Source organism: Chamaea fasciata, unplaced genomic scaffold (assembly GCF_029207755.1).
Source record: "Chamaea fasciata isolate MVZ Bird 193981 ecotype frontalis unplaced genomic scaffold, bChaFas1.0.hap1 SCAF_7, whole genome shotgun sequence".
NCBI lineage: Eukaryota > Metazoa > Chordata > Aves > Passeriformes > Sylviidae > Chamaea > Chamaea fasciata.
In genome coordinates, this window is record NW_027094092.1 from 52,747,855 (window position 1) to 52,819,317 (window position 71,463).

The following is a 71,463-nucleotide window of genomic DNA, read 5'->3' on the forward strand; positions in this document are numbered from 1 at the left end:
CCACAACACTCTACAGGTCACTGTGGGGGCCAGGAGAAGACAGAACGTCCCACAGTTCCCACCAGGCTGAGTGCAGCCTCTGTCTGCTACTGAGGCATATCTGCCACCCAAGACTAAACAGATCCTGTGGTGGAGACAGAAGCTTGCTCTTCTCTTCCTTGGGGCCACAAAACCAAAATAAATTGTTTCCACAAAGCTCAAAATAGCTTTAAACCACTGTTTTCCTTGACAGTAGTCACTGCCTGTCTCTGCTCTCCACCTTGTCTTTTGCAGCTCCTGGTGAAGTAGCTTGGGAAAATGTACAGGCAGGAATTTGCTCATGAAGAGTAGAAGTGAAAGCAGGGGAAAAGTCCCTTGGAGGAGTTGCGCTCTCCCCACCCACCTCCCTACAAGGTTCTGGTGCCCTCAGATACAGGTGGCAGAATCAGTAGCAGCAGTTTCTCTGGAGAACAGTGGAACAGCTTGTCCAGCCCCATGTCTGGATCCTGCCCTGTCCCACCCAGCACCTGCACTGCACAAAGGGGTACTTCCCTGATGGGATGCCTCCCTGATAGGGTACACACACACCCTAGTATCTCCTTGGGGTCCTAGTGTCAGGGACACGTTCTACTTAAAGACTTCCTGCAATCCCAATGTTATTGAGGAGATAGTCTCCACAGGATAAATATCCCCTTGCACCTGTTCTGTCCTCAGGCAAGAATAACTCAGGAGTCTGGGAACAAAACTGTCAGAAACAATTGGCCAGCCCATTGCCACGTGGGGTTCATTCTCAGAACACTGAGATATACAGTGAAGCTGTACATTGAATATATAGGATTAAACCAATAGCTATGTTTTATACACATTTGCAGGAAGTGTGTGTAAAAAGCACAAAGTGCATGAAAGCTCACTGTTCAAGAGCAGCTTCTAAAAAGAGCCTACAAACTGGTTCTTGAGTGGTTGTTGGGTTGGAATTCATACCCATAACTCCAGTACTGGAAAAATTCCAGTAGATACACTCCCTGTGTTGAGAGTGTACATATATCTATATATATCCTTTGGAAGGAGCTGCTTTCACTCTCTAATGGGTTTCCTGGGCATGGGCACAGATCCCTCTCATCCACCTTGCTGGGTGCATGAAGAGCTGACTGCAGCTGTGCCACCACTGTCCCACTGCCCTGATGGAATTTCCTTCCACACTGCCCACAGAAACAGGCGGTCTCTTCCCTTAAATCAGCAGCAGCCGACATTTGCACCCCCACCAGCCAAACATGAATGGCCCTGAAATGGAGGCCGAGCTCCTTATTTCCTGACAACTCAATGTTTGACAGAGCAGAGGAGACTGAAGCAGAGGTTACACACTGCTTCCTCTTCACCTGCAGCTGTGTCTCCCCTGGATGCTCCACGCACCCTGTGCCATCCATGCATGCTGGCACTCGTTTTGCAGGACCTCACACAAAACAAATGCCGGAAGGGTCTCCCCTGGTTGACACCCATCTCCCTTTCAGTGTTCCCGCTGCTGCATCGTGCTCCTGTGTGCTTGTGTTGGAAGCACCACTCTCGGGAAAAAGGCACTAAAGGAAAGGCCCGTTCCAGCAGCCATGGTGCGTGTCCGCCCTTTGAGCCTGGCAAAGAGGGGACCCCAGGGGCTGCACCTCTGCAGGCTGAAGCCACAGCTCCCATTGCTGGATGTGCAGAGGGAGGGAGGCAGGTCTGGGCTCCCCTCGCATCCCTCCACACCCGAGTTTGAGCTGCTTCCCGGGGGGACACCCAGCAGTGGGGAGGACCAGGCTCCTTTGTACATCCACATTCCTCCACCACTGCTCCCCGGGCTGCTGCCACCAGTGTGACTTCTGCCACTGCGTGTTTTTGCCTCCATCACCAGCATCACCAATACATGCAGAGCTGCAGATGTCCCCTGACAGCCTGTTTGCAGTGAACCCCTGGCAGGGGGGAGCCCCTTATCACAGCCCTGGCACAGACTGCCTGCCAGCCCCAGCTCTGCAGCCCCTCGGGATAAGGTGGCGGGATGCTGAGCACGACAGAGCGCGTCCCTGCCACGGGTCGGGGATGCAGATGGGAAACTCACCCCGGTGTGGAGCACCCGCCCCCGCCGAAAAGGAACCCCTTCAAAAAGAACCCCAAGAAGTTTGTGCTTTCCGCATTCGACGTTTTCTCAGCAAGGGCTGGCTGCAGGGCGGTCTCGGGACACCCGTGAGCAAAGCAAGGGGAGAGGGTGAACTGCTCCGGGAGAGTGACCCCTCCGGGACCTCCGTCCTGCGCCTGCTGCGCTGTGTGACACCAGCACCGTGCGGAGGTTGGGGCTGGGCGAGGCCGTGCGGTCCCACACGTGTTCCCGGGAAGTGTCCCCTCCCCGCGGGGCGGCCGAACCGGGCCGGGCCGGGCCGGGCCGTGTCTGCGCGCCGCCCCGCCGGCGCTGCCGGGGGAGTGGTTTCCCCGCGCTGGCGGCGGCGGGGCCGGTCTGCGGGCGGGGAGGTGCCGCGGCGGCGGTGCCAGCGCCCGGCCCGGGAGGATGCGGACGCGCTGACGGAGCTGCCGGCTCCCCTCTGCCGCCGTGCATGGGCGGCGGGCGGCTGCCGCCTCGCCTCGCCTCGCCTGCCGCGCCGGTGAGCCGGGCCGGGGCTGGGGGGTCTCCGCCGAGCTCGGGGGGTGCGAGTGGCGGGGCGGGGTGCGGAGAGGGGGGACAGCTGCCACTTCTGAGTGCCCCGCTCGCAGCCCCGCGGCGGCCGGGAGGAGCTCCCCGGGACCTGGGCTGCGTCCCAGTGGCGGAGCCGGCGACCGGAGCTGGGCGGAGGGGAGGCGGGTCGGGTGTGTGCCGTGCGGGTCGGGTCAGTGCGGTGCGGGTCGGGTCAGTGCGGTGGGGGTCGGGTCAGTGCGGTGCGGGTCGAGTGTATGCTGTGCGGGTCGGGTGTGTGCTGTGCGGGTCGGGTCAGTGCGGTGGGGGTCGGGTCAGTGCGGTGCGGGTCGGGTGTGTGCCGTGCGGGTCGGGTCAGTGCGGTGCGGATCGGGTGTGTGCCGTGCGGGTCGGGTGTGTGCCGTGCGGGTCGGGTCAGTGCGGTGCGGGTCGGGTGTGTGCTGTGCGGGTCGGGTCAGTGCGGTGCGGGTCGGGTGTGTGCCGTGCGGGTCGGGTCAGTGCGGTGCGGATCGGGTGTGTGCCGTGCGGGTCGGGTGTGTGCCGTGCGGGTCGGGTCAGTGCGGTGCGGGTCGGGTGTGTGCTGTGCGGGTCGGGTCAGTGCGGTGGGGGTCGGGTCAGTGCGGTGCGGGTCGGGTGTGTGCCGTGCGGGTCGGGTCAGTGCGGTGCGGATCGGGTGTGTGCCGTGCGGGTCGGGTGTGTGCCGTGCGGGTCGGGTCAGTGCGGTGCGGGTCGGGTGTGTGCTGTGCGGGTCGGGTCAGTGCGGTGCGGGTCGGGTGTGTGCCGTGCGGGTCGGGTCAGTGCGGTGCGGGTCGGGTGTGTGCCGTGCGGGTCGGGTCAGTGCGGTGCGGGTCGGGTCAGTGCGGTGCGGGTCGGGTCGGGTCAGTGCGGTGCGGGTCGGGTTAGTGCGGTGCGGATCGGGTCTGCGCGGGGCACAGGAGCCCCCGAGCGCGGTGCCGCGGGTCGGAGCGCTGCGGGGAGAAGCGCTCCAGTCCCACGGGCGGCTGCGGGGTAACGGGGGAAGAGGGAGAGGCGGAACGCGCGCCTCTGCCGCGGCTTGTTTCGCCACATGCTTGTTTGTTCGAGTAAAGGGTGTTACGGAGAATTCCCTGAGAAAAAGGGTTCTCGTTTAAAGAAACATCACCCGAAAGGGCTGTGTGAAGGAATCCTGATGAATGAGCGCAGCGCTGAGAGTGTTGTTGGTTTGTGGGCTGCGATCGCCTCAGCTATTCGTTTATGCAATTTTTTTTTTTTCCAAGACAACTTTTGAGGCGAGGAAGCGACTAACAAAGCACAAGTTTAAGACAGTGATGCTTTTTGCTTGCGAGCTGAACTGAAAACTGAAATCCTGCATTTCCCATCAGGTAGCAAATACCACACATATGATTACTTTTAGAGCATGAAAGAACCTACTTTGCTCAGTAAATGAGGACTATGTTTCACTCGGAGAAAGGGGTGTGAGTATTTTCCATCTGCCAAATGAACATACCACAAAAATTTTCTTTTCATCTGGGACAGAGCCGTGTTTGTGCATCTCTGAATATGGCTACAGTCATGGAGGGGAGTTGGGTTAGCCTGGATGTAGCATTAACCCCTCCAGCCACAATAAGCAATACACAGAGAGAAATTTGTTTCCGTTAGTCTTTTCCTGACTGAGATCCTTACTGCAGCTGTACAGTCAGTACAGCAATGAAGCTCTCCTGGCTTTAGGTTCACATCTTACTGAAGGATCCAGGGTTGGTGTTCACACCTGCCCTGTAGCTGTCCTGGCTCCCAGCACAATGCCTCCTTATGAGGAGCCTGTAAAGGAAGGTGAAGCTGGGAAATTCTGCCTACGCACAACCAGGCTCAAGCTAGTGTTTTCCTTCTCCTAGTTTTAATGAGCAACAAATTTTTTGCCCAGAAAATAATCCAGCTCACAGCTCAGAATTTCGATAATTAATACGCCATTTAAAAAACATGTTTTCAGAGTCAACATTATGATTACAAAGAGAAAACAAGCAAACAGGGAATAACTTGACCTGGTTTTGTCGCTTTCCCCTTCTAGCCTGACAATTTGTCAATCAGGTGGAATTTCCTCCAACATCTTTGGCACATTGCTTTAGCAGAAGAAATAATGTACAAATATAGTTACTTTTCCTCCCTTCTCACAATGATCTCTTTGTATTAAGCAACAGGCTTTTGCATAGATCAGGTACCAACCCCAGAGTGTCACAGGCTGAAATTGCGCTTTCTCTCTCATTTCTGAAATTATGCCCCTGTGTTTGAGCCCATTTAACCATTTCTGCTTTGGAGAAGTTGGTCAGAGGAGCCTTGATCCTATATCATTCAAGGCAGGAAGAACTCTGCCAGGACTTCAACGAGACTAGTATCTCTCTCAGCAAGAGCCCTTCCTTTTGCTTCCTAAACATGCACATTCTCTGGAAAATTTTGTATAATAATTAATTTCCTGAATTTTCAGCCTTCAAGGGAAGGCTTTTTTGCAAACCCCAGGAAAGCTGCCAACCAGTAACATCCAGCTAGAACGAAGTCGACTGATTGATACCAACAGGTTCTTAAAATCTCATCTCAGTGTTTGTCCCTCTTTGATTGCAAGTCCTCGGGTCTGGGACCTCCTCTCCTTCATGATTTGAAGAGAGCATGACCAGTTCCCTGCAGAGCAGGTGCCAGTGCGGGAAGAAGCTGTGGTCCAGCAGGATAATCCCCTGCTCTCATCAGCGTGTATTGACTGATCCCACAGTGTTTTACCCCCTAGTGCCCATGTCCCCATAGGACTAGGAGAAAATAGTCCAAGTCCAGCTCCTCTGTTGAGACCACTGCAGCTTGTGTAAGATGTAACCTGAATTTTCAGCTGAGTTCAGTCTTTGACATATACACACATAAACTGCCTCTGTGCAAATACTTAGTAGACTTCCAGATTCAGAAGGTGAACGTTAATTGGTTGGCAGGAAGACTCACAGCCTTGTTAATGCATATCTGCTTTCAGTGTTAATGACTCATTTAAAAAAAGGCACTCTGAATTTTTTGGTTTTTAGTGATTTCTTAATTTTTGGCTGTGTGTTGTCCTCACCCTGCATCTTCCCCATTCTTACTGTGGTAGGACACAGTATTCTTGTATCCTCCATCTTGGGCTAGGGCAGCTTCCCGTGCTTGGAAATCCAGTGGAGTGACGGAGTTTTAATTCACGGACAAAACCAGCTGCATCTCTGGTGTTAGGTTGTGATATCGTGACACCTGTGGTTGTGCTGTTAATTGCCAAGAAGGAATGTTAAAAGCCACTTCATTGTCTTTGTTCTCTTAGGAGTCTCTGGTGGGCTCATTTCCTTGTTTTTTAAAAATTCTACCACTTTTGCTTTGTTAGCCTTACCAAATTCTCTGCTAAATGCTCAACATTGTATCAGGTTATAACACTGATAGCACTGTATCCTAATTTTCCCAAAGTTACAAGGACATAACTAATTTGTCTTTTAAGTAAATATTGTTCTATCTGACTTCACCTAACCTCTTACTCCTCTGTTGCCTAGAAATGAGCCCAGTGATAGACTATCCAGAGTATTCTTTCACGGTGCCTGAAAGACATCAAACATTTTGCAACCCATTTCCCATGACATTTCCATCTGAGAATCATGTACTCTGTGTTGATGCTCTAAGATGTTTTTCCCCCACTTCCCTGCTTGAATTCAGAACTATCCCAAAATACCCAGGGGATGGTAGAAAGAAGCACAGGAAGCCAAATTTAATCTGTCACTGATTCCCATGGGTGCTGCAAGGTGCGGGACAATTGTGGCATGAAATACTAGGGATGAGAGGATCATCATCTTCCAGAGCATATCTCAGAAACAAAACCATTTCTTTCTAAAAGCCTTTGGTAAGGGTTGCTCTGAGTTAAAAGGAACAATACAGTTATTTGTAAAGTGCTGGCTTTGCAAGGTTATGGGAAATTAAAGCCTATGCAGAATCACTCTGCTCAATACAGGCATTTCTGATGCCAAAAGCAAGTTCTCAGATGAGAGTATTTGCACAGCAAGTACCAGAAGAGATACCTCTAAAACATTTAACAGCTTGTTGAGGCTTATCTCTAATTTTGATGGGGTGTTTTCCTGATGAGTTTCTCTCATATCAATTAGCTGCCGAATCTGATGTTAAAAAAATAAATCCTAACTTTTTCTTGGCACAAGGTTCCACGAGGGCTCTGTGGAGATTTCCACGATATCAAGGTCTACCAGCATTCAGAGGAGCAGGCTTAGTCATTCTTCCCATCTGCTCTACTTCTTCCTCCCTCCGCTGCTCTACACATGCTTCCTGGCTGTCTGCTCCCCTTCCCTATCTCCAAGCATCCTGTCTGGATGCTCCCCCTCCTCTCCTGCCATACCTATCCCTTGTGGCATCTTCCATGAGGAAGCTCAGGTAGTTTAGTGCTGAGATCAAAGAGCTGAAATAAATGAGCTGCTCTAAAGCAGCCAGGAGAAAAGAAAAAGCAAAAGGAAGAATCCACCAAGGAAGCACCCATAGCAAACAGCATAGCAAAAATAATTTGAAAAAACTTTGAGTTGAATCATCCCCAAATCATAAGATGGCTTTAAAAATTGTGATAGTTAAACACAGGCACATTTATTTCTTTTTACTTCTTCTTTGGCCATCTATGAATCTAGTTTGTAGCTCCTTTTTGCCAAGAGGGCCAGTAGGAACTTGGGCAACTACAGCAAGCTGGAAGTTGAGGTTTGTATGTAGCCATGGCGCTCCAGGATCTGGGGGTGTCAGAAGAACAGCAGCTCCCCAGTGGCTGATTGTGCAACACCAGGAGTCGAGGAGGCTGAGTTAGAGTCCTCTGCCAGCACCGGCCCTTTGCAAGCCTGTGTTTTGTAATGTTGGGAGTCCACAGATGAGTGTCTGAGAAATTCCCGAGGGTGATATTTACCCCAGTAGTTTCTTTGGAGCAGGAACAGTAAAAACTGCAGCTCACCACAAAGTTAGCGGTGAGAGGCAGCACGGTCTGGAAATAGCAGCCTCCTACCCCTTTTCGCTCTCCCAAACTACGTGCTGTGTCTCATGCTGAAAAGCCTCAGCTCCTCCACTTTGAGAGTCGTTTCATCTCACTGCTTCCTGAGAGAGATCGACATCTTCTGTGGAGCACACGCTGCCGAGGAGAGGAAGGCAGCTTTGGCCTGCGGAGAGCAGAACTCAAGTACTGCGTGGGTGGCCGAAGACAAGAGCTTCTGAAACGAGGGAACAGAACAGATCTCTAATCTCCAGACTCTGACACATATCGCACTTTTCTCAGTTGCTTAGGAAAGAGATTTGCATCCAAAAAGAAGTGGGAGGTTTAAATAGGAGTTCATACATTTATCTTCTGTGGTCCATGCAGTGATTTACATTTTGCTGGTCCCATGGAATCCACAACACTTTATAAAGTGCATTAATTACAAACGTGCAACCAGGGGAAACAAAGACCTTGTCCAGATTCCTACTCACAGTGTCCAAAAGATGAGCTGAGTTGGAGTCAGGGAAACAAGGCTGTGGGGTGTCTGATGTAAGTGCTTGTTTTGGGTTGTGCCAAGACGCTGAAGTTACTGTCCCACCCTGAGTAGAGTACTGGGCATGGTCCTGCCTGTGGATGGCCCAGGCACCTGTGTGGTTCTCAGCCATAGTTCCATCTTCTTAGGACTAACAGAAGACTGAGATATAGAGGAATTGGATCCACAGAAGCACCTGGCCTTGGAAAATGCCGACTGACATTCCTTTCAGAGAAGGCATTCTTGTACCATGCACCTTTTTGTACCATGTGAGCTGCCCCTTCATGGCTTCATCCACCACCACAACTGTAGCTCTGCCATAGAGTGCCTACTCCTCCACCTTGGCTGAACTGCCAGCCTGCTCTGCTGCAGCAGAATGGCCTGAATAAGGCACCCTTTCTTCTTCTGGGTAGAAAAACCTCCTTTGACCTGTTTGTTTATTGGGACCTGCTGAGCAGGGTTTCCTGTGACCCATCGAAATTTTCCACTCCGCAAACACACAAGCACCAGACCATTGCTTCTCCCACCTAACGCCATTCTTATGCACGGCCTGTCCCAATTTTCCTTGTAATCAATAGCAGGGGTTTCTCTTTGTAGCACACACAAAGGCTCGAGCTCTTGAATGGAGAAAAGTTTGCAATTATCCAGGGGCTGTGGAGGGGTGAGGCGGGCAGTGGGGCCGGGTGCCCAAGGCTGAACTCCTTGTTTGTTTGTGGCAGGGTCTGAACCGGCGGGAGCAGCTTGTGTGCCGTGACTGCGCCCGGAGCTCCGTCTTTGGGGCTCCAGGCTGAGCTAGCAGAGCCATGTGTGGGGGTCTGTCCAGCGCAATTTAAGTACAGGGCTCGAAAAGCCCTTGGGATTGACCCATTGAAATAAGGAGGGGAGGGCTCCTGTTTCTGCCGTGCCAGAAAAATGATGGATTTGCAAGCGTAGCAGTGGTTCAAGGCCAATTTCTGCCTCCTATCTGCACTTTGTTTGAAGGTGCACCTTCAATGTGGTATTGTTAGGCTGTTATCATAATATTTCCATGAGTGCTCAGTGGGAAATGATTACTTTGGGAAACCTGGGAAGGGAAGAGAGTGTCCTGCAGTCCCTGCTAATCTAGCAGCAGCCCTGGCATCCTGAGGTCAGGTCTCACTTTGCCACCCAGTTGTCTCCAGCACTGGGGCAGCTCAGCCAGAAGGGGTGATGTTTTCAGAGTAGGAGGAATCTCTAAATAGAAGTGCCCCAATTTTGGAGGTGCTGCTGCCTGTGGGGGAAAAGCTTGGGGCTCAGAGCCTCTGAAACATGCACCTTTATTGAGTGGGCAATCTGTGGACTGCTAGGATTGCAGCCTATGGCCAATTCTTGTTTCTGTTTTGCCCGATAAAGCACGCTTGCTTTTTAAACATCTACTTTGCTATTCACAGCGGATTTATCCCAGGGAGAGGCCTCTGCTGCTGTGCCTGATGGAGTCCTCTGCCCCCATGGGGAGCAGACTCAGGAGAGACAGCCAGGTTGGGCTTCTCCATACACTCCAGCTGACCAGAGCTGATGCCCAGTATCCCACTTCTGCTTTGACACCAGTTGCTCTCCCATGGGTGGTGAGACCACCCCACTGAGACAGGCTGTGTCCTCAGGCTGTAGTAGTGCCAAAAATGCAGTTTGTTCCAGATGCTTTCCGAAGTGAGAGGGAAGCCCAGAGAGCACTTTTCAGTGGCTGGGCTTGTGTTTCATGCCACGAGCACAGGTGGAGATTCATCCCCTTGTGTGAACTGAGGGCCCTTGGTCTGGGCAGAGGGGCCACCACTGAAGCATTTCTTGGTCTCACTAGTGAAAACTTGGGAAATCTCAGGACTTCCTTGCTTGATGCTATGGCTTCAAACCCAACAGCAAGACATGACCAGCTCATTGGAGTAGTCCCTAAGTTAATTGCTCTTTGCTGGGAGGTATAGCCAGGCTCTGCAAGGCCAGACGGTGGGTGGCCAAGGCAGTACCACTGGTGTCTGAAACTCGACTTGGTTCCTGCTAATGACAGTGCAGCTGTGTTGGTGCTCCTGCAGCCAGAGAAGAAGGAGAAAGAAGACAAAGGAGGCAAAGGAGGGCAATTTATTCTGGCAGCAGAAGGTGGGTGGGTTGGAAAAGGGTGCATTGTGCAAATGGGCTCCAGGCTGGAAAGCAGCAAAGGTGGGTAAAAGTAAGGGACAAGAAGAGATAACCAGAGAAAGGCATTACTTGGGTAATTTCCATTGCAGTAAAAGCTCTTTACATGGCCTCAGTAGCTGTGGCTTGTTTGTAAAAGATTAGGCAGTATCACAGAAGGAAGGGCTTTAGTTCACGTTTCCTCTGTTGTCAGCTACAGAAGGTTATCACATCTATTAGGCAGGTAAAGTCAGAGAATAAATGCATTCTGGTAGTTCTCAACACTGGAAACACTGAACTCTACAACAGTCTTGACTGTTTTTCTGGTTTTAAATATGGCTGTGGCACTGGGAGAAGGGACATTTTCCATGCTGCAGTCCTGAAGTGAATTTTTTATCACAGGTTTCAAGTAGCTGTGCAGCAGGGGCTGACATCCCCTGTCCAACACTGCATGCACCATAGGACTGTTTCCAAAAACACCCGAGAGGGGATTTGGCTTGGGTCAGTTAAATCCAGAAGTCCTTTGCTGAGACTGGAAAGCAATGGATATGGGTTTAATCAATTCAGTACTGCATGGGTCCTTGTATACCAGTATACCTTGTATACCAGTAGTCTGAAGATAACTCTAAACAGAAAGTGGCCTGGCTTGGATTCCAACCAGTGACCATGTGGTGCCTGGTTCCTTATCTCTTCCACCCTTTTGTCTCTCATTGACAGTGTAATAATTACCCTGTGTAATAATTGTTCTTATTACATCCAGTCTTTTCTGAAGGAGACATTGAAGGTAGACAAGTTTGAGTTGAATTTTCATAGGTTTAATAATAGCAGCTTTGTAATGGGTAGTGGGATAAAAATCTTCTTCCCAGAACATTGGATAGCATGGTATCAGATGCTCCCTTGTTTTTATAAGAGACAAGCATTGAGTGTAGTCATGAATTTTTAAGGGACAAAACATTAATTAGCCTTCCTGAAGTTGGTTTGGTCATTGGTTAGGAAGGAGAATTGCCAGGCAAGAATTAAACCTTCTGGATTGAATCCTGGGGATTGAGAAGTGATTTCCTGCTTCCCTAATTTTCAATAAGTGTGGCCTGTGGCATGAGAAGAAACTCCAGAAGGCAATACACAATTTTTCCTCTGTCACTGTTTTTGAATAAAATCAGTGTGCAGTTAATCCAGTGTTATAAATCTTGCTAGGAAGGTTTCCAGAGCAGGTAGATTTGTTTAATCATTTGGGCTGGAATCCAAACCACTGGAGGCTACAAAATATATATACTAGTGCCATTCACTTCACTAAAAACACCTTTTTCCCATCCAAGGAAATAGCTGTGGCTGGCATGAATATATATTTGGAAAGCTGTAGAGCTAAACAAATTTCTCAGAAAATCATCTCTGGCCTAGATACTGACTATATTTACGCACTCTAACTCCTGAGGCTCATCAGCTAAGGCTTTCTGACAGAGAAGTCATCAGAAATCAATGATTCACACTTTGAAATGGTGGGATCCTCTCCTCTGCTCAGCAGGCTCCCTGTCTTGATACCAGTCATTGTATTTCCTTCAAATTGGAGTAGATCTTTCAAAAAAATCTCTTCCCCTGTAACTTCCAAAAGAACTGTGCAGTAATGCAATGTTAATGGACCCTTCTATGAGCATATGTTGTCTTCTTTGTGTCTTGATCAGTAGAACTATGTCTCACTAAACAAACTGATCCTGCCAAATAAGGGAATACATTTTTTTATTTTCCAGTTTTCCAACTATCAATACAGATTCTGTCTGGGAGGATTTCAGAATGTCCCAGTTTCAGCAGTTTTTGTGTAACTCACACTAAGGAATAAGGTTTAGCATCACAAAGAGTCAGATTGTGAGGTGTTTAAGGTAGCTTTAGGTGGCTTTGGTACATTGATTGCCTCAGTAATTCACAAGGTGCTCTATGAGCTTCATCCTTAGCGAGATCAAATCCCATCTCTCCCAGAAAATGATACAGACCTTCACAGTGGGAGTTTCTGCAGCAAGCTTTCAGCAGAACTCTTCCACACCAGTGCCTGCCAGCATTGTCCCTTTGGTCACAAGCTCTGACTCTGCTGCATTGTCTCTTCCAGGCACTTCTAGGATTTGACTGAGTGTGCACGACACTCTGTCAGCGACGCAGACGCCTGCAGCAAGGACAGTTTTTGGAAGTGACACCCATTGATGTGATTGAAGGTAACGTGCTCTCTTCTGTCATTGCCCTGAACTTGCCGCTTATCCTCCACAGAGCCTCATGCTCTGGCCAGCATCCCCTTTGCTGCCTGTCCTGGCTGGGGAGCTGAGAGCAGGATCAGGCCTCAGTTCACTGCATGTCTGAGAATCCCCCAGGCTGATCCTTGCTTCGGGTAACAGCTCGTCCCATAAAACGTGTTTGTGCCCCCGTCCTTAAGGAAATACTTCCTTGCATCACATGACCTGCCTATTTTCCATAAGTGCAGCACATTTTTGAGTCCTGAAGCTGGTCTGCATTCAGGTACTGTTTTTTCCCCGTGAATTTTCACAGGTCAGTTTTGCCCTCTGTTCAAAACCTAAAATAAAAATGTGTGCATTGTTTCTGAGGCCTTTCCCATGGGAGGTGGTTTAGCACTTGTCAGGCTATGTATTGCTCTGCATGTTACTGACCTTGTTAGTGCCATCACAAGCAGGAGAAAGTGATCTGTGCTTTTGCTCCATGCCTCTGGAAAAAGGTCAGCATAGTGTGGTTCCTGGGACTGTAGCACTTTAGCACTGCATTTAAGATGAATGTAGTTTTCTCAGAGAAATGCAAGAAAAGATTTTGCTTCCCCTCGCCCCAAATTGGTGTATTTGTGCTTAATTAAACCTAGGGGAAGTAATGTATTTCTTAATTCACTGACACGAGAATTTTAAGGTTCAGAGTAGATGACTCATCCACCAGAACAGAATTTATCCTTTGTTTGTAAATGCTATTTATTGCCTTGTTTGCATCACTATGGCTACTGTATGTCATTGATGGTACCAGCATCTACCATACATAAAATGAATGCAGGACTGAATTAAAGAGCTTTAGTTCTTATAATTGTATCAGCCACTTTTCTGTTGTATGTCAGTCAGTACATCTCACGTAAAAGCAGCACTAAAAGTGGCATAATATTTTCCATCAACACTGGTTGAAAAGAAAAAAATTATCCTGTGCATAAATCCTATCACAGTTTAAAAAGCCCTAAGCAGCACAACACGAAGTCCCTTGTTCAGATTGTACAGCTTTATAAACAACTCAGTGATGCCTTACAGGTGATTTTGAAGTTTCAGTGGTTTGCAGTGGCATTCTCAATTATTTTACATCTAGTTATTTTTCATGTTAAAGACATAGTTAAGCTTGTTAGAAACATCATTGCTTTCACAGCCCTTATAGATTCTTCTGCTTTCCTTCACTGTTTTGAAGTGGAGACTGGGAATAATTAATCTATTCCAGGTAAAGCCTAATTATTTTGCCAATTGCATGGCCCTGTGTTCTATTCTGAAACACATCAAGTACAATCACTTCTGCCATCCTATTCAATCAAAGCCTTAAGTTGCACAGATTTTCTGAAATGGCCTCAGCTTCAGCAGCTTGGGAGCTGATTCACTGAGGCATCTGCTGTAACACTGGCAGGACTGTCACCATTTTTCTAGCCCAAATCATTTGTCTTTGTCATTTACAAATAATCTGCAGGGTATAATGTGGTCTTAGGGAGGCACGAAGCCCATTATTGCTCAATAATAGAATTTCGTGAGGTCTTAACATCTTTGAGCTCATATGACACATTTGACAGTGCATGTGTGGATGTGTATCTCTAATTTCCCATGGAACAAGGACGGAGAAATATTTAAACATTTGCAATGTATTGAATGGCTGCTAAAATAAACCAGCCAGCTCTGAGTGACTGCAGGAGTCTGCTGGTGGCTAGCAGGGACCAACCTCCAGGACACACAGCAGTGGGGCATGGCTTTTCTGTGGTTGCCAAGACCAAGACTTCATAAATACTGACCCCACACAAAGCCTCCAAGATTATTTCCATCTAGACACACACTTTCTTATTTCCTTTTCCCTTCAATCCAGGACAGCTGGGCTTAGGGTGCCAACCCCGAAAAGGATGCCAAGAGAAAGATGTTCATCTTGGCCATGAGTGGTGAGCCCAGTGCTCCTCCAGGCTCACAGCTGGCTCTGGCTAATACAGGGTGTGAAAGCCCTGCAAAACAGCTCTTCCCAAAGAGTTGGGCTGGGAGAGCATGGTCCTGCTATTGCCTAGTGGGCAATTCCCAGAGGGGCCGCAGGAGGGGTGAAAGGGTCCCTCTGGGAATAAGGAATAGACTGGGGCCAGAGTGGGGAAAAAAGGCAAGAATGGAATGAGCACCAGGGGTGATCAGAGGGAGGAGATATCAGAGGGAGTGCTACTTTCCTTTTGGTCCATGGGCACATCTCTGTTCTTTCAAGTGCTGCCTGAAGTGGCAGGAACAGCTGGCAGAGCAGGGCCCACAGTCACCACTGCTGGGAGGGGTCTCCCATTCCCAGGTCACCGCTCCCTCAGTGCTGTTGTCCACAGGTGCCCAGTGGTATGGCCTGCTGGATGCTGCAGGCATAAAAGCATGTGTCCAGAAAACCTGTGTGTTTTACTGATTAGGTGGTTTGTGCTGTCCCTGGGGAGTGGTACAGGTCCAAGCAAAGGCTGGGAACTCATAACACTCTTCCTAGCAGGCAGAATGTGTCCCCCTTCTACTTTGCCATGGCTCTGGGAGGATTCAGGCTGTGTAAACTGCTGGGTGCTCAGATTGGGGGGTTTAGTTCAGCCTTTTGCTGGGTTTCAGAGCCTGCTTCTGCTTTGCTGTTCTGTGCATGTACCAGGAAGTGTGTGAATTAATTCAGTGTTGGTTGTGTCCAAGGGTGACCCTTCAGGGCTTTTCCCTATGCTGATGAATGCCCATGGGCTTGGGTCCTGGTCCACAGCTGAGCTCAGGTGTCCCATGGTTCTGCCATGGTTCCCGTGCTCTTTTTAAAATGTGATGCAGTGGGAGTGAAAGTCTCTGCACTGTGATGCTGCTCCGTGCTACAGCTAATTAAAGTCATTGTGAAGGGTTTCGTAGTAATTGCAGATATTGTAAAATTTAGTTCTGTCCGGTAATTGGTAATGTAAGCCTGAAACAAGTTACCCTTAAGATGTTTTAGTTGGCATTTCTCAGTAGGTGCAGCCTTTACAAAGAAGGCTTTTGTGTGTGCAGCAGGACTAGAATTAATGGCAGCATTTTGTCGTGCCTAAAGGGGTGTCTGCTGTGGCAGGTGGCAGGGCAGCCTAATGGATGATGCCTGCATTCTGTGTGCTGCAGGAGGCTCCAGCAGCCACTCACTGCACTACCTGATGAATGCCAGCTAAAGAGAGTGTAAGCCCCATGCCAAATCTCTCCAGGGCTGGTGTATTAACATTTAAAATGAACATGGCCCCTTCGGCTCAGAGTGGCTCTGTTTGCTCCTACACGCTTCATATGGAGATTCCAGGCATCCTCAGATTTTTCAGTGGAATGCTGTGTTTATAAATGGCAAGTGTGAGGAAAATCCCAATGCCATAGAGCGCTGGGCTGGGCTCTGCAGTGAGGGCTGCAGTGGGCTCTGTCTCTCTGCTCTGGAATCCTGCAATGCCAGGCAGAACCAGGCGAGCTCCCAGGCCAGCTCTGCAGTGCCTGGGGTGCCAAATGGAACAGAGTGATGCTTAATGGCCACAAAAGCACCTTAGGTTCCTAAGTCCCTGATTTAAATGAGGTTTAGGTGCCAAACAGTCCCTGATGCATTTGGAAGTCCCACTCAACACCTCTCCAAACACTCAGGCAAGTAAAGACTACTGAAAATCTGGTCCTTAGACACCAATACAGCTGGTGTGTCTGGAATTAACAGCTTAAAAAGAAGTGCTGGCTCATGACTAAATTGAAGAGACATCTGGAAGAGCAAATATTTGAAGGCATTACGAAGAATCAGAATAAGAATTTAATTCAAGGCTGATATTTCCACCAGTAACTTTTTTTGGTCAACAGATGCAATTTCTGAGCTCATATGTCAGTAATAAACCGATTGCTGATAACACTGGAGGACTCCAGCTTCCAACTGATGACTCTGGGACTCTGGGGGGTCCTCTCCGCTGTTCCAGGGGCAGCTGGGGTCGATGCCCTCCTCAGCATCACAACATGCAGCAGTAACACTTGGCTTGGAGGCCAAGGAAGTATTTTTTGGACTGTTCAGGAAGGACAGTGTAACACAATTATTTTAAGCAATATGAAAAGTCAATACCTTTTATTAAATTAGCTGTGGGGTCAAAGCTCAGAGGTGAGGTGTCCCATTCTCTTTTAATATTCACAGCATGACAGAGGTGATGAACACCCGGGAGCCGGTGATGGAGGAATTCGCACTCAGCCAGACTCCTGAGGAGGAAGGAGGCCCTTCAAGCCAGGTAACTTCAGCAGAACTGAAAAGTGTCCTGAGTTGTTTGTCAAAAGCGATTTAACGGCAACCAATAGCTGTCCTTAGGGTGGGTGTTGAATTGCAGAGCGCTGCTGCCAGAAGAACAAGCCCTGAAATATGTGTTTGATCCTACTTAGGTTCTATTATTAAAAGCTAAGAGTTTGGTTGAAGTGTTTTGTGGGGTGCCAGGTCTGTAGGGCACAGTGACAGCAATGCCCAGATCCTGCAGGGATGCAGGCACAGACAAACCCTTTTTTATCACCAAGAGTTCAGATCTGAGCAACTACTGTGCAGTGAAGACATCCAGCCAGTACTGTGCCAAGCTTTTGCACAGCCACCCTTGAAATGAAGTGAGTTTCCTTAGGCTCAGAGGGAGCTCCCTTTTTAGAACAGAGACTGTTTGAAGTGATTGGCTGATTGACAGAAATGGCTGTGGCATCGTAGCAGCACCACTGGTCAGGGCCATTTGCTGGCAGGTGCAGGAACATTTTCTGTCCCCAGGCAGTTCCACACATGCGCTCAAACACCCACCCGTGGTGCTCGTTGCAGCAGGAGGGATCACGATGTCCCAGGCCCCCCTTGTGGCAGCCCCCACACGGCAGGTTGTGCTCTGTGGTTGTGCTTGTGACTCTCTGTCACTACCAGGGACAAACCATGTAATGTGTCCTGGTGGACCTGTGCTGCCTGTCAACACAATGTGTCATGTTGGAAGCAGACTCACAGGGCTACTCTAGGAGCAGCCTGTTGCAGGTGAAAAGCTAGCATTTGGAAGCCAGACAAGTCAGAACAGAAATTTTGCAAATTCCCTTTGGATCACTTGTTCACGTAATGAAAGGCTTTATGCATTTAAAGAGTGTACTGTGGGCTTTCCCGTGCCTCAGAGGCTGCACAGGATGGATGCTGCTCGCTCAAGGAGCATGTTTTCAATATTCTTTTTCCTCATCTTCACCAAGTTCCAGGTTTTTGGTGTTGTATTAGTGTATGCTGCCCAAACTCTGTCCCAGCCCTGACTTCACCTATGTATTTTAGGGCTGTTCTATGGTGTCTCTGATCATATGCCCCAGAGTTTTCCCCCAACTCCTTTATCTTTCCCCTCTGGGAGAAGGTGCTACCATCCACATTTTAGTGATAACCACTTAAGGCAAAAAAAAAAAAATCAAACAGAAATGAGATGTAGCACAAACTCAGTGACTCAGTGGGAAAACTAGGTTCCTTCCAGCAACTTCCAAGCACTCTGTCCAGGAGACCGGTCCTTCTCTCCCTGCAGTCTCCTGCCCACTCATCACACTCTCCAGCTTCTGCAGAAAAACACAGCAAGGCCCAGCAGGCAGCTCTGCTTCCTGCCAGTCCTGACTCATTCCTGGAGGGACATGGTAAATACTGGGCTCTGGTGGAAAAAAAAAATTATGTGGTTGATGTGAGAAAAGACCATATGAGAATGACACAAACAAAAATAGCCACAGCTGAGGCCACACAGGTGCCTTTCCTAAATTTTCTTGCAGCTGTAATAATCATCTCTCAGCCCATTTTTAGATCTCTCCGTGTCATTTCCTCGGGCTTCAGAAAGCAGATGAAAAAGCAGAATTTTTGTTGTATTGCACCCCCTATCCAGGGGTTGCCAGCAGGCTTGGGGATGGGGTGGCTGTCATTCAGCCCTCTGCCACCCCAGCAGGCTGCACAATAGCCAGGGAAGAGGTCACTGTCACCTGCTTGTGCAGCCGTGGGAGAAAATACAGCAATTTGGCCACAGTTTTCTGGCTCTTTTCTGCCAGCTGAGGCGTGAGGCTGAGGGAGCTGGGCTGCACTGTGGGTCTGCAGAGGAGGGCACTGCTGCTCAGAGGATCTGTGGACCTGTCCTGCCCAAGGAGACGTATTTGGTTTCCAAGAAGCAGGATTGTATTAGCCACTTCTTAAAAATTCCTTCCAGTCAAGACAGCTGCCATGGAAATGTCTTTCCAAATGATGAACAGCTCAGGAGAAGTCTGTGTAATGGGAAGTTGGGCAGCTCTTTTCTCATATACAGCATAACCATTGCTTGGTCAGGATGAGTTATAAACTGTGGGTGCAGCTCAGGGTGGCGTTCAGAAATGTTTGCCTTCAGTGATTCACTTGGTCTGTTTGCACTGAAAACGCTTTCTCACAAAAGAATTTTTTCCTAATTGTGTCTCAGAACACTAATATGCAACATTTCTCACCTTTGTATAGATCTGCAAGAAGTATTGAATCTCTGTGACACTACCAAGGGTGTGAGGATGAGGGTTGTTGTCCTTCCCCATCTTCAGAAGTCAGATATGGGCAGCACAGCAATGTTAAAAATGTGCTTGCTGCTTCCTAGATGCACAGCCTTTCCTGAGGTCCTGCCTCCCCATGCCAGCTCTGATGCCAAGTGGGACAACTAAACCCTCAACTGCTAGGGAATACAGCTGCTGAGGTAGAGGAACATTGCAAAAACCATGGAGCAAACACTTCTAGTGGGTTACGACATTCCCAGATCTCTGTCAGTGTCCTGTGCTTCTGCCCGTGCTCACAGCAGGGGCTGTGCTGAGACTGGCTCAGGGCTTGATCAAGCAGAGATAAACCAGCAGGGCTTGGTCAAGCAGAGACCCTGATCCAGTGGTGAACAGGCTGCAGATGTGTGAGGAGGTTCCCTCCAGCCCACAGCAAGCCTGTGGCAGCCTCTGAAGTTAAACTGAGACCATTCTTGCTCTGAAGTCCTGGTTCAGTCCCCTCACATGCACCTTGATTTTATTGTTAGAAATGAAATGCAATGAAATAAAATAAAAATAAAACTCAGCTAGCACAGAGAGATTTGTAGCTTGTTAGTGCAGGTATATGGAAGTTGGAGGATCCAGTAGAAAAGGTTTCAGTGAAGCCACAACAGAATTTCTTACGGTAATTTCCTGGAGGAGTTTGATGATTTTTCCTCAAAAAAACCAAACCAAAACAAAAACCAGAAAAAACCCAAACAAACAAGAAACCAAACAAAAAAACCCCACCAGAAAAAAAAAAAAAGATTCAAAACAAAGTACCCTGAGAGATTTAAGTGATCCAGCTACGTTGAAAACAGGAAAGCACTTTTCCGTGTTACAATATCCTTCACTAAAAAGCCCTAGTTCATCTTCAAGCTCTAATCACTGTGTAGTGTTTGATCTGCAGCTTCAATGTGACAAATGAAAATAAATAGCTGGCACCATCCTCTGTGTAAAGATGTTCTCTGGGGCTACCTATTTTGCATGATTGCATCATAAAATAGTGTTTCACATTGCAGAAAACAGCTCTGCACAGTGGTGGCTTCTTAATAAACTATCACTGCAAGGAAACGTGAATATCATATCAGCGCAAAAGGACAGCAGCCAGAAATGCTGCAGCAGCCATTTAGCTTAGCCTTGCAGCAATGACTTCTGTGTCCCAAAACCCCACCAGAACTGAAACACGAGTGTTTGGCAGCATAACAAATTTTATCTCCCAAGTCTCCATTTTCACTGCCCATGTCGGATCACACAAGTTAAGGCACTCGTCTCCTCAGCACACCAGCAAGCAAAATGAGTTCTTTGCTCAGGGAGGTAGAGCACATGCAGGGGAGAGTGTGCTGAGACTTACAGCCCCTTGGCACCATGCCTGGCCAGCAAGGAGCTCAGTTCAGCTGGGTTTGAAATCCTTCCTGTGCAGGGCTGTTGATCTGCACCAGCTGGAAGAGGAATTTTTAATGGACCTGTGAGTGCATGTCAAATGTAAAAAGGACATACTCTGCTTGCTCTGAAAATACATCCCTGTGAAAAGCTTTGATACACATTCCCCAAATGTCTCCCCAGGCCTTCCCAGACTCACGTGAGAAGTACCCCAAGCTGTCCAAAAGACTGCCTTCCATCGTGGTGGAGCCCACCGAGTCCGGGGAGGTGGAGAGCGGGGAGCTGCGCTGGCCTCCCGAGGACCTCAAGTCAGCAGAGGACAAGGGTCTTCATGGTGACCAAAGAGTCTGCGTCCAGCAACAGCAGCAGCAGATGGATATGGAAGGTCTGAATGAGTAATTTTCATCTTTGTTCCCCCATAGGAAAAGAGCTGTTTGCAGACAGTGCTGTGCACTGAAGTTAACCATGAGACAAACAGCTGTAGGTACTTGAAGGTGCCCAGAAAACATCTGCACTGGAGGAGTCCTGTGGAGTGAAAATTTTGTTGTAGCTTTTGAGCAGTGTGGTGTTTTCATCTGCATCAGCTGCTTACATGGCCAACAGGCAGCCATTGCACTGCATGTTAGCAGGTCATTCTGGGGAACAGTAATCCTGGTCAGCATGTGTCTGTCCCTGTCTCCTAGCACAGAAGTGAAGTGTTTGACAGCTGCACGTTTTCAAAGCATCCTGGTGTCTCAGGAGTGTGTCAGTGCAGCAGGAGCTCACAAATATCTACCCCTGACTAGTGTCACTGTGGGGTAAATACAGGTAAAGGTAAGACCTTGTCTAAGTGTAGCTTGCACAGGAAATGCTCCAGTGGGAAACTGGTCTATGCATTTCATTTTTTTTCCATCTCAGTGCTGTCCATTTCTCTTATAGAGTGACCCAGTTTCCATTTCAGTGCACCAGCATTTGCCACCCAAACGCTCAGACACAGCAGCCAGGACAGGATGCAAGATACACCTTCCCTCCCCTTTAATAGGGTGATGACAAAAGGTCTTGAAGTGTAAAATCACCTGCTATTCCAGTTGGCATTTCTGGGAGGTGACAACCACAGGGTTTGATCATTCAAGAGGAAATGTGAGCCAAATCTATCTCCTGACCTTCAGGTTACATGTTGTGGTTTTTCTGTTTCTGTGGTTTTGTGCTTTGATTTAGACTCATTATGTCTTCAGGCCTGACAGCTTAAGCAGATTTCTGAGACTGGATAGCCTTCCCATGACAGTGGCTGTCCACAGCGATCACCTCATCTCACTAATATCTTACCTGAGGTCTCAGGTTCCCTGAGAAGTCAGACTGTGATGCTCTCAGAATTCCCTACTCCAGGTTTAACTACTGGTTTGCAGGCAGAGAAGATTTCTTATATCAGGTCTGATCACGCTAACAGATTGACTGCAGGTAGAGCAGGGAATCAAACAAAGGCTGCACCTATATGGGGAAATAAATGCTGATGAGCTGTTTCTTTGCAGATACTTTAGCACACCCAGCTCAAGAAGTTGAAGACAGTACGGATACTCTGGAAAGCAGAAGTGAAGAGAATGAGTAGGAACTCCATGGCCTCAGATGTGAAACTTCATTGTGAATGTTGTTGGAAAGCTAACACACTCTGAAGACGTGTCAAAGTAATCTGTATTTAAATCTGCAAGGGTCTTATTTAGTTAGTACCTGGTAAGAAGCATCTGGGCTTTAGAACTGTTCTTCTAACATTTTGATTTTCAGGCTGGGATTCATATTATTTGTTTAATTTCCCCTTGGGAAACAATGGGATGTGTTAGGAAATACAAGGCTGTCAAGGAAAAAATGCTCCTAATTTTAATTAGTGCATTTCATTGGTTTTGTGTTTTTCAAGAAAGGCTGCTTTCAGGTATCAACAGCAGGACAAAGGGGTTGCGTTTCTACAGGAGGAATGTCTTAAATCTAAAAACTTTCTTTTTTTAGCCATTTAAAACTAGCACTGTGATATTAAGGACAATAGATGTAATATAATGTCACCAGTTGATTTTGTAACTTTTGTATAGAGACGCAAGGGCAAGATTTGCCTCCAGGCTGCCGCCCTGGGGCAGCCCAGAGCAGTTCTCTCCCTTTGGCTAACCTGTGCATATTTGGACATACCAGCCTTTCCTTAGCTGCCTTTTCAGTAAGGCTGATGCCTTTTGGAAGCGCTTTCTCGCTGTCCCTGAACGAGGCAATGAGCTGGTCGCTGGTGTTTGTGGCCTGAGGCTGACTGCGTTGGGCTTGGTGGGGTGGATCCTGCTGTTGGTGCGCTCTTCAGGCCAGGGCCAGCCGTGGTGTGGGGTGCACTTCTCACCCTTAAAGTCAGTGAGGTGGCTCCTGCTTCCCCCAGGGCTGGCTTTGTCCCACCTTGTTAATAGAGATTGTCACGGTATTAGTTCTTTGGTATGTTTGGAGTATAATGTAGGTGCAGGGGCACAGCTGCTCCTCCCTTGCCCGGAGCTGGGTGGTGATAAGGGGAAGGTGGCAGGAGCTCCATAGCACATCCCAAACCTCTCCTGCATTTTGCCTGGCTCCAGGTTTCCCCTGAGCCACCTGCAGCAGGAGAGGCATGGTGGAAGGACAAACAGCTGCCTCCCTCCTGCCCGAGCTGGCACTGCTGGCAGAACACTTGTGCCAAGGGGTGCCCTCCTCACCTATGGCACGGCCCTCTCAGCTCTGGCTGCACTGTCACCTCCTGGAGCCCAGATCTCATGGTGGGACAAGCTGTCTCTGGACACCTCTGCCCTCCAGTGGATTTTCCTTGGGAATCTGGGGGTCATTTTGACAGGAGCAAATCCCTTCCTGCACAGGGACCTCCCAGAGACTTCCTCCCACTGTCCCAGGAGAAGCACCAATCTCAGCCCAGAACAGGACCCGTTGGATGGGCTGGTGGGGATGGATGCTGCCTGTACTCAGAGGGGTTTGACTGTCAGTGATGAGTGTCCTGTAAGCTGCAAAGCTGGCTTTCTCCATCTCTGCAGGGCTGGGTAGGGTCTTTACTTCCAATTAATGTTGCATCCAGAAGAAGCTGCTTGCTGTAGGTGGAGCGAAATAATAGGATTTCTTCCAGCATTAACTCCTAAGTTGACTTCCAAGTGCTTTCTTTTCTCCAGTAATAATTTTCACTAACAGCAACTTTTAATTGTGTGATGGTTGATAAAATTTACTGGCCAGGTGTATTAATAAGTTTCTACCTTCTTAGCAACCAAATTTAATATATTTACTTACAAAGAATTCTGTGCAATGAATGTTTATTACAAAGGAAAGAGACTATTTTACTTCAAAGCAACATTAATTTATGTACAAAACTATAGCTCATTATATGGGGTGTTTGGGATCTAGGACCCTTTTTATAAGCAGTGTAGTACAGTATAATGTGATACTTTAGTTAAACTTTGCTCTCTCAATCTATATAACAATCTGTTTTGCCTTCTTGATGTAAACTTTCTTGCCTACACTGTTAGAATTACTTTGTTGAGTGAGTGGGATTCTGGTCAGAGCACCAAATTTCACCAGAGTAACTGAAGGTTTCAAGAGCACTTCCTAAAACTGGCGGCTGCCCCTGTCACCCCCTTCACTGGTGACAATTTTCTGGTAAAGCCAACGCAGCTGGAGCTACGTGTTGGCACAGGAGCAGTGAGGGGAGGGAGGTCCCCAGCTGGGACCCACCGTGGCAGGAGGAGAGCTGTGCTGCCGAGGCAGCCAGGCTGATGGGAGGTGCTCTTTAAATGCTGCTTTTGCATCGACTGTCAAGAAGTTTTACAAAGCTCTGGGGAGAAAACAACAGCAGTGACGACATATTTTTAACTGTATGATTTCCTTCCAATCTGCATCTGCCCAGCTCTGTGAGGAATGACGTTAGATGTATCACTTAATTTGCTTTTTGCTTTATAAAAGGAAAAACAGTTGTTTGAAACACTTCCCCCAATTTTCTGTGCTCTCTATCTGCTTTCAGACGCTCCCTCCCTTCCTGCTCTGGATGGCCCTTATCCTATTTCCACCTGAGGTCAATGGCACTTCCCTAAATATGTTTCCCAAAGAAACAACTAAATTCTACATACACCCTGCAAAAACGCCACGCAAGCGCCACTACTTTTTTCATCCTTGTACTTAAAGCTGCAGCAGGTATAAAAATCCCAGATTTCCTTCTTCCAGCCTAATTACTCCTTTCTTTCCCCTCTTCTGTGCTGCTCCCCTGAATATTTTACCTGAAGGAAATGGTTGCTTCAAACTAAATCTTTCTGCTGAAGTTGTGTGGCCTCAGTTTAAGAACCGTGCAAAGCCAAACTCCTCCTCCCATTTTTATTTTTCTGACCACGGGCCAGAGGCCCTAAAACAGGAAAGCAAGATAGAGAGAAAATTGTTTTATACAAACAAACCCTATTTATTCAACTTGCAGGTCTATGAATGTCCACTTACTTTGTCTGTGTGCAAGTGTTGTCTCTCTAATAAACTCAATAGTTGTTTTGTATTTTTTTCTGGATTAAAAGCTTTGTAGAAACTAAAAAGAAAAAAAAAGACATTCAGTCATATTTTTCTAGTCTAGCTTGTAGAATATTTCATGTAGTGCAGAAAGGAAGTTTTATGGAGTATGACATTGTTGAACTTTGCTCTATTTCAGTTCTTTCTAATTTTGTAAAATGCCACCTGTACATAATACTCGACTAATGTATGTCCTCTAGATGTATTACACCATTTAGCCTATTAAATGCCTATACTGAACTGATTGGAAGAAGCAGTGTATTCATAGTGTCTTTGTTTATACATGGAAAGGGTTATAGGTGGTGGTATGTGTCCTACCACTAATACAGGGAATGAAACCCACTCTAGGGCTGCCTCTGCTCCAGGCCATGCAAATCCTCATCCAGGCCCTCCAAACCACGTGCTCCTACACAGATAAATCCAGATTTACATCAGTGACAGCTGCCATAGCTATCTCTTATCTTCAAGCCCTTCCTTGACCAGGCAGCTCAACACTCCCTGCCTGTGTTTTGGGGTTTCCTCTCTGCCCTGCTCACCCTGCTGGTGCTCTGCCTCGCTGTGCTCCCAGCGAGCCCGTTGGCTCATCTTCATTCACCTCTCAATGCAATGCACATTTTTAACGTTTTCTGGAAAGGCAGTTGTGGAGCCCAGCAGGAACTCACATTACTGGAAACCTACACCCTGTGCAAGGAGAGCAGGGTCATGTAGCAGAGAAGATGAGAGGCAGAGATAGTCTGCCAGTGAACAACCAATTTTTTCCCAAAACGTCAAGTTGCCAAAAAGCAAAGGATCAGATGATGGGAGGGTGAAGCTGCATGTTTCTTACCCAGCTCAAAAGCAGCTGCTGCTCTCTGAGATGGGTAAATCAGCATGGCGAAGGCATTGCTTGAGGTCAAAGCCAGTTCCCTGCCCCTGCAGGGCTGTGCCTGCTGGGCAGTGGTGGCATGGCAAGGGGAATTTCCTGTATCCCAGGCTGGGGCAGTGAGCCAGCTTTGACACTGCTTGCACACCTGATGCTTAGTGTCTCCCAGTACTGGAGTTTCCATGCACCATGCCTGGAAAAACTCATGTCCAGGCATACATTACTCTGAGGTTGGGATGGCAAAGGGACGGACACTGCAGTCTCCTCACCTCCCCAGGAGCTCTCCTTTCCATCTGGGGTTTTGCTGCGTGGTGTTCAGCCGCATAAAGATGCAGTAGGTGCTTCCTGATGGCTCCAGGGGGTGCAGTTTCAACTGGGGCAAATTTAATGCTGCTGTGAGATCTGTGCAGAGTCCTGGCTGTTTTCTTTCCTTGAGTCTTAACGCAGGGGGAGTTTATTGGTAATCAATTAAATAGGACGAGTGTGAGAAAACTTGTCTTGTTTCTAACATTTGTATTTTAAACTTGCATCTGCTGGATCCACAAGTTATCCCATTGACTTGAGACATTTTCATTTATTTTTCATCAGACATCTGCTTAGTATTTTTCTTTTAGATGTGTTCTGCCTCACATTCCTGTCTAAAGAAGCAAATAACATTTTCAGTGGAATTGGCTTTTTTAAAATGGCTAGTAAGAGACAAAAACTGACTTTAAAAATCATGTCAAACTGAAAAATGCAATGTCTAAATTAAATCAAGCTTAATTTGTGTTTTACCTTCCCCCCCCCCCCCATTTTTTATTTTTTAAATTCCAGTATTTTTGTATTTTTGTGAATCCTTTTGGGAGAAAGGTGCCTGACAGCCTCAGAGGGCAATGACTCCCATGGCAAATAGCACATGCCTCACTTTCATGTTATAAAAGCTTATGTCATATGCACGGCTTCCACCACAAATTAGAGCAAGACACCCTTCTTCCCTCTGTCTTTTAAAACACATGGCTTTTATTTTTCAGAGACACTAACTCTCCATAGCTTAAATGCACTCAGTTCTCTTTTTTTTTTGTTTTTCCCTCTTAAAAAAAAAGGGAAAATTAAATTTGAAACATTAAAAAGTTGCAGTTTTCCTCTAAGTACACTGGTAAAATATTTTCCTTCATTTTCTCCCAACATTTCTGCCATTAAGAGCCCAAAAACTACACATCTAACCTTAGCCCAAAAACTTAACATCTAACCTCCCAGAGACCCTCCCTGAGTCCGGTGGGCAGGAATGGAGGACCAGGGGTCTCCAGGGAGCTGGGGATATGGATCTGTGGCCTACACTCAGCTTTCAGACCCCAGACTTTACACCAGAAAGGCCAAGGATCATTTCATCCTGCCTGAGGATTTGTGCCCACACACCAAAGAAAATCTGTTTAAAATGCCCACGATTGCATTGAGTCCAGCCATTAAATGGATGTTTGCAATCAAGCCAGCATTCAGCTTCATCGTGGCTCCTGGAGTGTGACAAATTCTCTTTATGAATTAGTCATTTAATTTGTGAAACATAGGTTGGGTATTGTCACATACCCACGTGTCCTCCATAGCCCTGACAACTCTACCCCCACGCATTACTATTCAGTAGGAGATGAAGCCATGAAAACCCTTGGGACTGGGATGCTGTTGGGACACACAGCCAGACTCAGGATCAGGAGAAAGCTCCAGATTTCCGGCACTGGAAACCTCAGAATAACCTATTGTTGCTGTCAGCTATTCACTGATGATAACTTGAACAAGAAGAAACGGCACAGGCACCTTTCTCATCTGCTCAGCCCTGCCTTGGCAGCCTTGTACGTCCACATTCAGGCTGGTGAAATCTGGCAAGTACAGAACTGCAACCAAAAACACAAAGATGGAACAACATAAACTGAACGTGGTATGAAAGCCAGCAACTCAGCTGCTCTGTCACTGGTACTAGGTTAGAAGTGTGGTGGGAAGCAACTGGCTTTTCCCCCCCAGAATTTACAGCTGAGGCAGGACAAAGTGAACTGGACACAATGAAGGTCTCCACGCGGCTGTGGGGTGCACCGGCTCTGGAAGCAGCATGGTTTCTTTGATTCTCGGTGGCTGTGACCAGACACCAGCACTCCTGTCCCCCACAGGACACATGTGGCTGGGGCCTCCCCCTCCTTGTGAGCCCAAAGGCTGGGATTTCTTTCTCTACATCTCAGGTGTGTCTGTCCATCCTGAGTTTGGTTAATGTGGCCCAGGGGTGTGGTGTGGAGGTGCTGGGATGGCAACCCTTGGCAGAGTGGGAGCTAACTCCACTCCTGTGAAGGGTCTGCAGAGGGGGAAGAGCAAGGCTTGCTGCTTTTACCCTCGAGGTACCACAGGGGTGAACAGTCACTCCCACAGCGCTGAAAACAATTCTGCTCCAGTAGGAACATTAAAAAAAATTAAGATGGGTTTTGGGATGCTAAATGCCAGGAAGACTTGGTACTTAAGCAACCAGAAAACATGAGCAAAAGCAAAGCAGCCTTTTGACTCCTGCTGGCTTCCGCACCTTCTTTCTAGCCCAAGGTCTCCCTTTGGACCACACCCGGTGCCCTCAGTTGCCTTTAGTGACCTTTTAGTGCAGGGACACGTCTGAGATTGATGCTGTGCCCTCAAACACAGCTGAGGAGGCACATCTGAATTCCCTAGTTCACACAGAGGCTAAGGTGCTGCTGACTATTTATAGCCAGATGGGTTAAATAAATTGCCTTATTCAGCCCTGAGGTTTTAAACAAATTCCAGAGAGGACAAAGGGCCTTGTGTCTTTTTCCCCACCCATTTTGTTTTGGCCCAGTTTGTACATGCAGAGCTAAAACTTGCTCCAAGATTGATTCAAAATAAGACTAGAGAATTATTTGCTGGCTCAGCGTGAACCACTGTCCTGCTAGAAATCATCTGTATGGTTTTCATATGCATTTTGTGAAAAAGAAGCTATAAAAAAATGTAAATTCTGGTACGTGGGTACGAACCCTGCTTGAAGATCCACTGATAGTGATCCTTTCAAATTGCTGCCATTGCTTAAGTTTCACTGCAGCTGAGGGATGAGTTCGGGTGTCAAGGGGAAGAAAGATGGAATAAAATGAGGGAATTTTAAACCCCTGCTTTATAGAAATGCTCAGTAATTTGTTGAAATAAACAGAACCAGCGTGCTTATCATGCTCAGCTGCTGACCCAAGCAAGGCCAGCTCTCTGAGTCCATTCACTTTTTATTGCATTCTCCAAAGATTTTCAGGCTTCTAACAGTGATGTGCCCTTCTCACATGCCGAGCCTCAGCGTGTTTGGGCAGGAGTGCTGCTGGCCATGCCTCACTCCATGAACAACCCAGCAAACTACATTACTTAGGTGGTTGCATCTCATTCCAACAAATAGGAAAGAACTGATCCAATTCACAAATAACCCAGATGTGTAATTACCTTGCTTTCGCAAGGGTGATTTTGTCAAAACCTGGCATCTGGCTCGGGTTGTGATAAGCACTAATGTAACGGAGCCAAAGCTTTCCTTCCAAGTGATTTGTCTTTAAACCCTTTAGGGGTAGCAACTGCCTTTTGGTTGTTTTGTACTGGAGTTACCTTAGGAGCACAGTGCCTTTGGCAGTGGGTTCTGCTCTGCAAGCACATGGGTTGGGGGGAAATCAGCAGGAGTTGTCTGCAGTGTTTCACCTTCAGAGATTTGCCTGGTCCATACCCTGCCTGAGGCTCGAGTTTGCCCCTCTTTGGGGTACCTTTTGCACGTTTCCTTTCTGCCACCAGCCCTGCTCCCCTTTGCAGTCCACACGGGGAGCACAGCTGTGTGGGTGAGCTGGCTCTGGCAAAGACAAAACCAGCAGTTTTGCTGCATTCATCACTGCGGATGCCCAGGGCCAAACCAAGAGTGGGCTGAGACGAGGAGGCTGGTGAAATGGCCCAAGAACTGCACAACACATTTGCCTAAAAGCAGAATAACAGCAATGGCTCCAAGTGTTTCCCCAGTTATCTCTCCTGGTTACCCTTGAGTTGCCAGAAAAACTATGGACAAATTAATAAATTTGTTCTTTTGTTGCCTTTTTTCCCCTCCTTTCTCCCATGTATTTATTTGAAGACATAAAGTGTTTCTGCCATGCAGAACTCTGCCTAGAGCTGTGCTTGTTGTTCCAGATTTGCAATAAAAATGTTGTGCAAATGACCTAGATACATAGAGTACAGCACTTAAGCAGGGATTTGGCTAAATCTAGCATATATATCTAATCAGAAAACATCTACAGACTTGGGAAAACACCATGATGGGATCTTACAGAGTCTTAATGCATAGGTGGTTGTAGGTTACATAAGAAGAGACAGGCAATACTGCAGTAATACTGGAAACTCTTTCTTGTCTTGTTCTGTAACATCTGGTGGCCAAAGGAGAGAATGAAGATCATCTTGAGATGTAAATCAACCTGATCCACCAGCTCTGTGCCTGAAGTCATTTGACCTCTTGAGTCTTACTCATAGAAAACTGGGTAAATGGCTGATTTCCAAAATGAGAATCAGATGCTGCTACATTTTAACAAGATTTCCTGCTGGTGGAACTACTCAGAAAGAAAAATCCACAGGCAAAGATTTTGTGCCTTGAACACAAGATGATGTGAGCCCTTAGCAGATACATGACTGCAGATGGCAGGGTAAGGCCCATGCTTTACACCAGAGCAGAACAGAGCTCTCACTATTGTGTGACCCTGCCTGGAGCATTCAGAAGCAACAGAGCTTCTGTAGCAGCATATGCTGTAGGGGTTGTCTCACACCAGGTAGGTTTGTAAATACTGTACCACTGCAGAGTAGTGAATTTACACAAGTTAAACACACACGGAATGAATGAGACAGACTGGCACAGAGCACATGGTGCCAAGCATCAAATACTAAACTTTCCTAGGGTGACCATCAGCTCTTCTCCAGAGGATACCATTATCCTCTGAGTTGTGGTTTGCTACCAACTCAAAGCAAAATGCCCTGGACAGAGTACACAGGACAGAGCAAAAATCTCCAGTGTTTAATGTGAAAACAGCTAACACATACTCAACTTTTATCACAAAGGCATAAACCAGCTCCACAGTGTCCATGCTGGTGTGCTAGGTCTGGTGAAGTTGTGCTCATGAATCTGATGTTCTACAGAGATCAGGTATGTGCAGAGGTAATTCTTGTGATTTTGTAGACCTCATTCTACATGGGTAATACACTGAATCTGGATGTTTGGACTGTAACTGGATCTTAATTTTAAAGTGGTTGTGGCCCCATTTATCTGGTGTGCATTTCTTGGCAGCTTTGCTGGCCCTCTCCTGAGGAATTTCCTCAAGTGTCTTCTTGGAGACATCAGGCAGCTCAGTCAGAGGAAGGATTAAAAAACACAGAATGGGATTCCTTGCAGTGCTGACATGTTTCCCTCTCCATTTTGCAAAATGGAGACTATTGAAAATGGAATGCTAACCCAAGCTGGCCTCCTTTGCGCCAGAGGCTGGTGGATTTGGCGCACAGCCTGGAGAAGTCAGCTAATATGCCCCATCTTTGCTAAGCAACCTAGTTTCTGTCTGAATTCCTACATGATTAGCACACAGAGTGCATATTAAAGATTGATGCAAAAGACCCTGCAGAGTGGAGCTTCCTGAAAGGCATCACGCAGCAGGTTTTTGTTAGCGCACGAGAGCAGATGGACACACCCCAGGGGGCTGACAGCACATGCAATGCCTCTCTGCACTTTCTTCTTCAGCCTAATGCCTCTGAACTTCATAAGCAGCCTCAAAACATCCATAAATGATTTAAAAGAAGATGGATTAACCACGGCAGAGAAATGTCTCTTGCTAGGTTGTAGGAGACCCTAAACTTCTGTTCCAGTTCTTGTTCCACCACAAACATAGGCATAGCCCCTTACCTGTCTGAGCTGAAGTTACACAAGATTTGTATGGTCAGTCTTCAGATTATGAGCCCCTCCATCTTTACTGTCATGAGGGTATCTACCTTTCCTCAGTTCTGCATTTTTACTCCTGACATCCACAGCTGCTTACATCTGTGGGATTCACAAACTTTCTCATCAGGGGGGTCTGTCCAGGAGACAGTGCCCTCACAGACAGGCAGGTTTTGGCTGCCTCTTCCTGGGGCCAGAGGAAGGTTGCTGAGCTGTTTTTAAGTGTACCGTGTTAAGCGTTCAGCACCAAGATGACATGATGGTTAAAGTGACACCCCTACTGTTTTCTCCCTTTTCAACTCAAACTAAAAAGCAGCAATTTATATGCCTAGCATTTCAGAAATGTTAAAAATTACAAAAGACTACCAAATAATGCCCACACAATGTGACAATGTACACTGCTGCTTAGCAAATTGGACAAGAATCACACATGATGTAAGAATATGAGTTTAACAACAGTGTTTTCACTTTCAGCTCCTGGTGACTGTAACAGTTTGCATAAAATATACTGGTGAGGATGGCATGATTTAGGGATTACATCTCCAAACTAATGGGTAGAAACATGCACATAGTTACCAGAAACTGTTACTCTTCAGTTCTTGACTCTTCTCCTTTTGACATTTGCTTTTGTGTAGCATTTCTGGTGCTGACACTGAGCTTTATACACAAAGAGTGAAATAGCTCAAATATTCCACGTTCCTATCAGCAGTCGCCTGATGTTGCTACACACCCATCTCTCCTCCCCAGAACACAGCTGCCTCTGTTGGACATGAACAGCTGAGAGTGTTGAGGAGCCAAACCTGCGGCTGCAGTGATGGTCAGCCAAGACCTGCTGCTGGCAATAACCTTGCTGCCTGCCCTGAGCAGATGCCAGTGCTCAGCCCTCCTCCGAGTGCCACCAAACCTGCACCTACAAGGTGAATTATTGGCCTTTTTCCACCCACAAGTACCTCACCATGGTCCACAGCTTCCTCACATGGGAAAGAGAGGCAGTGACAGGAACCAAGGGAACGGCCTGAAGCTGGGGAGGTTTAGGTTGGATATTAGGAAAATGTTCTTCAACCGGAGGGTGGTTGGGCACTGGAACTGGTGGCCCAGGAAAGTGGTCATGGCCCCAAGTCTCACAGTTTAAGAAGATTTTGGGCAACTCTCTCATGCACATGGTGTGATTCTTGGGGCTGTTCTGTGCAGAACCTGGAGTTGGACTCTATCATCCTTATGAGTTCCTTCCAACTCTGGTTGTTCTGTCATTCTGTGCTTAATACTGGGATTTGCGTTGTATGGCATTCAGTCCCATCACTGCCCAGCATCCTGTGTGGTGCCACCAGCTCCTCAATTCCTCTGTTCAGTGATGACTCACTGGTCTGCAAACTCCAGCAATGACAGGTTGTTTTCTGAATTTGAATCTAGTTTTAGCAACTCTATATTCCTAAATAACCACTCAGCCATGCAATTTAGCCTGCAGCCTGTAGCATCACGCAAATTAATTTTTATTATCAGTTATTCAAAAGGGAACATCTTTTGCAGAAGCACACCTTTTAAAACGTCTGACAATCTCCACTTTCTTCAACACAATGTTTCCAACTGGAGGGGAAAAAAAAAATGTACCCAGCCCAGCTTCCAGAAACACACTGCTCACCATAGAAACCATAAACTAAAACAATCCTACTTGTGATTACAGCCCAATGGAGCATTTTGGTTAATAAGTTATTTGAGTAAGAGGAATATTTGCAAAACATCACTGTTAATCCTGCCGTTTGCTGTATGTGGAAGGGCTCCAGCTAATTGCAGTGACACTCCACCCATGTGGAGTGGGGAGCAGAGCAAGGGACACAATGAGCTCTTGCCTTTTTCACCAAAATAACCTCTCAGCAGCCGCATTTCAATGTAAACTAATCAGGAATATACATGGCACTGTTTCTCAGTAGCAGTTTAACTTTTTTCCTCTCTCTCTGTCCCAACAGAGTCGTTCAGGATTTGCTTTCACACCATCTACACTGGATGTCCATCACTGTCTGTGGGGTAGCAAGGCTGGGTGTGAGTCATGACATAATGAGCTTCTAGTGTTGCCCCAAATCAATGTATCCTGCTCTTTCCCTTGAACAGTCCTGGGAAAACCTCTGTCTTTCTTGGCACAGGTGGAATATTCTAGGAGTCCAAGGAAGGTTTATGAGCCTGACCCTCCTCTGCAAGCTGACTCTGCTCCTACTCATGTCAGCTCACCTGGCTGGAAGTGCCATCAAACTCATGCCTGAGGGTCTTGTGTGCACAGACGAGTGAAATGGTAACACTGGGTTTGAGCTCATTTTACTCTACCACTAAGAGTACATCCTTTGAATTTCTCTTCCTGAAGTCTTATTCATTCCATTTAGCATAGGCTGATTTATATCTACCCATCCTCTGTTTCCCATGAGAAGTCACAAGCTAAGTTTTAAAGGCAAGCATCTAAATAAATTATTAGGCTACATCAAGATTTTCATCTTGGAAGAAGCAAAGATATAAATTCCCCATACAAGTTCTTTGAAAATCATGCCCTTTTTGATTCATTGTTTTTGAAAGCCTTTCTGAGACAGACAATACAGACCTCTTTGGGATATTCATTTTGAAAGTTGAATAAAGGATAGAAGCATCATTTAGGAAGTCCGTTCAGCATTCCAAAAGATGAACAACCCAAATATGCAACTGCATATATTATCTTCCTTCTGACTGAGTGACAGCAGCCTCTCCATCACAACAGACAAAAAGCACATGAATACTTCAACAGGGCCCAGCGCTCAGGAACCTGAATGTTCAAGATAACAAGTGCCTGTTTCAAGAAATTGGAATAGCTTTTGCAAAAGACCTTGCAAATTGAAGACAGCTGTATCTGTGCAGATATTTGCAAAGACTGGGTGGTCTAAGCACAAAGACCTCTGAGACACAGGATTGCCAACTCCAAGTGTTCAAAAGTTCTACAATTTGGGCTTTAAAGTGCAAGACTTTAAACAAGTGGATCTGGGCTCCCTAACAGCTTTTTACAGCAAAGGAGCAGGAGAGGTACTTCATATTCAGTCATCACTGCACAAAGCGTTGAGAACCACCTTTAGAGAACCCCCAAACTGCAATTCTGTGATAGTCCCATGACTCCAGTTGCTAGATTTCCAGAGACATAATGTGATCTAGAGAGAAAAAAAACCTTAGTTAGTGATACTGCCTTGGAAATTCTGGTTCTGTCACCATTTCAGGCTGACTCTGCAATGCTGGGCCAGTCCCTGAGTGCCTCTGTGTTAAACCAAGACAGGGACATCAGCCTCAGGTCCAGACTCCTGTGAATCCTGCAGACTCACCAGAGCAGCTCTGCAGCAGGGACAGGGGAAAATGCAGTGCCTGGGAAGCAGGACTCATTAGAGCCAGCCTCATACACACCAGGAAGCTCAAGCTGTGCTACAGGAAATCCTGAGGAAAGAGGTGGTTCTGGTCCAACCTCTCCCAATGACTTACACTGGTGTCAAGGGGTGTTTGCTTCTGCTCAGCTCTTGCAGACAGGAGCCTTCTCAGGGCTGCCTCAGCCTTCCTCACTTCCCAACCTGACAGGGGGCAGCCCTGCAGGGAAAGGAATCCCAGGGCCTCCCCTCCACCAGGTCAGCAGGAAAACATAAAGCTCAGGGGCTGGTGTCTGGAGAGATCTGGGGACAAGGGGAAGTGAGACTCCAGGATTTCAACCCTTGCTCTAGAGAATCCTCACTGCAAAATATATTTTAATTCACATTTACCTGCCAGCTGGCTGCCCTGAGCAGCAGCATACGGGGTCTTTCTTTTCCTTTGACAGATGAACAGCTGTTAGTTGTTGCGTGCGAAGTGCAGCAGGTTTTTTGCTTTTTAAGGTATAGAAAATAAACTGCAGCCTTGCAACTCCCTAGTGCTTTACAGAGCAATCTGAGGCAGGAAATGTGGTCAAATCCCTCCGGCAGACATGAAAACTCCTGAGGCTTCCCCACATTCCAGTGTGTGCACTAAGCAGCTGAGCCCCTGGGTCTGAAAGTGATGGCTTTATCCTGATGCTGCCTCCTGGGGACAACACTGAGGCACTCAGGCAGGATGAGGAGCATGCCAGTGACCTTTTTCAACTCAGAAAAACTGTGGAATAATTTAGATTGGGAGGCATCTATAAACTTTATTTGGTCCAATCCTGCTGCAAGCATGGCTACCTTTGGTGGTAGAGCAGGCTGCTCCTGGCTGAGTCCCATTGAATCTTGAGCACCTTAAAGGACAGAACTACCTCATGAAAATGTCTTTTTCCTTATGTCCCATTCCTTTCTATAATATGTGATTGTTACCTTGAGCCCTTTCACTGCACACACCTGAGAAGAGTTTGTCTCTTCTCCATAACCATCCACTGATTAGACAAGACAAGACAGAAGGGAGCTTTCTTTGAGCCTTCTGGGGGCTGGAAAGGTGGGCTTAATAAAAAGATTAGCTATTGTCCCAGCCTGGTGCTCAGGATGTCTGGGCTTAGTGACTTACCCAACCTCCCTGACACTGCTGGCAGGTAATCAGAGGAACTTGGCTCCAAAGTGTCCGGCTCTCAGGGGAGCCCCTTTGTGTTACTACAGGAGGTCAGCTTCTCACTGCTGCCATCTGGACACTTCGGAGTAGATTCTTTCCCATGTACTGATCACTTGCCATGAAGACTGTGCTTGAAAATGCAGGTGTTTCTTTGACACCTAAATAGAATTTTTTTAAAAAATGTGCTGGATCTGATAAGTGTGGGGCAGATGATCTTTGAGGTCTTCTGTGCTCAACCTCTCCAGCCATATACTGGACAATATAAGACTTTGTGTTATTATCTGCCTTCTGCAGGGACATTTTCAAGGTCTTTTTGTATGGGCTTTCTTTCCTGAGCCCATGCAATGTTCAGCAAATGGCAACTCTGATTCTATCTGAGCCTTGTGTGACATAAACCATAGAAAGAAAGCAGGTGGGACCTTCTCTCCATGGTGGCTGCTGTAGCTGTGCTACCGGTGACTCACAAATCAATACGCTTCACTTCCACCAGAATTTTCATGGGTAAGGGAGGTGTTCCCACAACACAGATGTGGAGGAAGCCATGGTGACAGAGAGTGTGGGAGGGGGGCTCTACAGGTGCCTCAGCTGCTCCTTGTCACAGCAGCCACACTGTGCACTGGCAATGCTAAAAAGTGGTGGATGACAATAGCTATTGCTGTTTTCTCCTGTTGGGACAAGTACCCCCTTGTTTAAATCTCCACACCTCTGTGCACACCTACACCATACACCAAATCATTGCAGTATGTGGACTGTGATGATATGAATAACATAAATATTCCTTTGTACTTGTTAAAAGATTTAAGCTCTCCCCTCCACCCACCCACCCCTGTGTGCCTCTATATATCTGATTATATGGGATTATAAAACAGTGCTGTTATTCCTGTGGGGCTTGGTTATTTAACATTGTACTGAGCAAAGTTATCAGAGCAATCCCGACGGACCAAAATAACTCTTTGTTTCTGATGTGGTGTTTGCAAAATGGGAGCCAAAAATAGCTATTGGCTGGTTGGCTCAAAACATTGCTGACCTTTTAGCACACCCAGCAGAATCCGCCAGCGCAGAAATCCCTGCGCTCTGGGTGTGCAAGCAAACCACCCTCTGCTCATCTCTCCAGCATTTGACTCCGACTAAGCTCGGGTCACTGGTGTCCAGTGCCATTTGCTTTCAGTCCCCTTGTGACATGTGCTGACGGGGAGAGAGGTGGCAGCTCCACCCAGGAAGACTGTCCAGCCTTCCAGGAGGGGAGAGGTCTGTAAGAGCACACCACCACCTGCCCCGTTTCTGTGACAGCTTTAGGGAACCCAGAGCCAATCAAAACTCTAAATGTGCTTCAGTTTCCCCCTCCACACAGAGACAGATCTGGACCTGGATTCCAGGTAGAAATCAGGAGACCATTCCTGATTGTGCTCATGCAGCATGTCCAGCTTTCTGCCCTGTATGCCCCCTTGTCCTCCCTGGTTTGCACTTCTCCATCCAGCTCAAGGCTTTGTTGGCCGATGCACTGATAAACACTTAACACCCCTGAAGAGGCAAAGTGTGTTCATTAAAGGTGTCAGTCAAAGTCTCATGAAAACCCAATCTCTGCGACTCTTTTATTCCTGTAAAAACAACTCTCTTACTATTCTGTCTTTCCTGTGGTTGAAGAGCATCCTGTGACTGTCCTAGGGTGACTCAAAATTTGCCCTAAACCAGGTCAGTGAAAGGCCATTTTATCCTGTCTCGCTCTGAGCCTACAGTGCCACACCAAAAGGCAAGGACTTTGGAAATTCCTGCACAGATCTGATGCCCTCTTCTCCTCAGCCGTCCAGATGACTGTGACAGAGTTGCCTCCTGCTCATCTGTATTCCTTCTCATAATGCCTTCTGTCCATTATTACTCCTTCTCACCATTCTCCCACCTTAGGTGAGAGAAAAATCCCAGGGCACACAGGAATGAAAGCACCTAATACACCAGGGACCCAACTGAATGCGCAGAGACATCAGGAGCAAGTAAAGGCATTACCCAGAGATCAGGGGAGATGCGCTCCTTTTCCAGGGGTCTGTTGCTGGTTTGACCCATGGAATTACCAGTGGGAAAGTCCAATAGGCAGGGGAGACTCTGCCAGGCTGACAGAGTCACACTCAGAAAAGAAGCCTTGCAGCTCCAATTTTTCCCTAACCACTCTTCCTTGACTTGACACAAGGCACAGCACTTGGTTTGCAGGACACGAAGCAATATAAGACATCATCACAAGGCATGAAGTGGAAAATCTCTTTGCTGGCTCTGTTTGAAGAAAACACCTGCTCCTGCTGGATCTTGAGGAAAACTCCAGACTGGACCCAGAGCTCTGGTGAGGTGCAGAAGTGATTGTGAGGAACTGAGACTGCAACACTGCTTTGAGTTTTGAGGCAGCTTTCCCTGCAGTGCACAGAGCTTGTGGAATGGAGAGGTTTGAAGAAATCACCTGTGAAATACATGAAAGCTTTTCCTGTGCAAACTGTGAATATTTGGCTTCTTTTAGGGGAATTTTTTACAGAGTAATACCATCTTAATAGAAGACACCCATCAAATTTCAAATCACTCCTGCCATTCTTCCACAAAATGGGAAAAACTTTATGCTTTCTTATGCTTTATTCTCAGAAACTGCTACTTTAGGCTAACATTTTTAGGTAGACAGTAAAAATATTCTGACCTGTCTCAGTCAGAATGCTCTTAATGCTACATTTTAGCCCAAACAGGAATAGACTGCAAACTAAAAAAACCACAAAAAGTCCTATAATCAGAAGCTTCAGCCAAGCAGCTTAAATAAAAGGTAGCCTTAGCAGGATAGCCCAGAGCAGAATGCCAGTGGGCCTTTCCAAAGACAATGCTCTCAGCAAAAGTACTCCTCAATCTGCTGTAGGAGTATAAGAGCAAGAAGGAAGAACCTGAAATTATTTATAGATTCTACTTATTTGGCTATTAGATACTCTTCCTGTATTCCACAAGAAATGCACAGGTAGTGGTAAAACACTGAAAAATATCTTACTGTGTACCTGCTGGGAAGGACTAGTCCTACTTTTCAATAATTTTCCAATGGTGCTGGGATCAGACTGGTTGTATAAGGGGTGTTACATGTCAGCACCAACCCCATATCAAGTTTATTTTAATATAAAATAGACAAAACCTGTGGGAAGAGAGGCTGAAAGCAGAAAGAGATCAACCTCTAACCTGTGAGACTCAGCCAGTTTCAAACCTGCTTTGATCCACATTGCTGCTCTGGATCACTGTGCGAAGTTATTACTCCCCATCTGACCATTCTGCTGATACCAGTTGGAGTTTCACTTGTAGAATATAAGCAGTAATCGGCAGCATATAGATCTTCAGTATAGACTGGGTCTTCTATTAACCCTTTCAGTGATTATGACAAATTCTTGCTTTGCTGCTTGACCACAAGTTATTTTCAGGAATTTTCTGCAAGGGAATCTGGCTCAGGCAACATTGATCTCAGATTTGACCTGCTTGTCTTTTGTTACTTCACATCCTTATTTTATCATTCTTCAAAGACAAGTGTGTTTTCCCTGTAACAAGACCATCTTGTAGAGGGTGAGCATACAAAGGGCAGATTATTGGAGAATCAGGAGCAAAGCCCTTTGAGACACTTGTGCAAATTGCAGCTGAGGCAGATGGTATTTAACCAGAACGTGTGGGCACAATTAGGGGGAGAAGAGAAGCCACAGAGGACCTGGAAGGCAGACTGACAATATCCTGTAGCCTTGGCAACACCTTCTCCTGATTGTCCACATCAAATGCAGAGGGTAGGGCATGAAAGGGGCCGCTAATCAAGTGCCATCTTTGAGAAGCTTCTTAATTTCTGCCATTCTCTTCTGAAGGGCTCCTGCCTTTCTCCCAGACTATGGAGAAATGTTGTGCACTTGCCCAAAGGAGCATGGAGCAGCTTAACTACCACAACGAATGAACGTCCAAGTTGCTCCATTCAATATACAGGACACACAAAGTTTTCAGATGTACCTGTGGGCAGGAAGGGCTTCCTTCCACCTTCTTTGCTTGCTCCCTGACCCATGGTGATATGCCAGGTGACACCAGGCTATTCTCTTTGAAGTCAGTAGGAAAAAAGGAGATGTTTCTAGAGGAAGATCCATTTAATTTTTGAGATTTGGGATGTTTAAAATTAAGATAAACAAAGTGTCTCACTGCATTCACATACATGGAAAACTTGTGGCATCAGGGTCTTGAGGGATTTCCACAAAAAAAATGAAAAGAACATAGAAATATTTTCTATCTACCCTCTCTGGCATAATCACATTGCGTATTGCATGGAAAAGCATTCATTGAGATGACAGAGATGAGGTTTTTAATTTGATGCCATTACATTTCAGAAAAACTTTCTGTGACACCTGCCAACTTACCTAAAATGTGAAGCTTCAGTATTTTACCTACACAAGTGCATCTAAGGTTTCTCAGCTAAAGAAAATAGCGAAAAAACAACCTGAACTCTAATGTAAGCAATTCTTATTACCCTGGAATTATAGGGGGAGTAAATAAAAAGGAATATCTACTGCAAGAGAAATAAGCATTTGAGGGGAAAAATGGGTAAATATGGAGCTGGAAAATCTGCAAGAAAAAAAAATCAGTTATTTTCAAAATCCTCCTCATCTTGCACAGAGCAATTGCAGGGAATATGAATTCAGCTCCCTTTTGTAGGCTGTAGTTCCTTTGTAGTTCCTGCAGGACCAAGCAGCCACTGCTCTTTACCTCTGCTCTGGTACTTACAGTCCAGAACCTTCTGGCCAGCACAATGACAAACCTCTTGCACGAGATTTCCCCAGACATTTGTCTTTCTTCCTTCAGTGACATCTGCCCTGATGTGCTCCTTTTCCTCCATAAGCAGCGTTTTCTCAGCAGCACAGGTGAGCATCTTTTGCATTCCACAAGCCCCAGTCAGGAAATCCTGGTTGGCATCTGAGCTCTGATCTTCACTGACACTTTGGCCACACCTTTTAGCACCCTCCTGCTGCTCAGTTTTACCTGCTCCTTTCAGTGGCTGGAGATGCTCTGAGCAGACCTGTACCCTTCACCCCCTCAATACTTTAATGCTGAGCAGCCAGCTTCAAACAAAGCCTGTGAACATTCTCTAAGAGCCAATATGGCTGTAAACAACTCTTTTTCTCTCCCATGATGGACTATTGACACAGCTGTTCTCTTTCATCACTCAGACTATGGAGAAGTATAATTTCCACATGAAAAGAACGTTAATAAAATTTTCACCTCTCCTCACAAAACTGCTCTCCCATGTTAATGATCTGCAGTGACAGATTTAAACAAGTGTCAGTGCTTGCAACATCTGGAGCTTGGGAAATGCAGGGATCCCTCCACAGGCAGGGAGGATCCCTCGCTGGGAAGGTGATGGGCAGGACAGCATGGGAGCAGGGGCAGAGGAGGAAAGCCTGGGAGTATCTCCTACAGCTGAGGGCCTGCAGTGCAGGGCTTTTTGTAGCTAAAAATCCAGGAGAGAACTGAGGGGTTGTGCAAGCCAACACTCAGTCCTCGTGTCCGGCTTGACTTGATGTGGGAGCTCAGCTTCTCCCTCACAGGGGTGTCCTGGGGCTGTCTAACAGGGACAGGGTAAGGACACGAGCCATGTCAGAAGCGAGTGCTTTGCTGGCAGGACGAGCTGCCCCAGACCCACACCAAAGCCCACCAGGCAGCCCATGGTCACGGCAGCAAGGCCAAGGCACAGCTCTGTTTCTGCAGGAGGAGCATCCAAGAGGCCCCACGCATCCTACTCTGCTATCTCACAGCAGATACAATACATCCTCCAATCTCACAGCAGCTCCCTGGCAGGGAGCATCCCTTCATTCCCTGGGCACAGTGCAACATCTGCGCCGCTCTCCCCAAACTGGATCCCCCGGGAGCGGGAGCAGGGCCGAGCCGGCACCGCTTTCTTGGTATCTTATCAGACTTTTTATTTTTAAAATATGAGAATAATATTTCTCTTTGCCTGTGTCGTGAGCATTCTGGGTGGGTTTGCAGCACTGCTTCTGGGAGAGCATCCAATGTCCTCTGCCGTGTTTGGAAAGGGTGGCTCCCGCCAGCCCCGCCGTTGATGACATTGGCAGCTGCGGCAGATTTGGCCCACGGACCCTGCTCTCCTCGCTGATTTTCATCCCATCTCTCATGGCTTTTTCCACCCGACCTCCTCCCTCCAGGACAAAGATAATCGTCTCCCTGCTCCTTGCGGTTGCCCTCGCTGTCCCCCCAGCAGTTGGTGCCGCGCATGTGTCCCCGCTGTAGCCACCACAGCCCCCGTGCTCCAGCGCTGCCACCAGCCGAGGGACGCAACCTGAAACCCGGCAGGAAGCTCCCTCCTGTTCCCATCCCTCCCCAGCCGGGGGTCTCCTGTTTTTGGCAGCATTTTTCACGGCCGTGAAGGTAAAGAACAGCCTCTCGCCAGGCCAGGACTGGTTCGGGAATCCCGCATCTCCCTGGTTATAAGGGTGTGAAAATGCCCATGAACTGGAGGTTCACAGCGGCCGGGGCAGCCCCATCCAGGCAGTGGCTGGGCAGGGAGACAGCATCCCTAAGGCTCTGGGAGGAAGCAGAGAGCAAACGCTGGTGGAGCAACCTGCAGCCTGCCCCGGACAAGGAGCAGCAGGGAAGGATGGAGACGGGCTTCCTGCAGGAACAGCGCAGGGAGGAAAACCAGAAATAGTGGACTAGCTCCTACACCAATGGCTCTGCAAGCCCCCTGTGAGAGATGAACACACTGCCTTCCTGAGGAGCTGGAGTTGTGTCCAGGCAAGCACACACAGGTGTGTGTCCGAGCCAGCTCTACCATGTCCATGCTGGTGGCAGAAGTGTCCTTGCAGCCTAGTTGCTCAAGGGACTCCTGGCCACCCCTGTCAGACCCGTCTCCACTGGTGTCAGTGCCTCCCATGATATGAGTCAGACAGATCATGAAGGGATTTGGCCCTTTTCCCCACCCTGAGCTCTACAAATATCCAAATTTTTAAAACCAGGTTTTGTGAGCAGAAGGGAACAGAAACCCCTTTGGTGTAGAAAAAAAAATCAAAATTAGTCTGTGTCTTCCTGCATGGAGAGCAGTGCTTTCTGGGGATCAGCCCTCTCTCTTCATCACCTCCAAGGCTGGGCTGTGTGCTGTCCCTGTCTGAATCAAGGAACCAGAAAACACTCTGCTCTGTGTCCTCCCTTATACAATTTATAGGAGTATAACAGAGGGACTGACAATTCCCTATGAAAAGACCATAAATCTCCTGTCATATCTTTGCTGCACCTAAGCACAGAATTTAGCCTGATGGTGCCTGAGTCCCCTCATCAGTGTAAGCAGTTTCCTGCATTTGCTGCTGCTTTGAAAGCACCTAATTCTCAGATGTTTGTATTTCCCATGATAGCAAACCCAGCTGCTTTCTTTCCCCACTTTGGCACTGAGCTGAACCAATCTATTTTCCAAACAGCTGAAGTCAGCATTGCTGTCCCCCTATTTGAGAGGCAGCCACTTCTTGCCAACTGCTCAGAGCAGCTCAGCACCTTTAGGCTCATTCCCATCTGATGTGCAACTGCAGCAACACTGAAAGTCCCAAATCTGTCCTTCAGAAGTGAGGAAGTGGCTTGGAAAAGTTGAGAAATGCTGCAAATTGATTCAAAGAGACATTTAAGTTCTTTTAAGTTTCATTTAAATAGAAATGAAGCTTCTGCATCTAAGATCAGAGGTTTTAAGAAAACAGTGAATGTTAAAATCACAAGACCTAGCAGCTATGTCATTATTAACAGCCATTTTCTGGGAACACCAAATGGCTGGGCAGCCAAAGGCCAGGTTATGAGATCTGTGTAGCAAAGGCGTCACCCTACTCACAAAAACACCTCTTTCATAATTCCCTTTTGTGTGCCAGTTGGAAGAATGCTCTTGTAAGGAAGATACTTACCTGGATTGCTCTACAGCTCAGGATCTGATTTCCAGCTCTGCTGTGGTTTTTATACTTGGGCTCAAAGAACTGATGTTCAAACACTCTCTGCTTCAGTTTCCCCATTTGAAAACTAAGGAAGCCACTGATCTCTCAAAATGGCCAAGATTCTAAGACTTTTATTCAAGTTTCCAAAGAACTTAGAAAAGTCACATAGACAGAACTGTAAATTAAGAAGCATTATTTTTTATATGAACTTTATTTTGAACCAAACTCTCCTCTTTGACTCACAGTCCTTAACTGACACTGGCACATTCTTTCCTTCATGCCTTTAATTGCTTCAACATAAATTAATTAAAATGTAAATTAAAAGATTGCTTGTGGGGAGATTGCAATTACCATGATTTCATCTTTCACTGCTACATCCTGTGGTACCAACAGGTCTGTGCAACAGGTATGCCAATTAATAGCAGACAATAAAGATGTCTGCAATCACTTACCTCTCTGCTGCAGGTTATTCAGTAAATGTTGTCTTGCACAATTACTATATGAGTATCTATCCCAAATCTCCAGCTCCATCAGATTGAGGGGTGAGAGGATGAGGTCTTCATTCAGCAATGAAAGAGGAGAAAGATGCCCAAAACATTGGACAAACCTTTAAGAAACCTTACACAATATTTTCCATGTGGTTGTTGAGACAGTTTAAAGTTAAAAGACAGTTAAAAGAAGCAAAATATTTAAAGTTTTCTTATTTTACTGTGCCTTCACCAGGGTCTAACTGAGAGTGGATCAGCTTCTCCACTATCACTATGTGTTCAGAGCCATCGAGTTCAGAATGTCTTTAGGCTGAAATTACCAAGTGTTGTAAAGAATGTCAGTAATTAACTTGATTATTCCAAATCTGAAGGCAGAGAAGGGAGAGTTGTGTTTTTGCTTGCTTACCTAGAAAAGGAAAACAAATTATTTCGAACAGGGGCATTAAGAAAGAAATCACCAGGGCATTTCCAACAACTCTGAAATAAGTGCAGTTTCTCAACAGCCATCACAAAATCCATCCATGTTTTTGAAAAAAAAAAAAAGAAAAAAAAAAGTAGCAGAAACTCAAGTTGTTTATTATCAGAAAACCCCAGAGCTTCTGATTTTCACTGTTTGATAAGCCCTAGGAGCTGCCACAGATCTGGCAGTGAGCCTTCAGCAGCACAACAGCCACAGCTAGGGCACTGAAGGTGTGTTACTCAGGGCCACTCAGATTCCAAATGCCTCCAAGGATGGAGACACCACCCCTTCCCTGAGCAACTTCTTCTGGTTTTCAGTCACAGTCAAGGCTGAACTCATGGGTGAGTGGGAAGAAACAGCTGCGTTGTATTCAAGACAAGAAGAATCATAGAATCACAGAGCAGTTTGGGTTGGAAGAGGTCTTAGAGAGCATCTTGTTTCAATGCCCTGCCATAGCCAGGGACACCTTCCAGTAGGCCAGGTTGCTCCAAGCCCCATCCAGGTTGGCCTCGAACATTTCCAGGGATGGGATATCCACAGCTTCTCTGGTTAACCTGTGCCAGTGCTTCACCATGCTCACTGTAATGAATTTTTCCCTCTTTCAATGTGGCAAGAGGGGTCTTGAAATCCTGCCACTCTCTACAGTTATCCTTGCAGCCAGGGAAGTGTGGTGAGTTTTCCCTGTGGGACGTGGGCCATAGGCACAGCTGCAGCCTTTAGTGCAGGGCATGCAGGCAGCTCCAGCCACATCCCCAACAGTCACCCAGAATAAACCCTCAGTGTCTCTGGGTGCATGTGGAAAATCAGGACTTGTGCCATGGTGCTACCTACATATGCTGCAATTTGTCCAGTTCCTACAGTCAAATAATCCTATTTTTGTAGGGCTGCTGAAAACATGGCCCTTTATTACTGCCTTCGGCAGGGAGTGGGATTATCCAGCAGACGAGAGAAGCAGCCTTGCTGCTCTCAGGGATGACACATTGGCCAGCTGAACTCCAGTCAACAGTCCTGCTCTGAGTCACAATTTGTACCCTCTCCAAAAGTAATAGTGCTGTTTTTTAAATTTTTGGAAGAGTTTATCCCTTGTACTTTTGTAATCAGTTCTTTCTTGGCTCTTTGCATGAAATGTTAAGGAAAAAAGAGAAAGATTGGCTTTCATCCTGTGGCATGGTCACTGTTAATTCTTACTGCTGCTATGGCGTGATAACGATGTGCCTAGTCCTACAGAGATGGGACAGAAAGCCACAGAGGGCCTCAGACCCGTCTGTGTCCCAGGCACCTCCATGGGAAGCAGAACCAGACTGAGGAGATTGAGCCCATCAGAAGAACCTGCTCAGGACAAAGGAAGGCAGGAAGAAGGGAGATTATCAACTCTTTTCAAATGGTGAATGCATTTAGGCATTGCCAGCTCAGAGCAGAACATCTCCCCTTTCCAGCTTTTTAATGCATTTTTCTTTTGCAGTGCTTTCCCTTCTTCCTTGTTGCTTGCTCTTGACCACTGAGTGACGTTAATGTTAGCTTTTCTTAACTAGGACTCTCCTGCTTGTGTCCCTGCACAAGAGTGGCTCCACACACGTCCTAGAAAAATCAGCAATTTTTGTTTACACAGGGTTTTTTTTTCCATTCTTTAACTTTTCCAAATTGAAGTTTTGAAAGGTTAGACAGTGGAAAAAGGAAGATTTGGAAAAAATATCTGAACATTGTACATTTCCTGGCAAGCATTTGGAGGAAAAGTTGAGACGAGGTGGTGATGAGGGTAGGGAGCGGAAAAGAAAAACTTGACTCAAAGAAAAAAAATAGATTTTTTTTTTTATTTTGAAAATTGACAAGTGAAGACAAAATCAATATTTTCACATTTCCTGAAATTTCTTATGAAATTGCTGTTTTGCCAAAAATGAAACCTTCCAGTGAGTCTCCTCCCTTTTGTCACAGTTAAGTATATTTCCATTGGAAAAATGTATGTGTATCAAATCCAGGATGAAGAACAAACTAATGCTGGAGTGCCATGTCCAGGGCACAGGGTGGGAGTAGTGGGGAGCTGGGATAGAAAAGATGTTTATTACATTTGCAAGTAGCTCCTGCATGGGACAGGCTGGATCATAAGTGAGTGTAAAGTTACTCCCCAAATCAGAGAAATATTCTGAAAAAAAGTAGGATGAAATTCAATTAGGACAAATTCGAACTCTCAGCTACAGGAAGAAACAGACTTTTCTGCTTATGGGAGATAAGAAGCTACTTTGGTATCAGCTGGGTAGGAAAGGAGCTGAAGGTTTTAGAGGGTCACACTAAAGAAAAAAAATCAACATTGCTGTTGTAAAAAAGTCAGATACTGTATTGTGACATACAAACAGGATCGTGGCTGATATGACATATGAAGTAATTCAAATCTGTTTAACATCAGTAAAATTTTAGCTTCAACTACTGCATTCAGCTGGGAGGCATTTTAAGGTCTTGAATTCACTGGAGGGAGTTCAGAGGAGACAACAGCTGGGGTGAGCAAGGACCCAAAACCACAACTTGACCTGGGGAAGGTCAGAAGAGATGGGTATGTTCTTCCTGGAGAAGAGAGGAAGAATTCAAAGGATGTAAAGAAAAGAAACAAATACATTTTTCCCCATTACAGCTGTGGGTAGGACAAAAATAATGTGCTCAAGTTACAGCAGGGGAGATTCAGACAAAACCCAGCAGAGCTTTGGGTTGGTGCAGCTGGAGCTGCTGAGCAGAGGCAGGAGGCACGTGGGGTGTCTGTCTCTGGATGTTTAACAAGAGATTGGACAAGAATTTTAAGAAAAGGCACAGCTATGGCCATTTTGTCAGTGCTCTTCCACCCAGTTTTCTGTGATTTTTAACAATTCAGCAAGTAATGATTTTTAAAACAGCTCCCAAAAGACTTGGAGCTTCCTGAAGACGCCCAAACCTTCTCTCTTTCTGCAACCCTTTCCCACTGCCTTGTATTTCCACTGGCTTCAGTGAAACGAGGGTTTGCTGGCTGCAGCTCTTGGACCACATCAATGACTGCTCACAGTCAAACATTTAATTTACCTCCCAGCCATGCTCAGAGCCTTGGGAGTGAACAGCTATTTTTAAAGCCACCAGCCTGCCACACTGGAACGTTTGGTTGTCAGTAGAGAGTGTGCTCGAAGAAATAATGACTGCCTTTTTATCCAGAGACTAATATAACTTAGGTTTAAAGGACACTGAAAAGCATGTTTCTGTGTATTTGTATGGAAGGTATATTTAAGGCAAATGTCCCTCCAACTCTACTCAATAAGCAAAGAGCACACTGCAATACTCCACTCCTGACATTTTAAAAGCTCTCTGATGTTCTTTTCTTCCTTTAACAATGGGGCAAATTTTTCTTTCCTGGCTGCCAGCCTCACTTTTTCTTTTAGCATGTCTTGAAATTACGTTGACCTCACCTTTAAGCACCCCCTTCTCCAGGACACTGAGCTCAGGTGGTGTGGGAGGTGTTGCTGATGGAGGAATGAAAGAGCAGACATCACCATAGGGATGAGAATATTATCAACACTTGCTCTAATGAGGACCCAGCAACCCCCTGGGGCCACCATTAATACTGATCCCAGGTCTCTCTTCTGTCATGTCCCTTCACAGGACTGCAAATCTGTGATACTTTCTGGCCATAGTTCTCCACAAAGGACTGACTGACTACCCCTGTGTTTGGGAGGGGACACCACATTCAGTCTAAGCACCTTCCCAGCCATCATCTTCATGGCAAGGCTTGGTTTCTTGATGTTTTGCTGCTGACCTGAGTGAGATAGATACAGATTGCTGCTGCCACACTCTCATCCTCACCAAAGAGAAGGTACCCCCTTTCTCCCAGATGAAAAATAAGCACTCTTCTCCTCTCACCTAGAGGCTTAAACACACTCACAAAAAATAATTAGAGCCTTCCCTTGATAAATAATAGAAGAGTCATCTACCAACCCAAAAATGTGTGTCTGTGTCAGGGGAATTGCATTCCCAGTTTGTAGGTACAGGGCCAGAACAGCTCTCCAGCTGCATCAGTTTCATTTCAGGCCAGGTCTAACACAAGTTTGTCACAGCCCAGGGACTTTGAGACCAGGAGAAACCAGTCATGCTCTACCCATAACTGCTTCAGTAAATCACTGCACGGAGCTCATCTCCTCATCAGTAAGCCCTGACACAGCTAAAAAAAAAATTAAAAAAAATTGGCTCCTGGAAAAAAATGGCATAACCCTGAAGCTGGTGAAGGACTTCTCCTTTACCATCACTATGAATGAAAACCTCTATTTCTCCCTCTGACAGAAAACACCTCTGATCCAACCTGCTCAGCCCTGCTACAGCAAAGGATTCCCTTTGGGGCAGCCATCCCCATGGGCTCCTGGCCTGACTTTTGGGCCATGCCTGTACTTGAAAGACAAATCAAATTACAAGTAGTTACTTGTAAGTGCAATCCCCGTTCTTAAACATCTCAACTCATCTCAAGTGTGTTATGTTAAAACAGAACAGGACATTCAACACAGAATAAAATGTCTCATGCATAAAAACAGGTAACTGCTATGGAAAAAGCTATTCCTGGGTAATTCTAGGCCAGCTCTGAGCATACCAGTGGCCTTGGAAACTGGCACATTTGTGAGGTGTCAGGAGACCCAGCCCATATGCATGAGACTGAAGAAACTTCGTAGGCCTGGAGGAGAAAGGTTCTGCACCCTGCTAACTCATAGCCAGTGCACTTCTGAAGACACTCTCCTCACAGTAATTAGCAACTCCCACCTCATCAAGGCCCAGACAAGTTGGGTATTCAATGATTTTAACATCCTGGCCCTTCTGAATTACAGCCTAGGGACATTCTCTACAAACAGCAAAGGTGTTCAAAGGAGCAAGGAGAGCTGGAAAAGCAGCAAAACCACTTTGCTTCAGCTGGTTCTGCAGCTATGGTGTGCCAGCAGTGGGACCAGGGGTAACTGTCTCCTTTCTAGTGGGAAATCCCTGCACATGTGGCTGCCATTGATTTGGGGCAACTTTTGGAGCCAAGTCAGCTCCAGAGGATCCATAATTTTGCTCCCAGGAGGTGTGTGCCAGCAGTTAGCACAGCTATGAAGCTACAGGCAATGATGGAAGAGATCCAGACAGGACTTTCACATCCGCACAGTCACTTTGCCATGCCCTCAGCTCCCATGAGGCGCTTGAGATGCAAACATAAACACTGCCCAACATGCACAGGGGCAGCAGGCCCACAGATAGGAAGAAAGCAGAAGACCTCAAGAGCTTGGCAGATGCACATAGGATGTGTGGTGTGGGGTAATGTTACATCGTGGGTGACAGCAGAGACATGTTTTGAGGAGATTTGAGCAATGAGACTTCTGTAGGTTGATGAATCATCTCTCTTTCCAGTAGACAGAGGCAACACCCCACTCCTGAGAGCTCAAATTAGGGCTGTGAAAATAGCTGAGGTTTTTTGGCTTTAATCCCAAATCAAAATATTTTAAGAAATCAGAACAACTTGAAAAAAATTGTTATTCTTTTGGGCTCAGTAGGCTGGTTTGAGCCACCCATCCCTCTCCTTCTGTATGGTGATACTGCAGAAATATTTGTGAATAGAAGCACTTATTTTAGTTCACTTGAAGAAAAAAGAAAAAAAAATTTAAAAGAAATAAAGAAAAGACAGGGCTGTCTTCCCCCCCTGCTACAAATAACTTCAGGAGACTTCCCTCCCTGAGCCCTTCACAGCAAGTGGTTGGTGTCCTGGAGCTCTTGGCCCTGTCAAGATGTTACCACAGAGCAGATCAGTGTCAGGAGCACTCAAGGCAGGGCTAAACTCACAGAAGGTTCACAGAAGGTGATGGCACCCTTGTAGGGCATCCAGAGAAGGGGAGAAATCAAGACTGAGCCCATGCCTTAAAGAAGTCCCTTGCTCACTCATCCAAAGACCAGTGGGGTTTGTCCTGCTGTCACCAGGAGTCATCACAATGGGATTATACAGGAGCACTGCTGTGGAGAACTCAGAATTGAGCCATCTGAGGAGAGCTTGTCAGTACCGGGCAGAAACCCAAAATTCTGCTTTATAGCAAACATCCTATTTAAAAATCCCCAAAAAAAGACCAAGTTTCATTTAAAAATTTGAGTCAAATTCTTAAGAAAGAATTTTAGGGCATCTGTTTTGGTATAAAAGCCAAATTTGGGAACAGAGCCTTTCTGACCTGTTCTCCATCCTCAGCAATTTCATTCAAGTAATATCAGTTAGATGATGAAAATACAGTCACTAAAAAAAAACAGTTCCTGCAAAAAATTTCATTTTCCTGGTGGAAAATCATCTATTAGTACTTTTTCCAATTTGGTCTAGAGCTAGGATTTATTTGGTGATCCCTGTGATGAACTGGGAACTCATGACAAATGCATGCATAAGACCAAGTCCACAGGAAAATATTACTAGGAAGAGGGAAAAACAGTTACAAATTTTACTTGTTTTATCATGAGTTCTGGTTATTTTTATGGAGTAATAGGATGCCAGCAACATTTTTTTTTACATTATTAAATAAAATTCAGAAAGCAGTCCTTAACTGGTATTTATTAGAACTTGTTTTAAGCTTCTCCTTTAAAATGCAATTGAGTTTTCAATTTGAGGTCTCTCAAAGAGGAAAAAAAGCACTTTAAAACTATTTACATTGTTTTCAGAGAGGTGTGATTTCTACCTCGTCAGCAGGCCCTGATGCTCTCAGGCAAGGTTTGCTCCAGTTGGAGCTTTGCAGTCCTGTCACTTCAAGACTGAAAAAAGGCAATTTCTTCCCTTCTCACCATTTCAGTTGTGGCAATGGATGGTTAAAACTAGGGTAACAAAATAATTTTTCTTCTAAAACCCATTCTACTCTGGTGGAGGAGAATGGTGTGAGAAGCACAAACAGCTTCATGCCTTCCCCTAAAGCAGTGTCCCTCTGCATTGGTAAAATTTATTGACCCCTCGGAGCCCTTTTTAACTGCATATCCATCACCTCCTCCCAAGCATTGCTGTTCCCCTCAAGTATCTTGAAAGGTCCATGCACCTCCTCCCTGGGCACCAAAACTCCTTCCTGGCCCTTAATTTCCTCACCTGGAACCTACATCCACATTCTGCCAGATCTGGCCTCATTGATATTGCTGTGTCTGGGACTTCCCATGGATGCCACAACCATCTATCCCTCTTTTTGGTCCTTGGGGGACCACACTGGGGGAGGCACATCCCACCTGGGGCCATCTCAGCTCCTGGCTCCTCTCTCCTCACAGGCAGCGTGGCACTGGCTGCTCCCTAACACAGGGAGCACATTAGGAATGTCTTTCTGTCAGGAGACTGCCATACAGAGCTCCAGCACAGTCTGCGTTAGAGATAATTTTGAATTGGAAGAGAAAGGAAAAATATTTAGCAAAATTATGTAACTGAAGTTCAAAAATAGCCTATTGCCATCTGGTTGTGCTATTTTGACAACCAAAAAAGACGCTTAAGTCTTTATAGAGCTAGATATACTGTTTGCAAACTCAGCCAAATTTTTTACAAAATCTCGAATTTCACATGCTTGATTTACCTCTGGATTTTTTTGAACCAGCCTTGCCGGTGCACGAGCCATACCCAGTCATACATCTCCATTCCAAGTTTGCTATTAGCATTTAAATGCTCTGTCATATTCCTGTAAAAGCAAGTACACAATGTTAGAAGACTGCAGAAAAAAACTTTAAAGAGAGTAAAGTATAAAATAAAATAATAAAAAACCCATAAAATGCAACCCTCTCAAACACTGTGGATTAATCCCCGACCTGCTGCCCTGCCTCCATTGGCCATCAGGAGACAGCTATTTTAGCAGCCCAAGCTGTAATGGAAACATCATTCTCAAGCTGTTCCATTTGCTAAAGCAACTGGGAAATGCAGGGAGCCTGAAACAGTGCCCAGACATGACCTTCCCTATTAAACAGAGGACAACTTCATGCCATCTGCACCCAGCTGAAATGTCAGCATGGAAGGGAGCACCGCCCTACAACTCCTGCAGGCCGGCAGGATGGGGACAGAGCCGAGCACGGGGTGCTGTTAACAGCGTGCAGGAGGTGTGGTCACCCAGCCTGGCCTCTGTCGGCCACACAGCAGCGCTGCTTAGGGCTGCTCTTCCAGTGACTACTGACCTTACCAGCAAATCCCAGGAAAATGCTTTACTTCAGCTGCAATGGAATCTCAAAAGTTGTGGCTCACTGAGAACAACTTGTGTGGAAACCTTTGGAATTCAACATCCATTATGTGTTCTCCAGTATATGGAGGAAAATAAAAGTGCTTTCAAATGGATTCCTCTGTCATCTAGCCTGAACCTACAGCAAGGATGAGGGGCAGCAGCCTACCTGCTCAGCTCTCAGAATTGCCCCCACAGCGCTGAGATAATGACTTCCCCAATCCATACACCAGGGAAAGAGTTTTTCCCTTCAGCAGTTTTGTGTGCATTGCCTTTCAGCCTCATTGCATAAGGTTAATGATCCCTGAGCTGCTTCCTCTGTACCACCTGGCATTACACACCTACTGCCTGCCCGTGCTTTGCAGTCCTGAGCCCTTTTCACACTTGCCTTAGCTAGGGACATGGGGTGGTCTCAGCATAGACCTCTGTCACTTCTGGAGACATCATCCACCTCCGCTGATGCTTACAGGTGCCCAAACCTGGCCTGAGGCAAAGCCTGGGACCCACCCATTTGACTCCAGAAGCCTGAGGTGGCCAGTTCAAGAGGACAATTCCAGCTGACAAGAAGTTTTAAAAAAGAACAAGGTTTTATGTTGGTATTTCTGACAAAAAGCACTAAGCAGCATTTTTTGTTTTAAATTGATTTTTTTTGCTTGAAAAGAGAGTCAAGAGGTGAAAAACCACACAATCAGACAAAAGTTTCCCTCCTTCCATCTGTCTTCATATCATGCAGCCTTCACAGTACATCACCCTGAAGGCAGAAGAGGGGAGAATCTGAGTTACCCAATAAAATGTTAAACAACCAAGAACTGACAAAGCACATAATGTGTTCATGGAACACCATCTTGCCAGCAAATGCTCCGTTGCTGGTGGGGATTATTAAAATTCTTGATGAAGTTTCTCCTTTGGTCCAGGACAAAATCTTCCTTCAAAACCAGATATCTTGGTTGCTCTCAGAGCTTTCTAGTCTCCCCTGCTTTTAAAGGGCTTGATTTTGTTTCAGAAGGGAATCACCTTTTCCCTCTGGTTTCAGGCCAGATGCAGTGCACATCAGCCCCGTGCTCTGCTGATGTGTGTACAATTCTGTGAGGCACCATCATCTCTTGTGTGTGTAATTAAGACAAACGAGCAGCAGTTAACAGTGCAGGGGTTAATGGCAATTCGATTCACAGCACAGCACGGGCAGTGCAGAAATGCAGTCACACACTCATCCATCACCTCCAGCCTGCTGCCAGGGAAGGTGGATGTGCAGGGAGGTGCTTCGAGTGATTTGGGGTGGCTGCTGAGCAGGGCAGCACAGCCAGAGCCATGCCTTAGGGCTGAGCAGAGGGGGACCCCTCTCTCTTAACCAGCTATACAAGGAACCCTGCTCCTACCTTCAAGACCACAGCTTGGTGCCTAGTATTAGGCAGGATGATCTCAGGCTACGCACAAGGCTTAGTCTCCTATCTCTCCCTCTGTTTCCCAGCAGGCAGGATAGATCAGGAAACCCAACATTTAACTTGCAAGCTGTCAAGTTTGACTCTGCAAGCTACTCAGAAAGGACAGGTCTCCGGGACTGTTGTTCTAATGTAGTCACCAGGGAACAATCAACTCAGGAAGGCAGCAGCCACCACCTTGAACCTGCAAACTCACAGGAAGCATTTCTGGAGAGGGACTCTGTACAGCCTTTGTAAAGGGGAAGGAAGGTCCTACCACTGGTGTAAGCCATCAGTGATGGGGGGACTTTTCACCAATGCTTCCTAAAGTAATGAAATTTCTATACAGATTCATGTGTTTAGCCTGGAGGCATTAGAGTGGCATCTGAGCTGTCCTGGGACAGGTCTAGGTGATGTGGGATGTTTGTCAGGTAGCACTATTGCTTGTGGAAAGGTTGCAAAAGAAGTCAAACTTGAAGCAGGTTTCACATAGTGGGATCAAAGGGAATTTGAGGAGAAACTGGAAGAGCAGGGGGTGCTGATATTTCATTTTCCAGTGAATTGGACATGTGCTGAATTCAGAGATGCACCGGGACTCTGCACTCCCCTGCTTACCAGATACTGAAGATTTCATTTTACTTCACAGCACCTGATGAGTGTCTCATGAGAGACTGATGAATTCACAACACTTTGTTAAGAGCTAAATGAAAATATTGGTATTTCTTGACCATCAGTCAAACTATGGTTGCAGCTGCCCTGTGAGGCAACAGTAGCAAGACAATGAGTTTGCAAAGCCAATTCATGGGAGTGTATCAGAGATTTTTCTTTCAAAAAGGAATCATATGACATCCTTCAGGATGTCTAGAGTCTGGAAACAAGGTAGGGGTGAGCCCATCTCCCAGGCAAATCTGCTTTGAGTTGTTCCAGGCTGTACCTGCAGCTTTGGCTGAGCGGAGACAAGTTGTGCAATGTGAGTGAGACACTAGAGCTGTTGCTCACTTGTGGCAGGTAAAGCCTGGAAAGAGGTAACAGCCTTCCTTGAAACTGTGGTCTTATAGGTAAAGAAACATCTGGACTAAAAAAAAGTTTTAAAAAATTTAAAAATATTTTGAAGGTCTTCTTGGAGCTGACACTGCCTACATGTCAATGGGAACGGACTTGGCTAACTTCTCATGTGTGGTAGGAAAATAGTTTGGCTGCTGTTAGGGCTTAGGAGCCTGCAGTGAAGTTTCCCAACTGATCAGCAGGTTTTAAGGAAAAGAGTTTCTCGACAGGAAAAAGAACCTCTTTAAAAAAGACAACTATTCCAGTTTCCTGCTGCTGGCTCTGGCCTGGCATGTGCAGGCTGCTGCCCTGCAGACTGCCCAGTGACCCTGGCACAGGCATTGCTCCACATCAGCCTGAGATATTACACAGGGCTCATTGAATTGTCCCAACTGGGACCTCACCCACAGGCTGGCTGGGAGCCCGGGCTGGGAGCCTCTTCCATTTCCTCCACACAGACTTCGCCCACAGTGGAACAGGAGGCCTGTTCCCAAGCCCTGGGCACAGCCCATTTCACTCCAGAACAGCCTCTCCCAGATCCTGTCAGGAGACTGTGGGGCAGATGCTCCCTGCCTGCCACCTCCTGGGAAACCCTTGGGAAGTCTGTCCATGCTCTACTTCAAAAAAGCCCTCTACACCCACAAATTTCATGAGAAATGGTCAATGCCTGTAGAAACAATGCCCACAAGGAAGAACTGGAGTCTTCACCATAGGCTGGTGTCATCACTGAGGAGTTTGTCTCAGGCTCACAAAGACAGTATCTGCTTTGTGCCAAACATTCAGAAGCCTGGGAAAGTCCCTATTTTGATGCCCACCCTAAAGAATAGGGTCACATTGGAGATAGCTTGATATAGGGAGCTAGAGCAAGGCTGGTGGATAGAGCTGTAGCAGAGAGCCTTGGTTGCCTCTGGGAGAGTACACATTCAGGAAATATAGGAAGGGAAACAAGTTGGACTCATTCCCTGTTCTAATTCTTTGTGTATGAGAAGCTGGAAGTATTTTGTTTTCTGCTTTTCATACTTAGAAAAAAGAATCCAACATCAAGTGGTGTTTTGGCAGAGGTCTCCTCGGAAGATCTAGAGAAGTAGAGTGGGAGGTTTTGCAGCTTCTAGTGAAATGGGAGAGGAGGAGGTGTTGAACTGCAAAGATTTTTTTTCTTCCAACTGTTGGTTGGGAGTGGAGTTAGATAAATGTTAGCTAAATACAGATTGCTTAAAACATTTTGTAGGAAAAGCAATTTGAGTTGAAATTCATCAGCTTTTACTTGCACTGTCATAATACTATTAATTCTCCAGTGAAGAAAAAACAAACAGGGTAGACAAGAACTGAATTGCTAATGTAAAAACAAGAAACAAAACAATTTTTGTACCATCTTCACACAAAGAAGATGACTGAGTGCCCATTTCTCCTTTGCTACTTCTCTTACTGTAAGCATAAGAAAAAGGAGCACATGGGACTTAAACTTCAACCCATTGCAGTACAAGATGCCTCACCCTCTTCTCAGTGTACTCACAGTGCACAGGACCAGGGGGATTTTTGACCTGACAGTGGCAGGGGTTTAGGAAGTACAAGTATATACGCTGGGCAAAACTGATTTCTCAGGCCTAAAACTGCAGATGAGGATTGGAGGCTCTAGATGGAGGACAAGGCTAACAACTCAGCCTGTCAGAAGGTATCTCTTAGATGGAGAAAAAAGCATTCTGATGGCTATTTATGATCCTTGAGCCATTTAGTGGTCCCCTACTGACTGATCCTAAACATAAGTCAGTATGGTGAAGAGCAAGCCTGGGGAAACAGTCTGATTGCAGATTGGTTTCCACTATGAACCTTCAGGGACACCAGCTGGAAATTCAGCTTGAGTCACCAGCAAGGTGTAGAGAACAGTGACCTGCTCAGCACCAGGAACAGGTTGCAACACACTGAGAAACTAGGAAGTGATGAACCTCTGAGACACCTCAGCGGGAGGAAGAGGAGACACTGCCCTGCCTCTGAGTGACACCGAGACACAAAGACCAGCAACAGGTGCAAGACCTTTGACATGGACCATGCTGTTGGAATCATCCAGCATGAACAAGAAGGGTGCAGACAGAAAATGGAGACAAGTGCTGCCATGTCATCAAAGACTTGGTTACAGTAAGGTTCCAATACCAAACCTTCCAGAAAGAAGGGGACGGCACAAGGACAGATGACAATGAACTGAGCAACATCAATGGGCATCAACAACAGGGAATTGTTTCGTACTTTAGAAATAAAGAAAGGAACTTTGCCAGTCAATCACTGGCAGCTTCTCACTTTTCTCCCTAAGAAAAATTAAAAGTGAAATATGTATTACCAGGAAAAAAATTCTCATCATTACAAAGAGCGTGTGTAAGTGTGCAAGGCAGCTCTGGACAGTATTGCCAGGAGCCCAAATGCTTCTCCTGCCCCCCAAGTAATTGTCAAAAAGCAAATAAATAAAACTCCTAAGATGCCCAAGAAAACTTGAATTCCAGCCCTCAGAAAACTTATCCACATGGGATCCAGTTCTCAATAATGTATGCCAGGCACATGCATGTGAATATTGCAGAGTTTTGTGATTTCCCAGGGACAGGAGATAAAAGGCAAAAATTATGTCAAAATACCATAGAAGTCCTCATGAAAATAAACAGACTGCTCTGAATTCCATCACTATTAATAGAGAGAAGAAAAAGACTGATGAAAAGTATGTTCCAGATCAAGGCTACAAAAGATCAACTAGAGAAAAAACTAAATGTTATTGACAGCTTTGCCCAGGAACATGAGACGGCAAGCACAAAGGAGCGTGTGATATCCTTCCCAAACCTCAAGTTGCAACCCCAGTGACTCAATCACCACTGACATACTCTGTCCATGAAGGACAAAGACTATTTTAAGTAGACCTTTTAATTCATTATGTTGAATAGATATTACTTGAATCAAAATTCATTTTTATCATCATAAAGGTAGATTTTTATATTGATCATGAGCAAGTATCACCTTAGATGATTTCAAAGTGATTACCAACAAAGTACAGACTTAAAGAGCAACACACCATTATACTCCTCCCATTTTCTCTCAGCAGCTCTGTAAAGAAATCTTTGAAACAAAGACACATCCCCTCAGCTGAACCTGGGAAAAGAATCTACCCCAAGATGGGGAAATTCAAAATTTCCTCAGCAAGTTCAAACTACAGCAACAATCAGAATGAAAGCATGCTGTTGCCTGTTCCAAGGCAATCCTTGTGGCAAACCAGCACTAAACGAAGCACACAACACTGTCAAGAACAGGCTTCCAATGCAACTTGGGTTTTGTCCTATTCTTTCATTGACCATATTTTCCACATCCTTTGAACAAATGGAAGAACAGCAGCTATCATGTGACCATTTCATATTGGCTCTCAGAAAGTCTATGACAGGGCAGACAGAGACTTCACATGGCAGATGTTGTCCAGCACCAGAGCAGTCACCACAGGTCACGTGGAGGGTCCATCCAGCCCAATGTCCTGGCCCCAACAGCAGCCAACAAAAGGTTTTTAGGGAAAGAACACAGGTATGGAGCATGCATAGAGTGATTTATTGTCCCCCAGGGTGTCCTACACTAATTTCCCACCCCAAACACCTATGATTTAAGGTATCACTGAGCCAGAAAACCACCCTCTCATTTAATTTCCTTCTGTGGATTTTGATTTTCCTTGACTACCTACTCACTTTGTGAGTCCTCATAAAATTCTGTCATCTACATCCCTTGGCAACGCAATTCACAGATCAACTGTGTGGAAAAAATTAACCTCTTTTACATTTTGAGGCAACCTCCTGTTAATTACACTTGATGGTCTTCAGTTCTCACACTGACAAGAGAAAGGGTATGACCTTCACACATTCAACTCTCCCAACGCCTCCTGTGATTTCCTAGACCTCTCCTATATTTCCCATTTCTCTCTTTCAGGCTGAAGATTTGTGATAAGCTAGAAATACTTAGTTATCTAAATCTAGAGTAACCATCCAGACACCTAGAAATGTTCAGTGCTACTACTGTGTAAGAAGACCAAATGCTTCTCCTTCCCTTTCCTGGAACCAATACGCACTCCTGGAAGGAAGTGGCCTTTCTCATGGCAACTGCAGTTCCAGGTTTGGAACAGTGATCTGGGCTTATCTAACAACATTTATGTCCTGAGGATGCAAACAGGATGCAACAGCATACCAACAGCCTAGTTTGAACCAGCCAGCAGCAAACAAAATCTTAAAATCAGAGGGAAAAAAGTCAGTTTGTCCTCAAAGGACCTCCTAAAACAGGATTCTTGAGATTTTCTGATGCATCTACTTAGCTTTGCAGCAGACTTCCTAAATCTGGTAGCTTCATCCACTGCAGATAGCACTTCTGGGTGTTGGGGGTTTTTTTTGTGTTTCCCCCCCCCCCCCCCCCCCCCCACTATCAGTAGTGGAATTGCAGCCCTGAAGTGCAGCTCTTTAGCAGTAGTGCACTAAGCAGAGGTCAGTGCTAGAGGAAAGGTAAATCCAGCCAACAGCAGTGAAATAGCTTTTATCATGAATGCCTGCTGCAGATGTTCAGAACAAAGTGGTCAGGCACAACAAAAACTGCTCAGATCTTACAGTGCACAGGTCCACACGCAGCTGTATGAGCAGCAGGGGAGGGAAGAATCGTCTTGGGTGTGTCCTACAAAACTTGGACAAAAGGGTCTCTGAACAAACCCTGTTATAGGCAAACCCCAAGTGAAAAACAGCCTAGTGTCATCCCTGCAATATAAAAGCAAAGAAATCAATGATTTTATACTGGAACAGGTTGAGAAAATAAAAAGCATTTGTCCGTTGTAGGACTGCCTATGAGGGAGAAGCACTCCATCCTACATCTGGCAGGTGAGAAATGTGTCAGGATGACCAGAGGTGTCAGCTGGAGCTCAGCAGGAGCATCAGAACCAAGCTGATCTCAAGTAGGACGATCCCTGCAGTATCAGCAAGGCTCTTACATGCTGCATGAACTTTCTGGGTTGCTAGAGCCTCCTTATTACAGTTTTTGAGATGCCTCTGACCTGTGTCCAATCTCATGACACTCAGTGTTAATGATATGGTAATAAAAAGGGTCTCAGCTGTTCATATGGCCAAAGAAAAGGCCTAATTTTATCTCTGTGTAAAGTGTTAAATATAATCTTGAAAACACACCTTCTTACCTTTGAATTGGAGCATTAATGTTACTTTGACTTCTGTCTCCTGGTGTAGCATTTAGGAAAACAGAAAGAGCTCATTTTTAAAATATTTTCTATTGTGAACTTATATAACTTCACAAAATAATTTGCTAGACAACTTTCTGCAATAGTTAACAGATCTGTAAGCTTTTTAGAAGCAGTCCAGAATTATTGTCTCCCAATATTGCCTGATTTTGGAGGAAACTTGCCAGTTTCTATCAGCCGGGAAATCTGTTCCTTGGGCTCATTCACAGAACATTCTGAGCGTCTTTGGCAAAACATTTGGCTTGAGGAAGAGAAGAAGTAGTCACTCTGAAATAAACTCCAAAGTAAGTAAATGGGCAGCAGTAAGCAAAATTCTACGGCAAATTCATTTTCACGTGGATGAACCAGCACCAAAATGTCCACAACCTGACATTTCAACATCCTCATGCCCCTAACACAAAGCAAAATAGAAAGTCTTGTTTTCTCACCCCAAGCTGCTGTGTTCACACCAGAGCTTTCAGCATCTTCAGGCACACACCACACCCCCAGTGTTTAGCTTCAGTTCTCCTTCCCTCTGGCTCCTCCTGCCCTCACAGAGGGTCAGAGAAGAATCACTCTGGTCTCCAGAAGGTCCGAGGAGCATCACGGCTCACTTCACTCTAACACTAGCACAAAGCACAAAATAAAGTCATCAGAGATGCCTCTTTGTTGGTTTGCTTTACTGATTACTGCACACAGCCGTGGAGAAAACAGCAGTGCCACCATCCACCATAGTTAAGGAATTTTGTTGGTTCACATATTTCAGTTGTAAACCATCAGCTGATCATCATTATCAATAGCACAAATTAAATAATAACCTTAAGGAGCTCATAGTGACACATAAAAAAATTGTGAAGGGATTTCTTTTGCTCTATATCACTTTTCACCTTCCAAAAATAATGTGGCTTTAATGACTGCTCTTTAGTGGGGCTCTTTGCTGCCCACTGCCAGTTACACCCTGGTTTTTAACAGATGCCCCATGCAAAGAGAAGGATGATTTCTTGCTCAGACAAAACGAGGTGTAAAGCCCCTGGGCAGAGCTGTTTCACAGGTTACCCTCACAGCAGAGGTCCCTACCAGAACACCCCACCAGCAGCTTGTCTCCATCCCCAAGGTCTGACACCTCCCTCACCCCTCCCTCGGCAGTGGTGGGGCTTTGGGCACAGCCTCGTTGGCTGCGGCCTCTTTCCTGCCTTGAGGCACGAAAAAAAAAAATAAAATCACAGAGTAGATTCGAGCTTCCTTTTGTTTGCCTCCTCCAGCATCCCTGAGTCACCAGTGGAGGGTGCGTGGTGCCTGCGGTGACACACCGAGCCCCAGCGCCGCAGCCAGAGCACGGATTGCACACGAGCGGCGGGAGGAGGCCCCGTACAAACAAATCATGACTGTTTTCCTTGCATGACAATGTGATCCTCACAGAAGTAACATAAAGCACGCTCTCCACCTCTCTGTTCCAAGCCCACGTTTTTCTCCAGGTTACCTAATCCATGCCATCACCCATGGAGCATCATGAGTGCTGACACAGACACCCACGGAGTCTGTCAGCAGTGTCCCAAGGCCATCCCCACTTCTGCTCACCACTTCCCACAGGGGTGCTGCTGGAGCCTTGCTCTGCTGTGCATGTGTCACTGCTCCCCTGCAAGGTGATGCTGGCAGACCATAGGACAGGAGCACCTCACAGCCACCTCTGGTGGGGAGTCAGCTACCAGAGGGTTTGCCACCCACACGAGGTACGAACGCAGCCTCATCATCCTGCATTTACAAAGCTCATCTGGAAACCCTGAAACAACTGTCAGAAAATTCTGTGTGTCTCACGCTTTCTTTAGATACCATAAAAAATAAGTAAAATGTTTATGCGGTATCTGCTTTTGGCTTTTGATAGCCTGTTTCTCCAGCTCAGATAGAAAAAATAAAGGGAGCTCTGTCGTGAAGAGATTGCATTGAGGAATATTTCTAAATCACTGATCAGTGAAGGAAATAAAGGGCCTGGGAGCTTGTTGCTCATTTAAAGGAAATAAACAAACAAAAAGATCATTGATTTTATTGGGACTCCTCTAGGCAAAGCATTTACCTAAAGCACAATATATTTTCATTGTACCATTGGGAGCTGGATGTAAATATTTATAAATCTTCTTTTGAGGAGGTTAGCACTCAGCTGTTTTAACTAGTTTTGTGTGCTACAAGAATCCTTAAACCAGACATCCCTCTCATTTAAAAGATGCCTGCAGAGAGGCATGGGCCTGTGTTCAGAGACCACCACATGTCCTCATGGATGAAGCCACCCTCCCCAACAGGAGGCTGAGGCTGAATTATCCTGCAGCAGACCCTCAGTGATGGTGTGTGGATAAGGACCCACTGGGTCTGGACCAGCCCTGAAAAGGCACAGCAGAGCTGGGCATCAGTGGAATCCCCAGGGCAGGCTGGGGGAAGCAGCTTCCCAACCCAGGTGCATTGCATGGTGTTCCAGGCAGAAACACAGGGGCTCAAGGATACTGCAGCCTGGTGGGGTTAGCTGCTGACTAACTGGAACAGAGTTCACTTGTTTAAAATTCATTTAGGTATCTCTGCACTCACCATGCTCTCTTTGGGACTGCAAAGCTAGCACACTGCTGGTAACACACAGCTGTGCTAAGGCAGTGGCAGACCCAGGCTGTAAGTGAGGTAAGGAGTGCAGGAAGGCGTCATCTTACATTGTAACAGCTGATATTTTGAAAGAACTGGACAAACTCTGGCCCAGAAAGGGTTTGGATACCCTATAACTTGTCTTTTTTGCAGTTGTGTTAATTTATTATCAAGGATGGAGCCTGCAGAGGCTGTGGAGAGCACACAGGGCTGCCATGTGCCCTGCTTGGTGCTGCTTAGCTGCACTGAACTGAAATCAGCGTCACTGGGGCACTACAGCTCACTGTTCAGGCCACACAGTAATTAATAGGTGTCTTTTGAAACCATACATTGAAGGAAATGTTTCTTTTCTCCTGTACATTGAAGGAAATATTCTCTGTCTCTTCCAGCACAGGAATTAGAGGCAGAAATGAAGCCTGCTTCATAGTGAAGGGAAGCTTCTAAGCAAGCAAAAGCAAGTTGCTCTTCAGAGAGTAGATGGCCTTATGGGACCCCTTGCTGATGATGTTTTGCATGCTAAGAGTCTGCATGCATTCAGGAGGAAGCTGGAGAAGTTCCTGGGAAAGGAACCTACAGAATGTTGCCACATGCACACTGCAAACCATGTTTAGCTCAGGAAGCCCTGAGCTGAAAATGTTTGGAGGCTGGAGGAGTATCTGATGTATCTGTTTTCTTCTTGCTTTTCTCTGCATACCCATTTATGATGCCCTTCAGAGACAGGGTGCTGGGCTGGATGGACCTATGGCCAGGACTGGTATTCCCAGATTTGTGGTCTTTTAAAGCAAGCCGTCCCGATCCAAGTCATCTTTACACCAGTATGACAGTGTCTGTACATTGGAACAAAAATAAATTACGTGGGACCCATGAAAAGGAAGAGCTGAAGGATGTAGGGATCTAAAACAAGAAGTGAGAAGAGAAGCCAGCTCCCAGGAGCAGCCATGACACAGAATGCAAAGTTTTCTCTGGATGATGCCCTGGCCCTTACCTTTCTTCCCTGGGCTCTGATGAGGACAACTGTGGCTCACCAGCTCCTGGACCAGGATGGTCACAGTCCCCTCACTAGCCCAGAAGGAAAGCCATCTGCAGGGACATAAAAATACAGAAAGAAAAGGAGCAATTCCATTTTGGTCCAGGGTCTCACCACTCCCGCTCCTCACAGGCAATCCTTTTTCTTTGCACTGGGAATTTTGTACATGTTTGTCTGGGACAACCTGCCCTGAGTGGAGGAGCAGAGGGGCACAGGTGTGTGGAGTCCAACCATACAGCCAATCCTCAGCCATAAACATGGGCAAAATAAACATTAGGCTGCTTTCTCCTTGTTTTTTTTTTTTTTCACCATCTTTTGAAACTGGCAGCAACAAGTATTTTCCACTTCTTCTGTTCCTTGTGTTGCTGCTGCTTCCACTGAGCTCTCCACACTTCAGCTCTCCAGGGTAGCTACTCCAGGGTAGCAGTGCATATGCCCTATTTGGAGGCACTAAAGGGAGAATTGTTTGGCCAGCACAGGTCTGAGGATGTCTGTCCTGTCCAGGGAGGCTCAGCAGGAGCACTGGAACCTCCTGACCTGTTCCCATGGGCAGGAAGGGCTCAGAAGCAGGAGCCCAATGGTCCCAGCATGGGCACATTTGAAACACTTTGACCTTTCAGAAAAGTCTAAGAATAACAGTGGTTAAATGTAAATCAGCATGTGGAGATGTCCAAATACTGGTGGCCTGAAAGGGTGTAACGTAGGAAGCCAGCAAATATGTGTCTTGGTGTCAGAGTAGCACAGGTCTGTCCCTTCACAACAGTGAGTCTCACCAAGGCCACCCAGCATGAGTGTAGCATGAAATCCAGGTGACAATAGGCAGTCAGTCACAAGGAAGCATCTTCCTGGGGGCTGTTGACATTATTATTCTAGATCAAGAAGCAAATCCTACATGTTAGTTACTTAGCAGATGAAGTTACCATGCCAACTCATATGCTACCTTTTTTTTTTTTTAAAATTATTATTATTGCAAGAGTAGGCAGCACTCCCTTGAGATTTCACAAAAGGGGAGGAAAAATGTCAAAGTGCCAAGAATATAATGGAATTTCTAGCCTCAACCCTATTTTCCATAGATCTGTTTTTTAGCTTACATCCTGCTCCTTCTCATGGCAGCAGCGAGGCTAAGCCAAGAGACTCTCTGAATGGTAATTTAGTGGCCAGCCCACGATATTGTGGTGCTACACTCCAGTAATCCACAGTTCTCTACCCCCGCTTCACACAATTTTCAGGGAACTAATGCAAGAAGCTGGTGCCAAATGATTGCACAGCCTTCCCCCAACATCTCCTTGACTTCTCTGCATTTCTTTCTTTGTTCAGTGTTTCTCTTTGCCTTCCAATCTGTCTTCATTCCTCTGCTGAAAGGATTTTTATTTCTGACAGCTATTTTCATTTTTTTTCCTCTGTTGTCTTTACTTGTTTTCCTTCACAAAATCTATGATATTCCTGTCTCCTCCCCCCACTCAGTGCTGCCTCTTCTGCTCTCCATCATCTCCAGACCACCTTGCAGAGTGTGGACCCCCCAGGGGAGCAGATGTGGGGGCCACCAGTGGGATGCTGGGAAGCAGGGAATTAGCTGTCCATACCAGTAACAATTTCAAATATGCACTAGTTCAGCCCAAACACGAGAAAGCCTTTGCCTAACAGACCTGGTGTGTTACCTTCCTGGAGGTAGAGTGAAAAGTCTCCCTAAATTTAGTGCGCTTTGCTTTCTGTCTTGGGATTAGAAGCCACTCAACTGCAAGAAGCATGGGTGATGTAAGTGATGGAGGATGTATGAAAGGAGAGGGGCTGCAGGGAGGAGGCTGGGGGCAGGATGTGACTGCCAACTTCCCACACCTCTCTGGGAACCTGCGTAGGATTGGTGTGTTGAGGCACAACAAGACTCCTGAGTGCCTACATAAAGAAGTGGATTCAGCTGAGTGCAGCCTCTTGTGGCGGTGCCTGCTGGCACCGCCGGGAGTCCTTGGCACGGCGCTGCGCTGGATCAGCGCGGGAGCCACTCGTGCCCGGCGGCTGCTTGTGTCAACATTGCCGTGTGTTTGCCCGACACGCCGCGGCGGTGGGGAACGATTCCTGGCAGGGGCTGTGCAGCTGCTGGGGGGACGTGGGAGGGGTCTGGGAACTCGCTATTCTTGCAGCAGACGTGGGCAGGGTGACACAAATCAGCTCTGTCAGATCTTGGTTTGGTCCTTACATCCCTTGTACAAAGACATTGAACCCAGGGTTCGCCTTCACTAAGAGTCAGCCCCACCTCCCAAGAAGCAGAAGCACTATACCTGCACTAGTTTCACACTCTATTTTCTTTAAGACCTCTGTGAAACAGAAAAATGGGGCACAGACTTTGTCCCAAGTAATGGTTCTTTCACGGCTCGCCTTGCATGGCTTTATCCTGCTTATCTGGCCACAGATACTCACAGATGCTCAGAGGTGAGGTCAGTAAAGTTCGAGGATGTGATATGGGTTGTGACTCAGCAGCTGGCTTGTCACCAGAACCGAACAGGATGCATTCATTTGTCCTGGTCAACATCCATGGCCAAGTGCTGCTTTTTATCTTACTGAGAGATCTTGGCTATTGACCATTGTATTCAAATGCTGTCAGGTGCACTGGCCATCCAGAGATGCCCCTCAGTTGCTGACAGACAACACAGCAGGTAAATATGAATAATTACTGCAGTTCCAACTTTCTCCAATGTATTCTGATACTCGGCTTTTCAAGGTCAGGTTTTACAGGTCTATTTTACTTTCTCTGTTGCCACTGGACTCCACAACATGTGGAAACTTGACTCAGTGATCTGTAACAGGACTTCCCAAAAGTGCCCAGTGTCTGGCAGATGTGCTCCCACCAAAGCTGTCTGGCTTGAGGAAAAGCCATACTAATGTCATGCCACCTGCTCCTCAAAGATATAAAAAATACTTTGGAAGTATCAAGCTGAAGCAGAAGCAGTCAGACTTTGGAGAGGCTGCTCACAGGGATAAGGACTATCCCAATGTATCAGTGCTGCTGAAGGCACGGGGAGATTGGAAGCTGTGATTCAATAAATTACACCAGTGCAATTACTGGTTTGTACATAATGACCTGAGTCATGGCTTGTGGGGGAGATTATTTTCATCTCAGTGCAGTGCTGTAGCACCGTGGGTTGTACAAGGTGATGCAGTGTGTAGTAAATCTGAAACCAAACTTCACTTGCACTGAGTAACTCAGAGCCCACAACTGCAGCTTGAGTGGAGTGTGAATTGCATGTCAGAATATGATGGTGAAAAAAACAACAAAAGCCTAATAGGAAAGGAACAGAGAAACTAAGTAAGGAGAATCAAAAAGTCTCGTTGGTTGTATTCTTTCAATCTGATAAAACTCAGTAACATATTAGAGACAAGTGTTAATTAGGTCAAAGAAGAGGAGATGACTGACATTCCTCTGCAATGTGGTACCAAATCACCACGAGGCCAAATTTTCTAAACATCAGTCTAGCAGATGAGGCAAGAGAGGCAGTTAAAATGTGGGAGACAAAATGTGCCATAGCCACAGAAGCAATACAAATTTGGCTTCATTTTTTAGCAGGCTGGGGAAGATATTTGTGCTACAACTTAAAATGTGATTTACTGCTCCCGTTGCTATTTTGCAATCATAGAGAGGGAGGATTTACACACCTTAGTGTAATTTCCTCTCATCCTCATTCACACCTTCCAAGAAAATGTGTCTCAAATAGCTGATTAGAAAACAATGCAGAGGAGTCAATGCCCTTGGAGTCTGGTTAATTTAAACACATCTATGTTTGCTGTTCTGGAGAACTGCTAGATATGGACCAAAATCCAAATTCCTGCATGAGAGAGGACTGAAGCCTGACTCAGAACAAAGCTCTGTGGTTCCAGCATGCCTGCCAGGCACTGCCCTGGGAGGATGGTGCCAGTATCCCTTTTGGAGCAAACAAAGCAATCCCTGGTGCAAGGCCAGGCAACCACCTCTGGCTGGGAAACTTTGTGCATAACTGGGTGAGGGTCTGGCTGCCAAGATGTGCTTGAATGATGGGGAACACCAAAGAGGACACCAGGCATCACCTGCCACCTCCTGCTGGCCACTTCTAACCACAGAATGAAAATGAAAGGTGGTGAGGGCCAGGAATCAGGCAAGAATTAATGTAAAATACTTTTAAAACCCCCCAAACAAAGCAATAAAACAAAACATTGAAAAAACTTAAAATTTAGTTGAATCATAAATTGATTTCTGCCTTTCCCCCATCAGATTCCTTAGTGTGGCTGCTGGTCTTGGAAATCAGGCAAGAAGGATGTCCCCCAGCACGGCACCAGCTTGCCAGGGGTGCTGCAGCTCCCTCTGGGACTGCCCAGCTCCAAGGTGTCCATCTGCATGGCCAAGGCAGAGCTCTGCAGTGCTGCTCAGTGTGTGGGATGAGTGTTTGGAGCAGCTGGGTGCTCAGGAAGGAGCTGCTGCTTCCCTGCAGGGAGAAAGGAAAAAGTCTCCCTCGGGGGGGGGGGGGGGGATGTTGCTGACAGCCACCAGGAGCCAGGAACTCATGTGGGGCTCCTTAAAAACAGACAGAGAGCTCAACTCATTCTCCTCTGATGAGCTCAAAATTATTTTTTAAATTATTCTTTCTTTCCCATAGTGGCAGTGGAAAAGCCATGTGACATTGGCAGCATTGAGAAGCGGTCAAGAGTCCCAGGCTCTGGGCTGGGGACCCCATCCCTGGGGTGGTGTGAGTGCTGTGCCCACAGCAACGTTCTCAGCAGGGACACAGGCACCACTGCAAACTGCAGGGCTGGCTCCAGGATAGTGTTCGGGCAGTGGGAACAGAACTCACTGGAGAGCCCAGCTCCGTGGTGGCACAGCTGAGAGGGCTGCATTGGCACAGGACTGAGAGCTCCATCCATCTTCCAGCTCTCCAGCTCACACCACATTTTCCAGCACACCCTCGGCTCTACAGAGGCGAGTTTGGCTCAGTTCTAAGAGGGATGGGAACTGGAGTTTTCTGCATACCAAGGCTCTGCTGTGACTTGTAGGGCATGTTGTGTCCTCAAAATAGTGTCAGTAGCCTTAGGTCAAATTCAACTACATCTGCTGGTAAAAGAGAGAGAGAGGTTGGCAGGATCTGCCCAGCTAGGAGGTGGTGCAGATGATGGCAGTTGCTCAATCTCATCTGTGCCACAGCGTGTTTGATGCTGCAGGAACCTCACAAATGTTGCCTGGAGAAATTTTCTGTGGGCTCAGGGATAAAGCCACGGTGTTGCCTTGAAGTTTGACCCCACCTCTGCAGAGAGGTCCAGAGTGGTCCAAGGCTCTGTTGGGCATGAGGACTAGGAGAGCAGTAGGCTCTGGACTGTCAGGTCCCTGAGGAATGTGGGTCTCTGTAAGCTCTACCTTTTGCTCTCATGCCTCTGCAAGCACTGGATTTAATTACTTTTCCACATAAAAAAAAGCTGGACCTTAAGTTTGTATCATGGTTTGCTTCCATTCCTGCAAGACTTGTTGGGCAGAGTCAGACTGACTTTCAGCGACTTTCAAACTCGGAAGCTGAAGATGTCCCATGAACACTATTCAAAGAGTGAAATAAAAAATTATTTTGTGCTTTAATCCTCACTCTGCTGGCACTAGAGCATGGCAGAAGGAAAGAAACAGAGAGAAACACTACAGGAGGGTGAGATGTTCACTGCAAGGGTTGGAATGAAGGGAGATGGGATATCCTGGGGTCCTTTGCTGTCCCCTGCATAGACACACGTGTGTGAACACAACCATCTCTCTGCAAGACATGCGGACAGGTTACAACTACAGCATGCATTTGTGTGATGTAGTGGCACGTGGAGGTAGGCAAACACCGTAAATCTGAAGCCTTTGTTTCTCAAGTTGGAAGAACGTCGATTTTGTCTCCTGAGGTCGATTTTGTCTCCTGCCTCACTGATTTTTGATGCTGGAGCAGACAGAGGCAGTTAAGCAGATCTTTTACTTTCAGCTTCTGGTTCCAGCATTGCAAAGTTTTTGCAAGAGCACCCTGGGAGCCGGGACACCCACACATCCCAGTGGGAGCTCTGCCCTCCCAGCGGCACGAACCCTGCGGCGGAGGGAAGCGCAACCCCTAGAGAGCTTCTCCTTGTTTCACCCTGGATAAACCCCGGCTTCCCGCTGACATACTCACGCAGTCAGCCCAGCACTGCAGAATTACATCTGCTCCACTTGCCTCCTTGTTTTTTCCCCGGGGAAATGGGATGTATAGGCTTTCTTAAAGGGCCACACGGCCCACGCAAAACCCATCGGGGTGTGCGCCGGGGTCCGGTTTGCGGTGACAGCCTGCGACACCTGCGGGGCTCATCGGCGGGGGAATCGCTGCCGCCGGCTCCCGGTGCCGCTGCCGGAGGAAGGACAGGCATGGCCGGGGATGCGGCACAGGGGCGGCTGAGCGGTTTGCAGGGTGTTTGCCAAGGCAGCGATGCCGGAGGAACCGGGCTGCTGCCGCCCAGCGGGAACAGATGTGTGGGAGCCCGTGGGCGAGGGGCGGCCGTGAAGCACGGCCAGGGAGCGCAGGGCAAGTGGCCACGCTCCCCACAAGCGCCCAGCCCCTGTTTGGCAGCAGGGTGGCCCATGGCCCCAAAAAGCCAGTCCCCACTGCACACGAGAGGGCTTCCCTTGTGCCCCTGCATCTGGAACTCGATGGAGACACATCTGGCTGGCCCTGGCAGCCTCTCCAATGGCACAGGTGCTGCCGTACACTGCCCTTTCACCCATTTCTGCGGGAGGCACAAGGACACAGTCCATCAGCACATACGGGCAATGCTCAGTGCTCCTGTCACTGCTTTAAACCAAATAAGACCCTAGAAAAAAGAAGATGA

At 46.7% G+C, this 71,463-nt stretch overlaps 1 protein-coding gene across 1 annotated transcript; it reads left to right on the forward strand.

Annotated features, from left to right (window-relative positions):
• The first annotated feature begins 2,461 nt into the window (after positions 1 to 2,461).
• On the forward strand, positions 2,462 to 25,125 carry LBHD2 (LBH domain containing 2). The gene is made up of 5 exons (XM_066188863.1): positions 2,462 to 2,606; positions 12,365 to 12,467; positions 16,636 to 16,726; positions 20,550 to 20,751; positions 21,875 to 25,125. The coding sequence occupies exons 3-5, from the start codon at positions 16,637 to 16,639 to the stop codon at positions 21,949 to 21,951; spliced, it is 369 nt and encodes a 122-aa protein (XP_066044960.1). The 5' UTR covers positions 2,462 to 2,606; positions 12,365 to 12,467; position 16,636; the 3' UTR covers positions 21,952 to 25,125.
• The last annotated feature ends 46,338 nt before the right edge of the window (positions 25,126 to 71,463 follow it).

Excerpts from the sequence above, each read along its gene's own strand:
- LBHD2 (XM_066188863.1), top strand. The coding sequence starts at position 16,637 with ATGACAGAGGTGATGAACACCCGGGAGCCGGTGATGGAGGAATTCGCA. Across the intron at positions 16,727-20,549 it reads AAGGAGGCCCTTCAAGCCAG|GCCTTCCCAGACTCACGTGA; the intron begins GTAACTTCAGCA and ends ATGTCTCCCCAG. Across the intron at positions 20,752-21,874 it reads GCAGCAGATGGATATGGAAG|ATACTTTAGCACACCCAGCT; the intron begins GTCTGAATGAGT and ends GTTTCTTTGCAG.